At 39.8% G+C, this 71,424-nt stretch overlaps 5 protein-coding genes across 5 annotated transcripts in view; 3 read left to right on the forward strand and 2 right to left on the reverse strand.

The window, feature by feature from the left end:
• Positions 1–17,464: 17,464 nt before the first annotated feature.
• Positions 17,465–24,828, reverse strand: LOC148906505 (small ribosomal subunit protein uS9m-like). The gene is made up of 16 exons (XM_089037414.1): positions 24,688–24,828; positions 24,500–24,577; positions 23,694–23,769; positions 22,343–22,446; positions 21,911–21,973; positions 21,705–21,735; positions 21,220–21,299; positions 20,895–20,995; positions 20,681–20,777; positions 20,054–20,179; positions 19,756–19,786; positions 19,570–19,675; positions 18,980–19,065; positions 18,254–18,334; positions 17,861–17,939; positions 17,465–17,626 (listed from the first exon to the last, which is right to left on the reverse strand). The coding sequence occupies exons 1-16, from the start codon at positions 24,826–24,828 to the stop codon at positions 17,614–17,616; spliced, it is 1,293 nt and encodes a 430-aa protein (XP_088893540.1). The 3' UTR covers positions 17,465–17,613.
• A 1,353-nt stretch (positions 24,829–26,181) lies between these two features.
• On the reverse strand, positions 26,182–27,066 carry LOC148906506 (coiled-coil domain-containing protein 28A-like). The gene has a single exon (XM_089037837.1). The coding sequence runs from the start codon at positions 26,987–26,989 to the stop codon at positions 26,531–26,533; it is 459 nt and encodes a 152-aa protein (XP_088893963.1). The 5' UTR covers positions 26,990–27,066; the 3' UTR covers positions 26,182–26,530.
• A 608-nt stretch (positions 27,067–27,674) lies between these two features.
• LOC116301712 (protein DOP1A) lies at positions 27,675–56,066 on the forward strand. The gene is made up of 23 exons (XM_089037836.1): positions 27,675–28,058; positions 35,297–35,649; positions 38,449–38,635; positions 39,064–39,927; positions 39,997–40,226; positions 40,401–41,254; positions 42,225–42,463; positions 42,950–43,102; positions 43,438–43,553; positions 44,061–44,111; positions 44,875–45,038; positions 45,608–45,760; positions 46,227–46,568; positions 46,975–47,135; positions 47,736–48,406; positions 49,426–49,855; positions 50,107–50,304; positions 50,760–51,065; positions 51,238–51,593; positions 52,151–52,421; positions 53,250–53,378; positions 54,101–54,471; positions 54,736–56,066. The coding sequence occupies exons 1-23, from the start codon at positions 27,921–27,923 to the stop codon at positions 55,055–55,057; spliced, it is 7,059 nt and encodes a 2,352-aa protein (XP_088893962.1). The 5' UTR covers positions 27,675–27,920; the 3' UTR covers positions 55,058–56,066.
• Positions 30,470–33,754, forward strand: LOC148906507 (uncharacterized). The gene has a single exon (XM_089037332.1). It carries the CDS (start codon positions 30,948–30,950, stop codon positions 33,177–33,179), a length of 2,232 nt encoding a protein of 743 aa, XP_088893458.1. The 5' UTR covers positions 30,470–30,947; the 3' UTR covers positions 33,180–33,754.
• Positions 56,067–61,306: 5,240 nt separating the features above from the next.
• LOC116301716 (cytochrome b5 reductase 4) overlaps positions 61,307–71,424 on the forward strand; it is a 13,413-nt gene continuing 3,295 nt past the window's right edge. The window contains exons 1-13 of the mRNA XM_089038428.1: positions 61,307–61,968; positions 62,417–62,517; positions 63,375–63,540; positions 64,715–64,766; positions 65,525–65,582; positions 66,469–66,565; positions 67,269–67,298; positions 67,780–67,905; positions 68,326–68,466; positions 68,886–69,035; positions 69,694–69,786; positions 70,799–70,859; positions 71,229–71,318. Coding sequence (XP_088894554.1) covers positions 61,737–61,968; positions 62,417–62,517; positions 63,375–63,540; positions 64,715–64,766; positions 65,525–65,582; positions 66,469–66,565; positions 67,269–67,298; positions 67,780–67,905; positions 68,326–68,466; positions 68,886–69,035; positions 69,694–69,786; positions 70,799–70,859; positions 71,229–71,318 — 1,397 coding nt within the window. The 5' untranslated portion in view covers positions 61,307–61,736. The remainder of the gene's footprint in view (positions 61,969–62,416; positions 62,518–63,374; positions 63,541–64,714; positions 64,767–65,524; positions 65,583–66,468; positions 66,566–67,268; positions 67,299–67,779; positions 67,906–68,325; positions 68,467–68,885; positions 69,036–69,693; positions 69,787–70,798; positions 70,860–71,228; positions 71,319–71,424) is intronic.

Consider the following 71,424-nt stretch of genomic DNA (forward strand, 5'->3'; position numbering starts at 1 on the left):
GTAGGACTTGTGTTCCACGTGTTTCTTTTTTATGGCATCCTTGGGTTTCATTCCCGTAGCTCTGGCCGCCTCGTTATTTAAAGCCGCGACGACCTGGGGGAGCCTCTGAGTCCATTCCCTGTTGCGTTTGGAGGGATCTTCCAGCTCTTTCCAATATTGGTACCCAAAGAGACGCTCGGCCAAGGTCTTATTGAATCTTTCGACGATGCTCTGACCCCTGTGGTACTCTGCTTCGGCTCTCCTAATCTTAGTGCTGTGGTCTCTCAGGGTCTTAGTAACCACGCCCATGAACTCCGTCCCCGCATCCACTTGCAGCAGCTTAGGCCATTTCAAAACGCGCTTATAAATCCTACCTAGGGCTTCTGCGACTTCCCCAGAATCCTTGCTGGTTATGGGTTCGGCGTCCTTATATCTGCTTGCGATATCAACTACGGTCAAAGCGTACCTATAGGTCTTTTTTCTCACCTTATCGTGCGGTAAGAAAAGCAAATCCGCCTGATGAACTTCATTGGGTGCATTTACGGTAAAGCTGGGCCTGGGAATGTACTTAGGCACGGGAAGATAGACCTGCCAGATGGTTTGCTTTTTTAGCCAGTTCTTAGCCGTTTCTTCTGATACCCTGGCCGCGGTCGCGAGTTTCTTGATAGCTGACGCTCCTCTCCAATAGCCCTCAGGCCCATAGTAAATCCTTTTAAGTTTGTCCTCTGTTCGACCCATTATATGAATTCCAAAACAAGATTGATCTTTCGCCCGTTAAAATCCACCGTCTTTCCGTCCACTTTGATGGTGATGTTTATGCTTTCTACCAAATTAGACAAATCATAGCTTAAAGAAATGGGAGTGTATTCTACTGGGTCAAATGGATTACCTTTGGGCAGAAACTTGGACATAAGAGAAGACTTTTCTCCATTGCTGTAACTATGAACCAAGTCGCAATAGACTTCATAAGAGGATGCGACTTTCCATTTCACATCATATGTACTGCCGCTATTTATCGTGGTACTAGTAAGACCCAGGAGTTCTACCAAAGAACTGTCCTTTAGATTGGCACTTCCACTATTTTTCTTGAATGTCATTTCATGGGGTAATCCTGTGGTAAGAGTATATCCATGCTTTGCTAGCTCCTTAGCCAGTGTTATAGGGGTGTAATGGGAATCTGGTATTTTTGGTTTGGTGGAAGTCACGACGACAAAGCCGCCAATCAAATTATACCAAGAATTGTACAAAGAGCAACTAACCAACCGAACCTTATGGGCTTTGATGGGGGGATTCAGATAAGTGGTAAAGTCATTCTTGTCTCTTTCCAAAAAGACGATCATATATTTCAGGAAACACTGTGAAACTTCTAGTGATCTGAGCGCAGCTCAGAGCAGATACGCCAAAGCCACGCCCCCCGCCAGCCCTGCAACTCCTACGAAGACCAACTCATTGTCTTTTTTTTTCTTAGAAGGCTGGTAGTAATTCTTGAACTGAGGCTTTCTTAACCTAAAGTCGGGGTGTGCTTGCGCATAGAGCTTAAAGGCGTAGTCTGTGTTTTCGAAGTTCTTATCCGCCTGCATTTTATCTTGGTAGTTCTTGTCCAACCAATCCCTGTAAGCTTGTCTTTTTTCATTCCAAGCTGCCACGTCTCGCTGATATTTCTCCAGCGCTAAATCATGCCTTTTCCTCTCAGCGGTTAAATCTCCGCTTTTGTCGCCTCTAACTAATCTATCCAAATACTGACCACCATAATTAGCTCCAGTGAATGCTAAAGCTGCGATAACTCCACCTGCGACCACGCTAGCCATTATATATTAGAAAATCACACCGTAGGTAGGTACTTTTCCTTCCGTAGGTAATCCTTTACCATGATAGCCCCGCCTACGGCAGCGGTCATGTTAGCAAAATTAGCGAAGCTCTTGCTTGGGTCTTCAGTAAAGTCTTCTTTGAGCACTTTCTTACCTACCCAACCAATACCCGCAACGATGGAAGTAATGATAGCTGCTTCTTCAACAGTTTTCAATAACGCGGCCGACATTATATTACAAAGCGAGAAGGTTATTACTCCATTACGGGTATTTTGCTTCTAGGCTCCTGCGCCACATGCACGGCCTCCCACTTTACTCCTGGCTTCGTAGCCCGCCATTGTAAGTAGAGGCTGCCTGCTGCTATAGCAACTCCTAACGCGCCGATGACGTACCCAGGATTAATAAAGGATTCCTCTTCTCTTTCCTCCACCTTTTCTTCTTTTTTGGCTTTGTTCTTCCTGTTCATCTCCGCGAGCTTCTTTCCGGCAGCGACTCTGCCTGGAGATTTAGCCTTGGTAATCTTTTGCTCGGGCTGCTCTACCTTCGACTCTGGTTCACTCATTTATATCTAAGGACTTGAAGGACTTGATAAGTAACCTGGGCAAGTACTTGAGAAGGACTTGAGAATGACTTAAGTAAGTACTTAAGGACGACTTGACTAAGTACTTGAGGCGACCTGGGTAATTCCTGAGGACGACTTGACTAAGTACTTGAGGCGACTTGATCAGGTACCTCAGCAAGTGCCGCCTGGAAGACCTTTTCGACTTCTCTGTCCTTCTTGAAGTCCTTCCAAGAGGCACCAAAGGTGCCCGCAAGTTCCTTCAAGTCGACATGCTGAGCTACGTGAAGTGCCGCAGAGGCGACTGCCATTAACTTACCGCACTTCAAGGACAGCCACCCACAGGTTATCTTAAGTTCTTGAGCGATGACATAGTCCTCGCTTATGTCCTTCCGCAGTTGCTCCACGTCGTCTATGGGCAGCGCAAGTCCAAGGAGCTTGGTGGCAAGTCGGATAGCGGAGTCTGCTACGGCGTCCGTGGTCTTACTTGCAAGGGCGGCCTCATACATTTTATGGAACTTCTTAACCTCCTCTTCTGACAACTTGTTAACTTGCTCATGGGTAAGTTCCTTGCCTATCATTTCTTTACACTTCCCAGAAGACACGAGGATGTTAAGTTGTTCCTTGAGGTTACTTTCATCTAGCTGTGTGGGGACTTCATCTAAGAGCTGCTCAATCTCCATATATATCTACGCTCGAAGCTCAACATCATACGGAAACCTCAAAGAGAAGATCATCTTGGAATGTTGGTGCGTCTTTAAATGCCGCATGTATTCGTGTAACTATTCCTTGGATATCTCACCGCCGTAGTCGCTTAAGATGGTTTCCAGGTCAGGCTTACTGGGCGTGTAGAAGACGACAAGCGATCCTATGTTTTCCCTGAAGGGCTTAGAGACACTGGTAAGCTGCTGGGAAAGCAACCAAACGCTGATATTGTCATGCCTGCCGCTAAAGGCGAGCTTCACTAATTCGGAAGTGCGTCTTTTTACGTCGTCCCCGCAGGCAATGTCATCCAGTATGAGGAGTGTCTGAGTATTCTTAGGGAATTGTTTATGCCAAAACTTTAGGTGTCCAGATAACTCATTAGGATCTAAGATATCTACGAAGAAGTCGTCATCTTTCACTCCTATGCCTTCCCAGGTGCGGTTATTCACGTATGTGGGGCATAATAGCACGATATAGTCGAAGCGGTATCTAAAGGGTCCTAATAGCTGCTCCACGATGAACTGGGTCTTTCCGCAGCCGGTTGCTCCTACTATCAGAGCGTTACAAGGCATGTGATCTGGGTTCATTTATATCTAATGAACCCCATTTATATATAATGGAGCCCGTGGAAGCAGTCAAAGCAATGGTTAACGTCGTCAAAGAAAAGTCAGACCTGGAGAGGACGGTCGAAATGCAAAGGGAGGAGATAGACCGGCTGAATGAACGCGTAAAGGAGCTATATGAGGAAATGTGCGGTCTAAAGCGCGCAGAACGGTTTGGCGCGCTGATAACTATGGCAGGTTGGGCGAAAGATTCCGTGAAGGACTTTATGAGATATCCTATGTAAATCGTGTAAGTCATTTAAACGATGCCTTAGGATGTTGAGGATGAAGTTGTTATCTTGTTAAGTAGGGTACGAAACTCCTCAAAAAAACCCCGTAGGATGTTAAGGATAAAGTTGTTATCTTGTTAAGTAGGGCTGGAAACTATTCTGAGATGCCCATAGAATGTTAAGGATAAAGTTGTTATCTTGTTAAAGGATGTTAAATGGAGGCTAAGATATAGTTAAGTATATATATGGACTGTTTGATGTGTAAGAGGGTGTTTAGCACCAAGCAAAGACTGCAATACCATGTTCGGCATGGAGTTTGCACAAAGAAGCCAATTAGAAAGGTTTGTAAGGATTGTAATAAGGAATTCAGCACCGTTCAAAAGATGCAGCAACACCAGGAAAGACGCGTCTGTAGAAGCGCCTGTAAGGATTGTAATAAGGAATTCAGCACTCTTCAGGAAATGCAGCAACATCTGAAAAGAGGGGTTTGCTGTAGGACTAGGCAGTGTAGTTTCTGCGATAAGATACTTAGCAGCCGCCAACGTCTTCAGACACATAGAAAGAGGCATGAGGAGACTTATCGATTCCTCTTTAGGACCTACGACATGGAAGGAGTGGATTGTTACCAGTGCGGTGATATTATGAGTCGTTGTGAACATAAAGAGGAATATCTAAGGAATAGGATAGACTACCATAGGAAGATAATTCATATCTTTCCCTCCTTTGAGCGCGCCGAAGGAATCCCGTGGACTAACAGAGAATACTGGAGGCAGCAGTGTGACCGCTGCGGATGTGTCAGAGAAGAGGAACACATCCACAACTGCTTAACAAGATAACAACCTCATCCTTAACATTCTACGAGGGTTTCTGAGATAGTTTCCGACCTTCCTTAACAAGATAACAACCTCATCCTTAACATTCTACGAGGGTTTCTGAGATAGTTTCCGACCTTCCTTAACAAGATAACAACCTCATCCTTAACATTCTACGAGGGTTTCTGAGATAGTTTCCGACCTTCCTTAACAAGATAACAACCTCATCCTTAACATTCTGGGATGGATATATGATAGCCTACGCAGCCGCCTTCTTAGGAGGATTCCTAATCACCCTTTCAATATATGGACTGTATTACGTGCGAACCCCCTGCTGACTGCATCGTTAAAAAAGAGTCGCCGACCCTCATTGTCGACGAACCCTACTTAAACGACGCTTTAAATGCGTCTAACCACATAGAAGCGAAGGAAGGACGCACTTTGCGACGTCAAACGCCCAGCGACCATCCTTCTTCCCATACGACCTCAGATGCGTAAACTCCTGCCCCTCTATCACGTATCGGACGCGATCCGGCGCCCACAGGCTGTACGTAACACCCTCATGCGCCAACAACAACCGTAGCCTGTCAATATCTTCAAAGGCTACATAATTTTTTATTTCATACGTAACGCCCTCCTTTAAGTCTCTCCAGTGTATCTGCCTCACAGCCTCAAACGCCATATATCCTATGGAATATCTTTAAGTGCGTCTTTAAAGTCTCCGAGGTCTTAAAGCGCTTACAGCACCACCTACATGGTAAACGCATTCCTCGTGCATACTCCATGATAGCTCTGCAGATGTCGACGTAGTCGTTACTGATCATTACTTTATAACCATTTCTTTCGTATTTGTGCAACAGGCGACGTTGGTCCTCAGATAATACCCCATTGCCTTTAGGGGTCTTCAGCTCTACGCAGAAACCACGGTATCGCACGTGTGCGTTTAAGATAAGGAGGTCGGGTTGACCGCGTTGGTAGCCCTTCTGCCAGCACTTTATGCGCTTGCCGTCCGAATCCTGCAGTTCGCCTAGACCAGGGGTCACGAGCATTTGGGGGTAGAATCTGCGGATGTAATCGACCACTTTCTTATGCAGGTCAAACTCATTTTCGATCTTAAATACCAACTTGTTTGGACCGTCAAACCGCTTTTCTATTGCATATCGACCGTCCTTACGCAGCGCGGGTAGGACCTCTTCGAATACCCAATCCTGAAATGCTTCTGCCTTTGGCATCTTTGAACTACATATTAACTGATAAAACCCAGGTTCGGATATGAACACGGAATGTGGGTGAATAGTAGAAGGGATGCGATTCGTTACCCTTAACTCACTCAGCCTTTTTTTTATGTTTTTCAGAGACGTGGTCACTAATAGCTTTTTTGGTGTTTTCGTATCCTAACGCAGACGCCACCTCCTTTGCTTTAAAGTAAGGCTTGTCGCCTTGCACTATGCATTGCAGTTTGGTTTCGTTGTTTTGAAATACGCGAAGCATATTATACATAAGGAATATTTTAACTTTTCGTTCACTTTGTTCACGAAACTAGTAGGCGACGCTCTTTAGCTGATTCATTTCTACGCTTAGCTGAGTGTCAGACACCACGAAGATATACGCGTTTATCTTAGTAGTGTCGCTGGCATCTTTGGTGCGTTTGATTTCCAAGGTTATTCCATCCTGCGTATTTACTAAACGTAGGCCCTGCCCATGTAGGTCTTCGTCGTTGGTGGTGCACATGTCAATCCATAACGCGTACTTATCCTTAAAGAACTCCTTTGGGGCAATTTGGTCGCCAAACTTGCGCGCGACTTCCCGGTACATATCCGCGGGCTTTATCCCTTGTGAGTAAACCTTGTTAGGCACTCCGTTAATGCTAACACCTACGTTGGTAATGTTAGGATTAAAGAATGCCTCAGAGTCACGCAATCCTGCTGTGTATGTCTTTGCAAACAGTAACATTAACCCTGTAAGGCTGCGCCTGGGAAGGTTAATGCTTTGGTTAATAACCTCTTCGACGTTGTTCGTAAAGCTGAACGTCTTATACATCACAACGTGGTCGTAAAGAAAAGCCTTGCCGGAGCTGTATTCCATGCCAGCGCTACGAGCCAGCTCTTCACTGTATACCGTTTCGTACTGCAGCTCCAAGTTAGTAACGGTGTATGGGTGGACGGCTGAGGAACTTACGTCTTTTCCCTGCAGGATGTTCGTAGTATCTGCTAGGGTCACTTCGAACTGCAGTTCACTTAGCTGCCTTGGGTAGTATGCACCGTGGTTCGTGATAATTTCAAAATCTAATGGAATAACATATTTAGTACCGTAGGCCGCCTTTATTTCGTCTTCTCCTGATGCGCTAGAGGTTGCGCTTCTTACCTTACGTATGGCTGCGCTTGCTATTCCCTGCTCTATCCTTTGCGCGCGGTCGAAGGCCGTCAACCATAAGTCTTTGTACGTGGTGTACAAATCATACCTGTTTAAGTCCAGCAAGGATTCCCCGGCGAACTTTACGCGTATTTTGGAAACAAGGTTCCTGCCTGCATTATTAACGACATAACGCGTGTCTGCGGTACTTGGTTGTATTGCTAGGTCGAACCTTAACGCCAAGGTGCCAGGAACCAATACTAGGTTATCCGTTAGACGGGGCACGCCTACGTACAGCGTCTCTCCTGGCTTTGCGCTGCTGGGGGTAAAGGTGACCCGGTGAAAGGTTCGTTCTGCCTTTAGTCCGCCAACCTGCTTAGGTAATACGTTGGGGTTTAACTTTGAGCTTATCATATATAATGGAAGTAGAAGGAACGGATTTCGATCCCCTTACCGAAGAAGGTCAAGTCGATATTAACGACGAAGAATACGAAACCCTGCTTCCTGATGACAATGTAGACCCCCGAGGCCTTTTTGATAAATTGCTGAGCAAGTATGGCGTCAGGGCCCGCGATGCTATGCGTTCCTTAAGAGATAAATTTAGGTCTAAGAACCCCCACACGCCCATTCCAGAATACTTACAAATGGAATCCCTTGGCGTGCGGTCGGACTTAATAGCGGACCTCATCAAGGACCTAAGAGAGCGATACCCAAGCCTAAACCTGGCTCCTTTGGACTTCCAAATAGGAGACAAAGGGCAGGTTCAAGTTAGAGAATCGGGTAGGGAAAAATGGCACAACCTGTATCAAAGGAAGAATTCCCACCTGCTTAACAACCAGCTTCCAAAAGGAGTCACAAATGCGCTGGGAACGCCCAACTTGACGATGCTAAGCACTTTGACTCAAAAGGAAACAGAAGTTGCTCAAAGGGCCTTTATTAGAGGTGTTTCGAAGCCTGGCTACAAAGATGCCCTCAGATCCGCAATCAGACTGCAAGAGGAGTGCCAGGAAAAACTTAACCAATTAGAGGTCGTCGAAGAGGAAAAAAGCAAACAACTTGAAGAACTTCCCTCAAATAGCGATGCGACCGGAGGCTTAATGAGTTACTTGCGGAGAATAAGTGCTGAAAAGGAAGCACTTAAGAAGGAAATACATGAAAATAACATAACCATCGATGACCTTACACACCAACTCGACGAAGCAACCAAGGAAGGGGGTAATATCGATAGTCACTTCAAAGCCGTCCAGGAGGAAAACCAAGCATTGCAGGGGCGTATAGAAGAATTGGAAGACGAATTCATGAAACAAGGCAGGCTAACTACTGAAAGTCATGTCGCCGAAATTACAGACTTTAGAGCTAGGCTTTCTAAGCTGTTGAAAGAAAAAAGCACCGCAAGAAATCAGCTAAGGGCTGCTTTGAATGAATCGGCGGGAAAAGACGCAGAACTACAGCGCTTAGGAAAAGAATTGATGGAGTCTGTTGACAGAGAAAGGCAAGTAATGGCGGACAAGGCAGTGGCGGAGGAACGAATACGACAACTTCAACAGGCCGTCGAAGACTTGGAGGGGCAAATAGAGCGGCAGCAGGAAATAAGTAACGACCAAACCCGTCCCGAAGAAGAAAGGGAAGCAGCCCAAAGGGAATTAGAGGCTCTTCAGGAAAGACTGGTGGAATTGCGTACGCAAAGAGAAGGCTTGGAAAGGGAGTTGGGGCTTACCACCAGGGAAAAGGTAAAAAGAGCCCTTTTGAAGTATGGCGTGCCGCTGGCATTTGCGGTCGCTATTTCAAGCGTAGTAGGAGTTATCTTGTCCGCGCTTAAGGCTACAGGCGCGGGCGTAAAGAAATTAGGCAATGGGCTGACGGACTTGGGAAAAAAGATGGCAGCCGGTCTTCCTGGGCTGCTTGGTAGCGTTCTTAGCCTGGCACTTAGGGCCGGCGGTGAACTGTTGAAGTTCGTGGGGAATAACATTTGGATATTAGTCGTAGCTATTGGGGTGGTCCTCCTGAAGAAGATGAAGGCTTAATCTTATCCTTGTGTATTACTGGTGGCTTATCGTCGTCGGGCGCCCGGGGCGTTCTCGACTGGGGATAAGTAAAGATAGTATTCGCGCCGCCTTGATAATTTGGTATCAGGGGTAGGGCAGTCATAGTAGAAATGGGTTTATGGCACCAAGCAGCATCAGCGGAAGCAGCGCCTTGACCATTTATTCGAAAGTAGGCAACGTCGTTGGGAAGAACCTGAAGCTTCGCATATTGACAATTGGCTATCATGTGAAAAGTTGTTGACGTTATGTCCTCTGTGCTTCGCGGTGGGGGCTCCGACGAAAAATGGGTCGGGTTCCTATTATTATCTTTTTTTCTGTAAGGCAGTAATGAATAGTCATTCTCATCGACAATCCTAAACCCAGCATTGCACGAATACCCCGTGTTAATGGTAATAGTACACACGATTAATCCCAAGCCCCCAACCTTCACCCACAGCCCGGTGTCATACCAATGCTGTTCTAAGTATTCCTTCTCCTCCAGGTAATGAAGGAACCAATCTTCCTTCGCGTGTGGGTTCATATATTTAAAGGCTAAGCACCGTAAAAGTGCTGATGGTTGCGTGATTATAAATAGTATCCCTTTGATTTTCTATGCTATTTACCGTAACCTTTCCCGTATCGTCTACTCTTATCTGCAGCTTTACCTTCCCATGGCAATCGGCGACCATGTGGAAAGTCCAAACGGAAAGATTCTCGGCGCTGGTTGTGGTGGGCTCTACGGAGAAATGCGTAGGCTCCCTGTTGTTTGTCTTATTTCTCATAGGCTGCAGTACGCCATTCTCATCCAGGAACCTAAAGCCGACGTTGGCATGGCTGCTCGTGCCAATGCAAATACTACAAAGGATTAACTTCTTTCCTGAGTAGTTCAAATTCACGGACATGCCCGTGACATCAACCCAAGATGCCTGGTCGTATTTTTTCTCGCCTGTGTAAGTCGTATAGACACAATCTACTCCAGCTACGTAGGGGTTGTTCATCGCCATATATAATAACTCAGACCAACGCCTGCAACTGCTACGCCGGCCTTTAGTAAGTCATGGTCATATTCCTCAGGTATCGTAGGCAGGGCCTTCTCTTGGGGCTTCTTCTTTGGTTCGGGTCTTTCTGCGTGTGATTTCTTTGGCTTCTCTACGAAGTGAGGAATGCCCTTGGTAGTATCAGAGTTCACGTCATTCGCCCCAAACTTCATGTCTTTGGTTGCTCGCTGCAGCTTGTTGTTGTAACCCACAACGGAATTGGTGTTAATAACCAAGTTACTTGGCATTAACCAACAACCAGGACTCAAGGCATAATCTAGCCGCACTTTAGATTGCTGCACCGCAAGTTGATATCTCTGCACCGACTTGGATATGTCATTTTTCTATTATTGCGGACTCAAACAGGGTTAGGAATTCCTGTTGCGTTTCCCGCGAAGCACCTTGGGATCCAACAATGGGGCTGCGGGTATTTACCTGCGCTCCCAGGGTGCAGTAGACGAATGCTTCAATGCTGCGGTTGATCCTGGCTAGGTTTCTTAGGCCTTTTCCTTTTAATAATACGAATGGATCCCAAGGACTGGGGTAAATTGTCTCAATCCTATCGATCAGCGTAACGTCATTCTTGCGACCACCCAAGTCGTAAAACTTTAGGACCCCGGGGTATTTTTGATGATACATGTCTGCCGGACGCACACCGTCAACATGCCAAGCATAGATAATACCCAAGCCATGCGTGGCACCCTCCCGATAACGAAAGTCTCTTTGCTGCGGCTTAAACTCATTCATTAGCCTTTCTAGGGCAGCGGAATCGTAGTGGTTATTCATTCTATTGAATGGCTTTTCCCCCGGCAGGGGCACTCTCAGCTCCTTCAATATGCGCCGCATAGTAAAGGCAACGTGGAACCTTAGAAAGGCAATGTTGAACATATCCGCGGCAACCCCGCAGCCCTTTGTAGCCGCCCAGACGGCAAAGTTTAACTGCTGCGGCCAGTACTTAAAGTTAGGCCCCTTTAACCATTCGTGGGCTTCTTTTCCTGAAGTGTGCTTAAGCTTAAAATCCTTAAAGATATCCCTTATTACTACGTCAAAGGTTTGCTTACCCACTGGAATCTTTAAATGCGTTACTATTTTATCAAAGTTGTTTATACCACCTTCAGCATCGTAAAATGGGTAATCCTGGTTGGTTATTAATAGATTCTTTGGAAAATTAGGTAGCCTTTCTTTATGCACGGGTTTTGGTGGCTTGGCGGTCGCCTTTGGCTCCAAGTCCGCATTACTGTACATTCTTTCGCCGTTGAAGTAAATCCCATCAGGTCTACGCTCAAACTTACTAGGGTCTGCATGCGGAAACATCTTCCTAAATGCTCTCCAATTCCAGTAATCTCGATTATCGTGATGTGGCTGCTCCTCAATATCATTCCCAAAAGCGTCGTACATACTATATATAATGGATGTTATACCATCAGCACCTCAGTTATACCCAGATGTTCCTAATTATCACACTACCACTAAGGATACAGGTCCTAATGAGATGAACGCCGAAAACTTCCGCTTAAATAAAGCAAATTTAATCCTGGCTTACTTGGAGGGGCAAACAAAACACTATGAGGAGGTTAGGAAAAAGTATGCTAGAGCCCGAAGCATGCTGCATAAAATAGCGATAACTTCCGGGTCTCTGTCCGTGGCACTAACAGGTACCGGCGTTGCTACTTCCCTAACTGGACCCGGGCTGGTAGTTGGCGTTCCTTTAGCCAGCGTTGGAGCCGTCTGCGGCATCGTTTCCGCCGTTACAACAGGCATTATGAAACAATTGTCCGGTAAGATATCCAAGCACGACACTCATATAGCCCTAGCAAAAGCAAAGGCTAACACCATCGCCGATTTGGTGTCTCAGGCTCTGCGGGACCGTAAAATCAACGACGTGGAGTTCTCTTTGATCCTCGCGGAGGAAAAGAAATACGGGGAGTTAAAGTCTGGTAATAAAAAAACCATCGTGAAAGATCTTTCCGAGGAATCTCGCAAAAAAATCTACCAAGAAGCGAAAGAAGAGCTTCAAAGAAAGCTTGCTCAGTAAACATCTGCTTTGAAAAAAGCGTGACAGGATTTCGTTTACATATCGAACGACAGTCTGAAAATTACGCGTAATACACGGCATGACCTTATTACGCGTAATACACGGCATGACCTTATTACGCGTAATATTTATGCTAATTTCTCATCTTATGGCATAAGATTCACTATCTTCTTGGAATCCATCCCAAGAGGGGGTGGTTGGGGTCGATTTCGTGAAATATTTCGTAAATTACGTCAGGGTAATAAGGAATATCCTTATCCAGCCGACAAAACATCCACTCGGCTTTTGTCATATCAGAAACCTCGGGAATAGGGTCGCCGGTAATTTCAGACAAAAGATAGGGAATAGCTTTGTAATATTTCCCTAGTTTTAATTTTTTCAATGTCTTCCGTAGACTTTGAGGGGTTGGCTCTTCTAAGTGGTTTATGATTTTCTTCTTTACTTCGTTGTCTAAATATACCGGCCGAAGACCTTGGATATGACTCATCCAGTCCCTAAAGTATTTTATTCTCTTATAAGGTGTTTTCGTACGACCTCCATTGGCGTAATACTGCTCTCTGGTAGCATTTGGTACGGCATTACGAATATTCTTACCACACTCGTAACACTGTGCTGACGTGTCGTCTTCTATTTGCATTTTTTTACCACAACACCAGAAACCCTTGGGCTTGGGTATGTTAACTTTGGATCTTAGGCAAATTATACAGAAGTCATTGGTGAACTTTTTACATTCATGCATCGTATATCCAACAAATATCTTAACCTCCGTTTGCGATATCTTTGATTCCCAACACAGCAGCAGTAAGGGACTTGTCGCGCGGGTATTTCCCGTGCCGGACCGTTCCTCAAAACGCCTGTTAATCCCGTGAATCTTCGACATCCACCGCGAGTCCCCCTTACTGCTGCTGCGCTCTATAAATTGGATTGGTAAGCAAAAGACTTGTCCAAACCTGCCTAACAATACTCTCCCCGTCATTTTATGGTAATAAGTAATAAAGATAATGAAATCCACCGCATATGATACACGTAATGCGTGACGTATTAGAACATAATTAAATCCACCGCAAATATACTCAAATCCATCCCAAAATTAGGAAATCCGGCCCGTGCCATCCCTACCCTACTACTTATGATTACTAATAAGACTGTTTCGCTTTAGCCAAATATCAATACGATAAGGTCTTGATTAACGTTCTCTTCGGCTATATTAACGTCTTCCGAGCAAGAATATATTTCCGTATCGTCAGCATGCTGCATTACATAATTGTTTTTACAGGCGTCGGAAATCTAATTACTTTGTATATATGAAATAGAGTCGGACCAAGGACCGACCCCTGAAGGCCATGGGTGATCTTCATCTGTTGAGAACATTTCTGGCCAACATTGGGTTACACATGCTTTTAATTTGGCGGGAAGACATCACGCAGTTATTTCATTTTATCTAGCAACGTGATTGTACTAAATGGAAATCTAAAAATCAGTGGCTGGAAAACGATGAAGAGATAACGCTGACATTATTATATCCTATATCTTACACCCTTAGCCTTATCCTAGATTAAAATTATGGACAATGCTTGAAGTTTTATTTTAAAATGTTGAAAAAAGTTCTATATAGACTCGCCGTTCTTGAAGTTTAAAATACTCGTATCTTCATTTAGTCTGTCCGTATTTTCATACTAGTTCATAATTTCAGTACTAATTTAAAAGCGCTTAAATAAATGGTTCATACGAAATAGGGACGCCAAACTAGAAACAAAGTCAATAAAGCTCGCTAAAAGCCATCTTTAGGATAAGAAAAGTGCTCTTATAGAATAGAGCTACTGGCATTGTCACCGATAGATCAACATCTCAAGTCAACTTTACAGATTAGGAAACTAAAATTCTATGACATTGAATGTAATGAATGAATTATGTCAAGCTTATATAAATATTACATCAAATATTCTCGTTTTTTGATAAATGTGTGATATAAATTATAAATCAGGCATTGGACTGTAAATGGAGTATATGTAGAACGACAGGACTATTGTTTTTGCAGTTGGAGTCGTGGGTTGAACTAACACTACACCTTCGGAAATCTTCGAATTTTTTTTCCTATTTTTGCTAATAGTTCATAAGGAACTTTTGTATGATTTTTTTTCCGCTTAAAGAACTAGAATTAAAGTTCAGAACTATTCTAAAAAGTTGAGAACAGCAAAAATATTAAAGGTGAATATATCGTACTTTGGAAATACAAAGAGGAATCTCAAACGACAAGAAAAGAAGATGAACAATTCGACTTCATCTGATAACCATAGTTATTTCTACTCTGAAACTGAGGTTAGCAAAGTGCTTAAAATTACAGCTTATTCTGTAATGTTGTTCCTGTCGTTTATTGGGAATTTCGTAATGATTGCCATAATTTACAAGAACGCCAACCATCGAATGCGAACAGCAAGTAATTGTTTCATTCTAAACATGGTGATCTCGAATCTTCTCTTTACTGTATGGAACGTTCCATTTTCGCTCAAAGCACTTGTGAACGACCACGAATGGAAAATTAGTGGAAACTTTGGGTCATTCTTGTGTAAATTTTGCGTTTTTTCCTGGTTCTTCTCAGAGCTTGTTTCAACTGGAAGCTTGTCAGGGATTGCAGTGGACCGCTTTGTTCTCGTTTACTGGCCGACCAAAAACCTTGTTACTAAAAAGATTTCAGCTTTAGCGATAGCTCTAAGTTGGGTTATAGCCACTGCTTTTAGCTCTCCTTTATTTTTATACACGAACGTCTTTCAATACAAGGACAAACTCTATTGTTTCATGAACTTAGGAAGTGAAGGTGTTTTCGAAGCGTTTACTACAGTTATATTTACGCTGTTTATCGCTACTCCTTTATTAACTGTTACTGTGCTTTATTTTGCAATAATTATCAAACTATTAGGTCAAAAACCAGTAGGTGAAAATATAAACAACCAACGCTTGGAAAGAAAGCGAAGAGAAAACTATCGTATTTGTCTTATGCTTTTGACGATAGTTTTTCTCTTCGCACTGTGTGTACTTCCATATTGGACGATTTATCTCTATTGTTTCATAAATCGGCTTGGTAAATCTTCTAGTGTCTGTGATGGGAGATATTTTGAAATTACTTTTTTATTGACGTTTGTAAACGCTGCTGCAAATCCATATATTTATATATTTTGTAGTCAATCTTTTTTTAATGGCGCAAAGAACTTATTTTTTACGGTTCCTATACACCCGGAGTTGACTTCTGTTAGTCATCAAACTCGAAGGACAAATCGCCGTGTGTCTGAAAGAACTGACTTGTAATGTGCTCCAGCTATTGAAATAAAAACTATAACTTAACTCATTCATTATTTACATCATGTTAGATGTTAGTTCCAGAAGGGTTACCGGTATTCCCCGGGTTCTTTGATTTATCTTCCTCCGTAAAAATCAACATGTGAGTTGAGTATTTAACATTTTTGTAATGCTTGTGGAGTGAACTAAGTATGTGGACGAGCGGCGGTACGGTGCGAGAAGTGCAATTTCAAAATATGGGGTTTTTTGAAAAATATTTTTCTTCTTCTTTACTATTTTCTTTCTTTCATTCCTTCCTTCTTTTTTCAATTCCTTTTTCTCTTCTTTTTTCTATCTTCCCCATGTTTTCAAATACTGGTTCTCAAATCAATGGGTGAATTTTCAAGTTTATTTTAGTTTACGCTATTTCTTTTAATACTAAGTTCCCCAATCCATTATTTGCTGATGAACGGTATATTTACACTTCTACGAAAAAAGTTAAAATCCTAAATTATCCTTGGAGGCTAAAACAATATAAACTTATTTGTCGTCTAAAATATTTATAATTTATTTTCAAAAAGCTGTAAATTAAATGCGAGCTCTCAAGATAATTGGAAAATCATCGCTTTTGTTTGTTTAGAGGACGATTTGTTTATTTAGGTTTGATGAGTTCGCCGCTTTTAAGGTAAGACACTGTTTATTGATTTTAAACTTTATTGGATTTGTTTGGCTAAAATTTTAGAGAAGACTAAATAAAAATATACAAATTGACGGCAGGATTGCCTTTAAAAGAAAGTATTTTTCGTAACTATTTGAATTTTCTATACGTAAGAAATATAGGAAGCCATTTCCATGTTACGGCATGTGGTACGTTTCCCTCTCATACGAAAACCATTCTTAAGGGAAGCCATTTCCATGTTACGGCATGTCGTACCGGGTACGTGCTGTAAGTCAGTACGTGGTACGTTTCCCTCTCATATGAAAACCATTTTTGTGGGAAGCCATGTCCATGTTACTCTACCGTGTACTTGCTGAAAATCCGCAGCATGTTATGTTTCCAATTCATACGATATATAATACGTCTTTCGACTTTGAGATTGATGGGAATTAATAAAACTCACTTTAATTTACTTTTATCTTAATTGACAACGATTATCATCGTTTTAGTGCAAGTTATGATTTGTTGACAAAATTTTCATGTGTTAAGTCGTGTAATAATATTATGTGGCTTTCGTGAATTTATACGATTCAAAATTATAAAAAAGATTATGAATATTATAGTTATTGTACTTAAGAAATGGCGAACTTCAAGAGAGGAAAAGACTCGAAAGAAAGACAACACCTTCACTTGAAGGTAAGCCGTTCAAAAGCTTGTCATATCAATCGCTTAAATGACTCCAGAAAACTCGAAGAAATACTGAGTAAAAAGGGAATGTTTTTCCCTACAAAAATAAAGGAAAAGCTTTGAGAAATAATAGTAAAATAAAAGAAAAAAATTTTTATTAAAATAAAGCGCTTAATTTTCTTCTTTAAAAAAATTTAAGCAATTATTTACTAAAAATATAAAATGGCTCTAATTTTCTTCTCCTTTAATATACTTCAGACTGGACAGTTCATTGTTTGAACAGGCCCCGGAACAACCACTATGCGTAGGTAAATATTTATTTTTATTCTGGATGTGAACTTTAATATACTACAAAGTAATTATATCTGGAGGAAGGATCAAAGATTTACCTTAATACACTCGCCCTTGTAGACAGCTTTAGACAATTTGAAGACCAGAAAACGTAGGGAAAGGTTTTGTTTTTCACTGGTTCTTATGAAGGGCGCTTTTCAATTAGTTAAGAAGAGGAATTGTTCCGTCTTTTCTTATACCAAAAAAATCATTATTTTGTCCCCATAAAAAATCCTCTATGCAAGGGGGGACTTAAAGGGGCCTATAAAGAAGGAATTTTTAATCAGCTGCTTAAGTAATCAGATAATTAAGTTTTTATTTTTATATCCAAAAAAAAAAAAAAAATCGTTAAATCACAACGAAATTCTACCTTTTTTTATCATATTTACAACTTTCTTAGTTTTTGATACCACTGATTAACGTTACAGTAAAACCCTTGGAATAAAAATAAAAAAAAATTAGATGTGAGGTTCTGTCGTTCCTGGTGACTTCTTGACGACATAACCTTGCAAGGATTTTCCTTCATCGTTTGACCCTGATTGGAACAAAAATAATATGAATTAGTTTCTACGCAAAAAACCTCTTTACCTTGGGTTAAATGTTTCCCCATTTCAGACACGTGTCATTCCCTAGAGTATCATTTCACGAATTGCAGCTTTTCCAACTCCACCCTCTAAAAATCGACTTCTCCCCGAATCCCATAACCGTCCTTTAACTAAGTGACCCTGATTTGCAAAATATACATGTAAGTGTTGGTGGTCGTTCTTACCAAGCAAACTTTTTCCTTGCTTTCTTTTGTCCAGGCTTCTTTCGCTCGACGATTCTTGGATCTCTGATGAGTAGTCCAGCTAGAAGAGGCCAGAAATATATATATTATTAAAATTAAAAATAATAATATAGCTTATTGCTGATCTTTAAGAGAGAGTACTGAAAAATGATGAAAGGTGAAAAATTTATTCTTATTTTATTATTGAAAAAATGAGATTTGACAAAATGGGAATGGAAAAGAAAATTGTCAAATTGGGAATGGATAATTGCTTCCTCCAACAAGTAAAAATGAACAGTGCTTAAAACTGAGGCCACTGGGCGACAGATGAAATGCAAGGAGTTTTGAATGTAGATAATTAAAGTATTATGAGGGATGAAAGAAGAGGTATTTTACCATCAAGTAGTGGTTGCTGAAATCCTACAGAGAAGTTTAAGAGAGCGCGACTAATGGCCAATCGAATAGCACCAGCTTGACCTGGAAGAAAATAATTTTAAAATGTGTGTGCGAGAGATATTTAATACAAAATGAAAGTTTGCCATTCACCTTTTGCAGGGTATTAAGGAAGATTAAAGAGTTTGTCACGTTCCCAATTTTCGTCCCCAATGCCCTTCAATAGACCTCCTCGGCTCTGGAGCGCTCGAGCGTAATGTTGTCCCACTTCAGACCACGTGTCATTCATTTTAGAATAATATTTTTTGTTTGAGTAGTATCCATATTCATGTGTCTTCTCATGTGCAACCGAGCGCAAACCTTAAACAAAGAAATGATACTCTAGGGAATGACACGTGGTCTGAAATGGGAAAACATTACGTCAGAGCCGAGGAGGTCTATTCGTACTGCACATGTTTAAGAAAATGCTATGACTGCACAGTGAATGGCAATAAGCCTGAAGCGAGATGACGTTTTACCCCCGTCTCTAGACCATAATCCTTTTCACACTGCTTTTGTTCTTTAATTATGACTATTGTTCCTGTATTCTCTAAGGAATCAAAAAGTTTAATGTGAAAGAATTTTAAAAACTATTATGGTATAGAGACGGGGGTAAAACGTCATCTCGCTTCAGACTTATTCTCTGGTACAAAGTGGCTGGTCACTGCTGACGTCATGAGTTTGACTAACCTGCAGGGCCTCCACCAATCACATTGCACTCAGCATCATAATGACCAACACCATCAACCACTTGGAATGGAAACAGAATTTGCTTCCTAGTAAAAAACACAAGCATTTTAGTGCTTTTAAAATAAATAGCACAATTTCATGCAAATTCCATTGTTTTCTATTTCTTGATTAGCACTATTTTGTTCTATTTAGTAATTAATTGTTTGCACTCTACTGAAATGATCACGATAGCACAAGTGCTCTTATATGTAAATTATTGTGAAAAGCTCAGAAATACAGTATGTGTGAAGTAACTCGACTTTAACTCTTATCATGTGAGGTAACTGCCATATGAATGTAGTGTGACCCATGGCTTTCAAAATGTTTCAGTCAGGAGCAGGTGGTCATAAGTCTAAAGTAGCTGACTGTAATCCAGTACGAGGAACAGAAGGTATTTTATCAGAAAGAAAATTAAGCTTGGCCTGGGGTTAACCTTGAAGCAATCCCCAGAGCTCTGACGCCCACTGGCTTTTGTCGCAGCAGGATTCTGGAAGCCCCGTGTCCCCGAATATTTCTCTTGCCTTAACTAAACACTGCAAGTTGTGTCTTACCTATCCTCCAGCCTTCCGAAGTACTGTACCACAGGAATCCCATTAATGGTTACTTCTCCAGAACCTTTTTTGACCCACACTTCTGCGATGGCTCTTTTGCGATGTCCTAAAAAACAGGGAATCAATTCGTTTGAAGAAATTAGTTTGGTTCGATAAAGTAAGCAATGACTATGAATCATTTCTTACCTATTCCATGTGCTCGTCCATCTTCGTCAACCTTAGAAAACATAAGAATAGAATTTACGTTTGTATTAGCCAGGAGTTTTTAAAACCTGGGGCATAGGAAGGTGGCAAGGGGGACAGGGCCTTTTTAAGGATTTTTTTCTGGTTTGGCATCTCTGGGGCTCAAACAAAATGGCAGATTTTTGAATTTGGGCTCCCCTCTTTGGAAAATCCTGGCTATGCTCCTGAAAATAATACCAAAAATACTGGTCTGTATTATCACAGTGCTGTTTTGAAATCATAGACATCTTGTCGATCTTACCTGTAGAGAAATTTGCTTCATGCCAGGCGTGAATACTGGGAAGATATACTTTTTGATGAAATCATAGACAAGATATGCATTGGGTTGTGAGGCTAGCTTCTTCAAACGGTACAGAACAACTTCATACTATTATAAAGAAAGGTAAAAGGAAAAAAAAATCAATTTGGATCGATTGATGACACAAAAAATGAGTGGCCCTTAAGCAGACCTCAGGGGTACTCCTTAAAAATATTTTTGCAGGTAGCTTCTTCATACGGTAAAAAACAACTTTAAAGAAGAAAAACAATCAACTTGGATTGGCATTACAAAAAAATAATTGGTCCATAGGTAAACCCTGGGGTACTCCTTAAAGTTTATATTGTGGTTATATACAGTAGCTTCTTGTTGTGGATTAAATATGCTGAAATGCATTGTCCTAAGGTGAATCCTTGTGGCACTCCAAGTACATTTCTAAATTAGATGTAGAATTTAATTTGCATGGTCCCAAGGTGAATCCTTGTGGCACTCCAAGTACATTTCTAAATTAGATGTAGAACTTATTTTTCATAGTCCCAGGGTGAATCCTTGTGGCACTCCAAGTACATTTCTAAATGGGATGTAGAACTTATTTTTTGTTGTAATTTTTACCTCTCTTTCATCTAGCGTTTCCTCAAGCATATTTTCTAGCTCAATCTTTTTTATCCATCTCATTGGTCTTTCGTTTTGTGTTTCTTCTTTCTCTTCACTTCAAAATCAGATAAAGGAATGCAAAAAATATTAAATGATTAAAACATTTCTATAGGTTTGAATGTAAGAAGATAGTGCTAATAATAGGACAAAACTTTCTGAACATTAAACTTACACATCTTCACTTCGATTGGCAGCTTCGTTTTCTCTGTCACTCAAGGTGTTCTTGACTTCAAGTCTGGCATTCTCAAGCTTTTCAAACTGCTTATAGATATCCTTATAAAAGAAAGTCTTGATTTAGAAAACACCCAAAACTTGAGTTACTATTATGAATATTTGTGCTATTTTATTTTTAATTTAATACAATAACTAATAATAATAATGGTGATGATGATGATAATATAACACTTTATTTACTGAGGATGTAACTGCTCAGCTTTTTTAAAACCTGGTCCTCCTAATGAATAATATAATAATTTCTAATACTACAATTGTCTTACATATATTAAGTCGTGGTAGCCTATTCTTCCAGTATAGAATGCTGCTGATGAGGGACGACCAGTTGCATCAAACAACTGACCTGAAATTATAAATTAATAATGAATGGATAAATGGAAAGATGGATGTGCAAATTGATTTATAGATGCTACAGATCTCACTACCACACCTTAAGTAATCTACTTACATGCCTACTTTTGTTACATGTATTACAGTGAATACCTTACTGGCAATGTGCTAGATCCAAGACAGTGACAAAAGTAGGCGTGTCAGTAGACGAATTAGGGTGTGGTAGCTAGACAAATTTTTGGCGTGCTGACACAGTTCGGTGAGATGCGTAGTAAAATGGGTGGATGGGTGGGTGACTAGATAGATGGCCAGACAAACGAACGAACAAACAGACAAACGGACGGACAGACGGATGGACGGACAGACAAACGGACGGACGGATGGATGGATGGACAGACAAATGGATGACTTGACTTACCCCTTGACTTTTTGAATAACTCTGAAGGATGCTGAAAATTAAAAATAAATAAATAAAACTCAGGGTATCAGAATTTTTTCATCAACTGAAAAACCTGTCATAAATTTTCCACAAAGAAAAGAAAAGTAACTCAGTTCTGCTAGAAAATAATAAAAGCGAAGGGCAGAAGAAGGACAATGTTAGAAAGTCTACCAGACAATACTCACCATAAGCATTGGTCTTGCATCTTTGGCATAAAGACTGGACGGCATCAAGTAATCAATTGCTGCCTATGAATGAAACAGTAAGAGGATAGCATATAATGGTCAGCTTATCTGAGACAAAAATGTTAGCCAATCAAATTCAAGAAAATTTTCAAAACTGAGGTGTCACTTTCTTTCTTAAACTTAAAGATATCCAGGCCACGAAATAAAAATCAAAAAACGTCGCTAATAAGTGCTTGATAACAGTGACTCAATACACTGTATAATGATAATGGGCATGTTTTTATTTTTCAGTGGTCAATTTTTCCAGGCTTCATGACAGCTCAGTTTTGCAGTGACATCATTTCTATATCACTATTTCAGATCATCTGGAGTAAGATTGTGGTTTAAACACACTTTTAAATTTTTTTATTATTTATTATTTTGGCATGATACCTGGACGTCTTTGTCTGTAAAGTTTTCTACATTTTCACCCATTATGGCAGCGAGCCATCTACGGCATCTATCATATCTCTTTATCTGTTCTTGCATAAAGGGATCTGGAAGAATTTTTCAAAACTCTAGTAAGATTTGGAATATTAGGCCCTTTCGGCGTTAGCATAATGTTTTCCCATTTCATGCCATGTGTCATTCTATTGATTATCATTTCTTTGTATGACTTCAATATAAATCTGTTATCATTAATTTTCAACTTTAAATTCATATGTGTTGTATCCATATTCATGTTTCTTCTCAACGGTTAAAAAAAGAAATGATAGTCTATGTAATGACACATGGTCTATAATGGGAGAATAAAGGTGCTGACACACGGTGCAACATTGCAAGCAACAAAAATTGAATCGGGGTGACACACATTGCAACAAAATCATGCAACATCGCTTGTGTCAGCCTGCTATGTTAAGATATTTGATCAGCAGTTATAAATTTGGTGCAAGCTGATTGGCTGTAAATTTCAAAATATTGCAGGTAATGTTGCGGCCATGTTCACATGATGAAATTTGTTGCACGCAATGTTGCAAGAGTAGAGCGCGATTCAACTTCATGTTTGTTGCATGCAACATTGCGTGCAACAAGTTTGGGGTAGACACACGATGCAACAGTCCGGCTGCATGCAATGTTGCATGCAATGTTGCACTGTGCGTCAGCACATTATGACATCCAAGCTAAAGAAAGGGCCTTCCAATTGATTCATGTATGGCCAATAAATTAGATTATTCAAGAAAGCCTTCTCATATAATACAGAATCGTCAGTTGAAATTGAATTGTCTAGTGCTAAAATTTTGTCTTAAAGTCACAGTCACATGAGAGTGATTTTCATTTGCCCGTAACACAAATTCCATTGTTTTCTGTTGTTTTATGTTGACTGTCAGTCAATAAAATACAGTAATACAATTGCTTCACAGGCAGAATATAAATCACACTAGCTGCTTGTAATTATATACTCAAGCTTCTGTAAATTTCAAGGTTCATATTAGTTTGGCCTGCCTTTGAGGTACAGTATTGATGAACAAACTTTGTCCTCGGCTAAACAAATCATTCACACTTGGCTTTGGCAATTTGGTTGCCTCTGTCAGATCTTAAGAATCAAAGATGTTTTTTCCTTTAGTGTGACCCACCCTCATTCATTGTATCTCAACAAAAAATATCAAAGGCCACAACAAACTTTTATGGTAAGAAAATTTGTTTAATGCCATTGTTTTTGAGATACACTGAAACATATTACTCAATTTAAAAGAAAGATAAAAAGAGGGCGAGGAATCTCAGAGCCGATGGTTCACAGCCTCACCATCATCGTCTTCATTCTCGGTTATGGACACTCCTCCACCTGTTGATGACACCCTGCTTCCTGGGTTTTCTACTACCTATATATATCAAAACTTGTTAGACAGACAGACAGAAAGAAAGAAAGACAGACACAGATTTTATTTAGAGTATTGCACTGTTTGGTCAGTGGTGGATCCAGGATTTTTCAAAGGGGGGTTCCATTTCTTAAACCGTGTATAATTCTCTTTTGTTTAGTCAATGTTTGACAAAAAAATTGGCTCTAATCACCTAATTTACTATCTAGTAACGGAACTTAAAGGTAAATTAAACATTATAACAGCAAATATCTATCATTTCGTGTTCAACATTATCTTTGTGGATACTTTTAAGCAAAATTTATGTAAGACATATTTCTATTACCTAAAAGATCAAACCTTCAAGGGGGGTTCCGTGGACCCCTTTGACCCCCCCTGGATCCACCACTGTTGGTACATAAACTTTGTTCCAAATAAATATGAATGTATATAAATGCCTAAATAAGTATGCGTTATACGTCAACCCTCAAACCCCCCTCCCCTCCCCCCACTCTCTCTCTCTCCCTCTCCCCATCTTCATCATATAAGTGTAGACTTGCTTGTTGCATGGTTCTCTCCAGTGTTTTTCGGTTTTTCGCCCGGTTCTCTAGTTTTCCTCCCTCCACAACGATCACCTTCTAAATGTATTCGCTGGTTTGTTAACCACTGGCTATTTAACCGTATAATATACTACCCTAGTAAAGTAAAATGGACTACAGTATTCGTTATATAAATATTTTCATGTTTATCTTACCGTATTGCTAGGGATTGCCGATATAATACTCGTGGTACTAAACTTTACAGAGTTTATTCTCATGGCTGCAAAAGAAGCCTGCGAAATAAGAGTAAATTATAATGAAAAAAAACCTGAACTGGCTGGAGTCTGCCATCTTGAAAACACGTGCAACACAAATGTTCTCCAAATTTCATTTCACTACTCACAAAATCACTAGTAGTTACAGCACTTAAGGGTTTTGCCAATGTATTTTTGCCTAATAATAACGTTCTTGTGCTGGTAATGGTTCTTGATCTCGCTATACGTGAGCATAATGACAAACTGTATCTTGCTCTGGACGCCGCCATTTTGAATTGGTGAGCACAGGAACCCCGGCGAACCCCGGCGTCGTATTCGTGTCAACCACAGGGATCCCGTTAGATCAGAACCTGACTAACATCAGCCCAAAGGATGTTTCAGGGTTCGATCTGTGTTAGCCGTTCCTTGACTAAGATCAGAAGAGAGGTTGTTTAGGGTTCAATCTGTGAGTTAGCCATGCCCTGACTTAGATCAGCCCAATTGTTTCAGGGTTCGATCTGTGATGTAGCCATGCCCTGACTTTGATCAGCCCAGAGGTTGTTTCAGGGTTCTATCTGTGAGTTAGCCATGTCCTGACTTAGATCAGCCCAGAGGTTGTTTCAGGGTTCTATCTGTGAGTTAGCCATGTCCTGACTTAGATCAGCCCAGAGGTTGTTTTAGGGTGTGATATACAACTGAGTAATATAGCTGCTTGTCAATCAAAAATCTTCTGCATTTTCAGCTTCAAAATTTATGATATCATATATACTGTACACCAAGTATTTTATTTTATATTCATTCAAAAACATAATAATTTGAATGATATGTATAATTCATTCCGTGAATAATTATGTCATAATTCAAAAGCTGATATTTGTACCATTATATACAATGGTTCATAAGTAGGTCCATCACCAGGACTTTGGAAAAAGGGACAATGTTTAAAAGGAGAGAGAGATGGATAAAACAAGGGGTTTGTTTGCACCTTCAAACCGTGCCTGATGATGAGCCTGCTGAATGAGTACCTTTAACTATAATAATCTAGGAATAATCTAGCTGGTTTGCTGTTTGATCTATAATAACATTAAACTTGTCATAACATGTGCAATCATGTATCGTTTAGCATCCCTTTTAAAAGCACAATGATAAGCCTTCCTCCCCCCACCCTCCCCACCCCCAACCATGCCATCAAGATCCTGAACTGATAAAGTCAGTCAGTGTCATAAAGTCCAGAATTTAAATATTACCAATTCAATCACTTACAGTACAACTACACCCAGGGGGGGTACTCCGCCAGAATTTGGGTAGGGGTGTTCCGCTGGGATCCTTAAAGGGATACCCTGTTTATGAAAAAAAACCTCAAATTTGTGGACCCTGTTTATGATAAAAGATATAATTAATTGCACTGAGTTCTTGTTTCAATTATCATGTCATCTCGCATATAATTTTTTACGACCGTAACAACCAGTTTCGGTCAATATGAAAGTAGAAACCCTGAATATGACAGGAAACTCGGGAAGAACTTGAAACTTGCATACCCTGTTTATGATGAGAAGCTCGAAAAACCATACCCTGTTCACAGCGGATCATCCCTGCATAGTCCATATATGGCAGTATCCCCCCCCCCCCCCCCCCCCCGGGACTACATCAACCAAAGCCACCCAAACAAATTTCAAATCGAATTCCCAACTCACATTTTAACGCTGCATAAAAGATGAATTAGTGAATTCTGGGTTTTAAACTGTTTCTTGTTCAGTTCTGATCACACACGCACATGTATAAAGTAAAATATATGACTCTAAAGAGGAAAATGTGAAAATTTGTATAGATTCTATTGTTTAAATACCCAATCGTGGTTGGCTAATTTGTAAGAAAAATTGTCTGGGTGGCGTCAAAGCTTGGTTGGTTATGTCGCACAGTAATATAAGGCTCCATAATAAAACCATATCAGTGCTTCACAATTCACTTTTCGACCTAAACTGGCTAATCAAGTCAAGCTTTATCGAAGTTTAAGTCACCAGCTTGTGCAGAATAATTAAACATCGAGTCTCCTTTATGCAAGCTTTGTATCGTAGAGCTCAAATTCTCTAAATTCTTCATCAATCTTTCCAGATTTCTATCACATTTGGTTTCATCTTCTTCATCATTCTCCATCTCGGTACTATCCATCTGAAAATGCATCTGAGCCGCTCTCTCTTGTAAATCCCTAACTTTATCCATCTTATCGATGGTAAAATCTGATCCAAACGCATGAAGCTTCCCGTTATGGAAGTCGTCCATTAAACCAAGCAATTCTCTCTCCATTATTTTGACGTCTGTTCTGTCAGTAAGGAAAGAATGTTCTTGTATTGGGCTGTTTTGATGGCTGTGATAACCTTTCTCGTGAGTCCTAGCGGATCTTGTTTTCATCCTACTGGATCCCTTAACCTTAGACGGTCCTGATTCAGCCATAATTTCTCGATGTTTACCTGAAATTCCACAGTATTTTAACTCTTATTTGACCAGAGTTTGAATCCTTTATAAGTTTCAATGAGAAGAAATTTCAATGTATATTAATGTCCGAGGGGGCCTGGGACGTGAGCAGCAGTTCTTTAAAATATAAATCATGTAAAGTTAATATATTAAGTTTAATATAAAGTTCTCTTTAATCTTTAAATGACAATTTACATACCAAAAATATTCCGTAAAAAATATCGTGAATATGCCCTTAAATACAGAATTTATTAAAAATTACATGTTATGGGTTTCCTGTATACATATGGCCACCAAGAGGGGGCCTAAGGCGAGTAAAATATTTTTTAAAGAAACATATATTTTTTGAGTTCGATTTTAATCTTAAACTTTCTGGAATCTATTAATAACAAAATAAATAAACAAAAATTTATCGCACAAAAAAATATCGTAAAATATTTGCAGAAATAAAATATATTTTGAAGTTATTGTGTGTTGGGTTTCCTGTGTTAAAGCTCGATGCCTGGTTACTCATTCGTACGAAGAAAACCAAACATTCGAAAATGGGAGATGATTTTTCTCCTGAATTTATCTACGATTCTTTAAAGGATATGTTTGAAAATTAATTATATATTGACTATATTGCATCTGGACTTCTGTGTTGTGGAAGAAGAACAAAATCAAAAGTAATTTACGTTTGGAAAATTGCATGAATATTTATATCAAATGAGATGGATGAATGAATTTAGCTCCTAATTCTGAAAACGAAAGAGCCTAAAAGTTATTTATTTTCATGCTGACTACCTCCTGTTGAACTACGAAGAATATGAAGGAATATAGGGCTGCAAACGATTGGTATTTCAACGCGTTTTGCAGCGTTTTTTGTCCATAATTTGACTACGTTGTGCATCGATCCACTCTCAGCTCAGACATGAATATTGACGAAGTGGAACTCCTTTCTGACTCCAAATATCGACAATTTATAAACGCTGTGGATAAAGCATTGAAGAATTTTGAGTATTCCAGTGAGTGGGCTGACCTGATATCTTCACTTGGCAAACTTAACAAGGTAAGACGTGTTTGTGTTTATAAACATCTGTCATTTAAATTTATACGCACAGCTTTAATGCGTCTTTGTTATGAGAAATTATTCGCTCCTGTATTGATATTGAATACTGGAAGCACTTAGAAGAAATAGCCATTTAATTATTATAGCCGTTAATCTATAACAATTCGATATTTAATTCATCTTTTGAATATTGGCTAATAGACTTTGTTTGACGCGAGGCAATTTCGTTTTGTATTGCATAATTTCATGTTTTATAGAGTTATTGTTATTATTGTTATTATTTTGTGGTAAAACTTATCTGAGAAAGTGTATTATAATCAAAACTGAGGCCATGTTTGGATAACATGGGTGGCATACGCTGCTAACCCATCGTCTTTCACCACTGTGCTTCCAAAGGTTTGGGTCACTGTTTTGAGCAAGCCCTGCAGATGACCATGTGTGAATTGAGTTTCTTTGAACTCTGTTTTCCTATGCCACGAGGGTTTTCTCCTGGTTCTCTGGTTTTCTCCCTCCATAAAATCCACATGGGAGTTGTAACTGTTCTGTGGGTAGAATATCAAATGTAGTGGTAGTGTGTGTTAGTAATAACGTTTCCCTAATTAGTGCAAAAGTGCTAGATTTTTTTGAGAAAATATGCTGAGGTCTTGATAATTTACAATCTCATGTGAAAACTGAATTTAATAATTCAGAAAAACCTGCTGATAGTACATGTTTACATTTGTCATGTTAAACTCACAGGCTATCAGTGATTGGCTGAATGTTCTCATGATTATAAATACTTATAACTTACTTACTAACGGCCAACTGGTTAGCTCAGTTAGTAAGAATGTCGGTCTGTTGTGCGGGAGGTCGTGGTTCAAGCCTTGGCTGGACCAACACTCAGGGTCCTAAAATAACTGAGGAGAAGAGGAGAATTACATCTGCAAATGGTTAGACCTTCAAGTCTTCTCGGACAAGGACTTAAAACCGTAGGCCCTGTCTCCCAACCCTTCCTAACCTACAGTAAATGGAACCTGTTGAATTATTCATGTAGGAGTAGCGGATTGTCTCCCGGTTCAACAGCCTATCCCAATTTGGAGGCATAATACTTATCTACTAACAATTCACAATCATGATTGTAAGCTGCCTGTAAAGTCCTCCACTGGTTATAAATGTAAAAGCGCATTGAGATATTTGAAATGCGCTATAGAAGAACCCCACTATATATTATATGCTCTCAGCCAATCAGAGATGAGATTTTGAGTAATTTACTGTAGTGTGGTAGTGGGTGATTTCACGTTGCGGACATTACGTTCAGAGACAAAAAAACTGATTTTAAAGCTCTATAAAAAACATCCCGAGTATTGTAAATCAACTAAAGTTGTCTTTTCTCATAATTCATATATAGTTAAATAAATATCATTAAAAAAATTTCCAATTTCTCAATAACTAGTATTGATATTTTTCATTTTAAAGATGTTGCGGACATTACATTGGATATCAACCACACATTTGAGTCACTAAATGTATCTTCAATTTGTTGTGATTTGGAAACATTGTTTAGGGGATAACTGTTATTTTTAAATTAAGTAAAGATCAAATTTTAATTTCCCACAAAAAAATTTAAAAATCGCCCTGTCCTACTTGATTTTATAAGCAAAAGTTTGTGTTGCGGACATTACATAGGTAGCGTTGCGGACATTACATTTTTGGAACTTGTATTAAATCTATTGATATCTTTGCTGTTTATTGTCAGTTTTAGCTATTTTTTACCTAAAAATGATCATATTGCATATATTTCAAATAAAAGTCATTTCTAAAGATCACAAGTTTGTAATACAAAAAATCCTCCATTTTACATTATAAGTACTAATGCATGATATCCTACTGTATGTGCATGCCTTATAAACTGCTTATATATCACAGTTTCTATTATTTTTGCCATTGTCAGCAGCTTTCCAAATGAGAGCATGCTCAGTGATGACCCAGAGCATGCTCAGCATAGAAATACTGCTGAACAGGATTAATTCCAATCTTTTGGCTCTGTAATAAGCTTAGTAAACATGACATTTTTAGAGTGATTATTTCATAACAGAGATGCCCAAATCAAATACTGATAGGTCAAGGATTTTTCGAAGTAAGTTGAAACAAGACAAAGAAAAATATGATGTATACAAATGCAATGACAAGGAAAGGAAAAGACTTGCAAGAAAGAAACCAAAGTCTGAAACTCCTGAGGAAATTGAAAAGAAAAAGAAGGCAAACAGAGACCGTGTTAGGAAATTTCGTTTATTGCAAAAGGCTAAAAAGTCAAATGGCGCTTCTGGTTCTGGCAAAGATATCCCAGACCACACTGGGGCGTATAGCACTCCTCAAGCCTTGGGTAAAGCAGTTGGGAAAGTCAAGCCTTATCTGCCAAAGAGCCCAAGGAAGAGGAAAGCTGTAATTGTGAAGCTTGCCTCAGCTGCTGGAATACAACCCAAGAAAAGCAAGACCTCTGGCAACAAGAGCATCTCTGCAGAAACTGCTGCAAAAGTGAAAGAATTTTACCTACTTGACTCGGTGTCAAGGCAGTCTCCTGGAAGGAAAGATGTCATTGTGTGCCGTAACAAGGAGGGAGGAAAGGAATATCTCCAGAAACGTCATCTTCTTTACTCTCTGAAAGAAGCTCATGCTCTTTTTTTAAAGGAAAACCCATCTATCAAGATTGGATTGACCAAATTTAGTTTATTGAGACCAACAAATGTGCTTCTGTCATCAGACTTGCCAAGAAATGTGTGCCTTTGCAAGTACCACGAGAACATTAAACTCCTTTGTGATTGTTTGTCTAAAGAAATAACAGGGTTCCCTTGCTATTCTGGTGATTTTGTAAACAACTTTGTCTGCATTGATTCTGATTCAGAAGAATGCATGCTGAGAAAATGTGCCTGCTGTCCATCTTGGCTAGAAGAGCTTGAATATGAGGATTCAGCTGTCACATGGTATGAGTGGGAGCAAGTGAGTGTACAGGTGCCAGGAAAAATCAAGAATAAATCTAAGATTATCAAAAAAATGCAGAAACTTTGCAAGGAAGGCACAGTTAAGGAAGCATTGTCATCCTTGGAGGAGAAGGTCCCATATTTCCTTGAGCACGTCTTTTTGAAAAGAAAGCAATCAAAGTATTTTGAGGATAAACTTACAAGTATTGATACTGATGAAGCTGTGGTGCAGATAGATTTTGCAGAAAACTACACTTGTAAATATCAGGATGAAATTCAGTCAGCTCACTGGAGCCAGAATCAGGTGACCCTGTTCACAATAGCTATGTGGACAAAACAAGAGGGTGACAGAAAATGTGAATCACGTGTTATCATTTCAGATGAGTTGAAGCACGATAAGAAGGCTGTGGCTGTCTTTTTGTGGGAAGTGATCTCAGGGTTAAAAGTGAGGCATCCTGGAGTCAACAAGGTTTACATTTTTTCTGATGGGCCAAGCTCTCAATTTAAGAACAGATTTATGGCCAACTTTTTACACAAATTAGAAGAATTAGTTCATATCCAGTGGAATTACTTTGCCACCTCACATGGGAAGGGTGCTGTGGATGGCATTGGTGGAACAGTAAAGCGTCTTGTATGGAATGCAGTGATGTCTGAAAATTCCAACATTGTGTACAATGCACAGTCATTCTTCCAAGTGGCCAGCAGCCTTACCATGAATGTAGAGGTTACTTTTATCCCAGAGAAAGAAATTAATGAGAAGATGGCTTCATTAGGTCTGAATAAACGTTTCTCTGAAGCACCCTCAGTTCCTGGTATCTCTCGTTTTCACTGTATCGAGCCTGATGGGGAGGGTTTCCTTACCTGTCGCCTTTATACTACCCAGACAGCCACACAAAGCCTAGCGTTTGATGTTTATCCATATCTTGAAAGTGATTTTGATGATGATTCTGATGATGAAGATGAAGCAGAAGATTTAGATGACAGTTTCGATGTTGAATCTGATCAAGATTCTAACTTAGGCCACTCAGAGGAAAGGGACAGTGATGATGTTGAGTTTGTTAAAGAGTCCCTAAAGTCTTCAGATGGAAATTCATCTGATGACACATGTCATCAGTGCACAGTTGAGATGGGTTTACCAGACAATCTTAGGTCTGTCTTCAGCCAATCAACACCATATAACCCTCCCCAGTATATATTAAATGAAGTTGAGGCTGTCCTGAAAGGCTTGATTGATTTCAATGGGAGTCAACTGATTGCGCCTTCTGATTTGGAAAGCTTAGTCTATACTGTTTCTAAGTCTGCCACAGATGTTACATCCACAGACAAATGGCTAACCAATTTCATAATTGATGAATATATGAAGCTTATTCAAATTGCAAGCAAAGAAAATGGAATAGACATTATAACAGTTTCTTGGGAAAGTTTTGAAGCAAGAAATGCCAATGAAATCTCAGAGCTACTCCAAAAAAGTCACAGCTCCCCCCTGTCCTCAGATATGATTATAGTCCCATGCAACGGGAGGTCCTCTCAGCACTGGACTCTTCTTGTAGCACAACCAAAGGAAAATATTGTCTTGGTTTTAGACAGTAAGCCTGGGGATTTTGTTAAGCCTCCAACACAGAAGGCCATAGGTAAAATGGCATCTGTCCTTAAAGGGCTGGACACCAATGTTGACCTGAGTAAGTGGCATTTTTTCTGCAATGGCAAAGATGAAATCCCACAGCAGGGTAAAGGAAATGACTATGACTGTGGTGTATATCTCTGTATTTATGCCAGATGTCTTGCTTTACCAACTCAAATAGTAGATGAGCAGGCATTAATCCTTTTTAGACAATGCATGCTATGGGAACTTCACCGAGGAGAGTTACTTAAAATCCCCCTTCCATTAATAGAGACGGAGAAGTACTATGCTGTACATTACAAGTTTCGTTACAATAACAAAAGGTACTACATTGGGAGAGTACTTAGCTTCAAAGGGGAAATGGTGAAGATGAAGTACTTGTATAGAACTGGGGCCAACAGATTTGACTGGCCAGCAAGAGATGATGTTGAGGAAGTTCACATCTCAAGCATTTTCTTTGGACCTATCAGATTGGAGAATGCAGGTCCCTTTACTATCCCTATGCTGGTTGACATTGAAAAGGTTTTCTCCTCAACCAAATAATATAACAGTGAAATGAGAGGAACAAAGCTTAACTGTAAAGAGTGTTAAATAGCAGTTTTCATACCCTCTTGAACATTTAGAACATACATGTGAATATTTGGGCAGTATTTGATTTAGGTTTTGGACCCTTTTGCAGGGTTTGGAAAAATGTAATGTCCGCAACGTAATGTCCGCAACGATCTTTGAAGTAGCATTGCGGGGAGAGAAAACAAGATACATAAAAAATGTTTCCAGATATATATTGCTCTTATCAATCTAAAAGAGCATTTGTAATATTTATTTTCTTGAAGCACAGGTTTGGTCACTATGGGAATGTAAAAGGTCAAACGTTGCGGACATTACGTAATGTCCGCAACGAGTTTTTAATTAGTTCTTACTAAGAAGAGATTGATTTGTTTTGAAATATTTTTTATGATTCTTAAAGAGCATCATCAGGGGCATATTTTAAAGCATTTTGAGCATACTTATACTTAAAGTGCATGTTTTAGTTAAAGTTGAAAGTTATAGTTATTGTTTGAAACATTTTATGCTAAAAATGGCGAAGATGTCAGTCACCCACATGCAGTGGGTGTGGTCGAAACCAATAAAAATTTTATATTTTCTTGAAGCCTGATTTTTTAGCTTTTAGATAACATAGGTTTTGTAGGGTTAAACTTGATTTAAAAAACCCATCAATTTTAATGTCTCATGTGAAATCGCCCTAGTCGTATATGTTGGATGTACGGAATGATGTTTGTATTTTCAAGAGAATAGCATAAATTGTCTAAAATGGGAAATCAGTTTGATTAGTAATATTATTTTTGATCAAACATATTGCTTTCTTGTTTAGTCAGATAGCATATTATTTCCAAAAGTTTTGCTTCAATCTTCGTAAGAATCAAAACTCAGTTTTTATTTTGAGAAACAAATTCAAATCCAATTTAAATTTTGGCTTCATGAAATGGTTGCCATAACGACTAGATATTCTTGGAAGAATTACCATACCAAATTTAACAGTGAAAGGATATATTGTTATATTTAAAAAACTGTCAAAATAATCAATAATTAGTAGGTTGATAAAGGGAGTTATTGTACAAGTAAAAATTCAGAAAGCAAAATAGTGAATATATTTTAAAGATACACCTATTTTGAAAAATCTTGCTGGTCAGACATCTGAAATCTGAAATCTGAGACCAAGTAACGCACCTTAAATTGTATCATATTCGCATACAGGCCTGCCGCTAGGGGGGTTCGATGGTTCCAACAAACCCCCCATCCATCTTTTTAGGAGTAGGAAATAATGTTTAGCGCTATTTTAGTTTTTCAAGTAATGGCATATTAAACTAAGATTGGTAGAAAAACAAACCTCCCCTTTCAATGTCCCAGTGATGGGCCTGGTATAAATGCTGTAAGTTTCCTTTTAGATTGGAATATTAAATAAGGCTTGTCCTTTGAGTAAGAAATGTGATTTTTTCCAATTTTAGCCAGAAAACATAAAGGCACAGAAATTATTTTATCTCATATCGCCCAATTCAGATCTATAAATAAATAACTTTATTTGAGTGTCGATGTATTTAGTTTATGCAACTAATTGGGGGCATTTAAATGAAACTGAAACGAAGAAATAATCAAAGAAACATAAAGTGTGTTAAGAATCCCAACTGGCAAGGAGGCAAACCAGTTGACTATTTACAAGCATGGTCGAGAAACTGAATTTGAACTAATCAGAAACCAGGATAAATACAGTCTCAGCTAGTGGCCACAGCAGGACTCAAACTCAGCACCACTAGATTGTGAGACCAACGCTATGACCACTCGACCATGCTGCCTCCTTAAACCCACATGTTTTTGGAACAGTTGTACAGTATTCTTTAAAGATGCATGGCACAATACTGACAATAGTGAAAAGCTAATTAGAATCATTGTTGAAAAATTAGGATTGATTGATTAGAATGTCAAATTATTTACAGTGCAAGTTGGGGGTCGGGGGAGCTTGGAAATCCTCTCCCTTCTCCCCAAAACCAGAAGGCCCTTTCATAGGCTACAATATCACTATTTCACTGATGTTTGTCTGTTTGTCCATCTATTGATTGATCCATTCATTACAACAAGTTTATTTTATTCTCATTTTATTATAGGTACTACAGTCACATCCAAAATTCAAAGTAGTCCCACGAAAAATCCTCATCTCCAAGCGACTATCACAATGCACCCACCCCGCCCTCCCTAACGGCGTTCACCTCAAGGCACTGGAAACCTACGAACTTATCTTTAGACGGCTGGGCAAACGAGGACTTGCTCAGGACTTGCTGTTGTACAGCTCAGGGCTGTTTCCATTGCTCGGAAATGCCGCAATGTCTGTGAAGCCAGTGTTGATGGGAATTTATGAGGAGTTTTTCGTGTCGCTTGGGAAGGCGTTGATACCATGTTTACCTGGATTTTTACTGGGCTTGTTACCTGGTATTGAAGAAGGCTCTGAATACACAAATAGGTATTTGAAAGTGATTTTTCGTTATGTTTGATAGTTTTTGCAACAATTTATACTGTGGGCACACATTACAGTAACTGGGACCTCTTGAATAAAACTGACCAATCAGATAACGGTAAATAGACAGAAATTGAACTGATAACAGCGTTAGCCAATCAGATTATCACGTTCTTGTGCTCTCATAATATTGATGCACTATCTGATTGGCTGGTTAAAAAATATTGAACTAAATGTCGCAATATGATTGGTTAATAATACTAGTTTATCAAAGTGTTCCTGGTTGGAGTATCCGCACGGTAAGCAAGCAACCAACTTCTTTATTTTCCAACCTCTTGATTTAGTGACCAGTTGTCAAAGTCCCAAAGATGGTCTTTGTCCTAATTCATACCTCTATTAAGTGACCAACCTCTATTTAGAGACCAGTTGTCAAAGTCCCAAAGAGGGTTTTTGCACTAATTTATACCTCTATTAAGCGACCAACCTCTATTTAGAGACCAGTTGTCAAAGTCCCAAAGATGGTCTTTGTCCTAATTCATACCTCTATTAAGCGACCAACCTCTATTTAGTGACCAGTTGTCAAAGTCCCAAAGAGGGTTTTTGCACTAATTCATACCTCTATTAAGCGACCAACCTCTATTTAGTGACCAGTTGTCAAAGTCCCAAAGAGGGTTTTTGCACTACTCGTTACCTGCATTAAGCGACCTACCTCTGTTTAGCGGCCAGTTGTCAAAGTCCCAAAGAGGGTTTTTGCACTAATTTATACCTCTATTAAGCGACCAACCTCTATTTAGTGACCAGTTGTCAAAGTCCCAAAGAGGGTTTTTGCACTAATTTATACCTCTATTAAGCGACCAACCTCTATTTAGAGACCAGTTGTCAAAGCCCCAAAGATGGTCTTTGTCCTAATTCATACCTCTATTAAGCGACCAACCTCTATTTAGTGACCAGTTGTCAAAGTCCCAAAGAGGGTTTTTGCACTAATTCATACCTCTATTAAGCGACCAACCTCTATTTAGTGACCAGTTGTCAAAGTCCCAAAGAGGGTTTTTGCACTACTCGTTACCTGCATTAAGCGACCTACCTCTGTTTAGCGGCCAGTTGTCAAAGTCCCAAAGAGGGTTTTTGCACTAATTTATACCTCTATTAAGCGACCAACCTCTATTTAGTGACCAGTTGTCAAAGTCCCAAAGAGGGTTTTTGCACTAATTTATACCTCTATTAAGCGACCAACCTCTATTTAGAGACCAGTTGTCAAAGTCCCAAAGAGGGTTTTTGCACTAATTTATACCTCTATTAAGTGACCAACCTCTATTTAGTGACCAGTTGTCAAAGTCCCAAAGAGGGTTTTTGCACTAATTTATACCTCTATTAAGCGATCAACCTCTATTTAGTGACCAGTTGTCAAAGTCCCAAAGAGGGTTTTTGCACTAATTTATACCTCTATTAAGTGACCAACCTCTATTTAGTGACCAGTTGTCAAAGTCCCAAAGAGGGTTTTTGCACTAATTTATACCTCTATTAAGCGATCAACCTCTATTTAGAGACCAGTTGTCAAAGTCCCAAAGAGGGTTTTTGCACTAATTTATACCTCTATTAAGTGACCAACCTCTATTTAGTGACCAGTTGTCAAAGTCCCAAAGAGGGTTTTTGCACTAATTTATACCTCTATTAAGCGATCAACCTCTATTTAGTGACCAGTTGTCAAAGTCCCAAAGAGGGTTTTTGCACTAATTTATACCTCTATTAAGCGATCAACCTCTATTTAGTGACCAGTTGTCAAAGTCCCAAAGAGGGTTTTTGCACTAATTTATACCTCTATTAAGTGACCAACCTCTATTTAGTGACCAGTTGTCAAAGTCCCAAAGAGGGTTTTTGCACTAATTTATACCTCTATTAAGCGATCAACCTCTATTTAGTGACCAGTTGTCAAAGTCCCAAAGAGGGTTTTTGCACTAATTTATACCTCTATTAAGCGATCAACCTCTATTTAGTGACCAGTTGTCAAAGTCCCAAAGAGGGTTTTTGCACTAATTTATACCTCTATTAAGCGACCAACCTCTATTTAGAGACCAGTTGTCAAAGTCCCAAAGAGGGTTTTTGCACTAATTTATACCTCTATTAAGCGACCAACCTCTATTTAGTGACCAGTTGTCAAAGTCCCAAAGAGGGTTTTTGCACTAATTTATACCTCTATTAAGTGACCAACCTCTATTTAGTGACCAGTTGTCAAAGTCCCAAAGAGGGTTTTTGCACTAATTTATACCTCTATTAAGTGACCAACCTCTATTTAGAGACCAGTTGTCAAAGTCCCAAAGAGGGTTTTTGCACTAATTTATACCTCTATTAAGCGACCAACCTCTATTTAGTGACCAGTTGTCAAAGTCCCAAAGAGGGTTTTTGCACTAATTTATACCTCTATTAAGTGACCAACCTCTATTTAGTGACCAGTTGTCAAAGTCCCAAAGATGGTCTTTGTCCTAATTCATACCTCTATTAAGTGGCCAACTAGTATATTGCAGTAATTTACACCTAATCCAAAAAACGTTGTCATAAGTTGGATCTTTGAATAAACTTTTCTTCTATCGCTTTTCGCCTATCTCCTATTGCCTATTGCCTTTGGCGATAATAACGTTTTGTTAAAATTAGGTTTATACCTCTTTTAAGCGACCAACATCTATTTAATGACCAATATTTTGCAGTTATTTATACCTCTATTTTATGACCAGTTATCAAAGTCCCAAAGGGTTGCCGCTTTATGAAGGTTCAACTGAGCTAGTATCTTAACTCTAATGTTTATTTCAGGACCATATCCATCCTGGAGTCATGCAGTCAGAACACGGACATGCAAACCTTCTATGCAACGCTGTGGTCTTGTATTCTGTCAACTGCGAGTATTCGTCTGTCTGCTGTAACCTTTATAATGTCTCGACTGAACAAAAAGACAGCTGTCAATCATGAGAATATTCTTGGAGATGATATTCCAATGACGGTAGGTTATAAGTGCTTTTCGGCCTCGGGAATCAAGGGTGGTGTAGGAGTAGTGCACTCGCCTCTCACTTCTAGGTATTGCGTTCGATATCTAGAATCGGAATCACTTGTGAGTAGAGTTTGTTAGGATTATACGGGTTCTCTGGTTTTCCTGGCTTAGATTAGCCCAGAGGTTGTTTCAGGGTTCAATCTGTGAGTTAGCCATGCCCTGACTTAGATCAGCCCAGAGGTTGTTTTAGGGTTCAATCTGTGAGTTAGCCATGCCATGACATAGAAGGGTTTAATGATGATGAAAGATGAAATGAATGTTGAATTTTAGATTTCGGCTTCCAAAGGACTCTCGTTATAATTAATCGCGAAGACTCGAGCTTCAATCCCCTCTGCAGCATTCAATATTTTCAAAATATCATTTTCTTTTCTAATTTCCAGGTTCAGTCAATTTGCGTGGCTTTAGCAGATCCCAACGTCTTAGTACAGCGATGTCTTCTCGACTTTGTCTTACTCTTCTTGCCAATGAACAAGGCTACGCGCATCTCACCATCCGAAAAAACAAAACTTGCCGCATCTGGTCTTGGAGTTCTCTTACGCCGAGATATGTCCTTGAATAGGAGACTTTATTCATGGCTTCTAGGCCCTGAAAACGAAGAGACCCCAACAAACGATAGTTTGTCAAGCGTTGAGGAGATTACGGAGAGTTTTAGAGAGACTTATTTTTCGCTTCATTCAAAATCGTCGACGGTCGAGGCCCTTCGGTTGTTGTTCAAGTGTCACTACAGTTCGAACGTCATTGTGAATCCTATAAGTGGTTCTAAAAGGATGCATAAAAACGAAGCACTTTGGCCATTTCGAATTCTTATAAGTCTTCTAGATAGGCCAGAAATTGGGAATACGGTGCTAGAAGAAGTTCTTATCGAAGCGTTCAGGGTTCTGTATTATCGATGTAAAGAAACAACGGATAAATCTGACGAGCTAGAGCGAAGGGACTCGTCTGAAAGTTTCGACCCAGAGGAGGAAAGCGAAGAAGACGCTACAAATAAGTCCAAAATGACTGACGAATTGATTAAGACAGCCAATTTACTTTTTAACGCCTTTGAGCCTTATTTCATGTGGGATTACGTCTGTAAGCTGCTGTCAGCGAGTAAGATGAGCGAAGAACAAACGAAAGAAAAAGAGTTAGAAAAGACAGGAGGGGAAAATGAAAAAGAGACCAAGAAAGAGGAATCCAAGATTCCTTCAACGACGTTTTCAGAAGTTCTTCACTTGACCGACATGTTGCTCGACATTGTGGCATTGGTATGTATTGTATGAACGATGCGAAGCAACAGAAACAAGTGGGAAAACTCGTAGCTTTTTTTTTTACAGGAATCGGATGTCGAGACGCAGACCGAACATTGGCCGAGGTTGCTACGTCACGTTACTAGGGAGATGACGTCACGGTGTCAATCAATGGGCTTGGTCGAGATCCGCGAAGGCATCTGTCTGTGTTCGAAGCTTCTTTCCCGGGTTATGCCTTCTATGAAGCCGGTTGAACGAAGAACCCAGACGTCGATGTCTGTTGCTGGGAGCGTCGCTTCGGACAAAGCCGAAGGGAGGTATGACGGTAACCATGGTAACAACGGTAACCACGGTTACCAAAGCAAGCATAGTAACCATAGCAACCGATATGAGTCTCATCCACCATGCAACACATACAAACAGCTCACATCGTCAAGTGACTCTTCGTCTGTGTCTAAGACTGACGATTCAATATACGATTCAATTTTTAGGGACGAGTCGTTTAGCTCTTCAACCGAAACAGGTAGCTCCCCTACGCGGGAAACTTCCGAAGGACAGCTGGTTCATGTGGCGAGGATCTCCACAGCAGAAGACGGGTGGAGTGTGGTAGACCTTAGGAAACGGTTAGAGACCGGAGCCAGTGGCGCCGGTGATGAGCGGTCCTATGATGAGAGCGAATCAACCGAAACAGATGAAGATGATGAAACCATTGATGTCAAAGATATCTTAAAAGCAGAACAAAAAGCACTGAAGAAAGAAAGGTCGGAAGAAAATAAAAATAATAGCGAAAAAGAAGAGGTTGATAAGGATGATTACGAGGAATGGATGGAATGCCAAGAATCTATTGACGTCACTCAAGATTGCGTGACGAAAGAAGAGCGCGTTATACGAGTGGAAAGCGGTATAAATAAAGGGCCATTCGATGATCAAGCTTCAACACCAGGTTCTCCAAATCGCTCTTTTCAACCTTCGGTCATACAATCTTGCATTGACTATTTTCAGTCCTTCTTCTATGAGTTTGTCAACAACAGAATCATCTTGCCCTCAAAAAATGTGGCAGAATTTCAACGAACGATTTTATCAAATTCAGGATATGTTCTAGATGAGCTTTTGGGCTTAGATAAGTGCTCAGACAATCGGGAATTAGCGACGAAGGAGAAAAAGGAAAGCTCTGACTTGGATAAAGACGAGGAAGAGAAACGATTGAATAAGCGTTTGCCATGGGAGCAGGAGAGTTCTTTGCTGTGTGCAGAAGCGTTTGCAGCAGCCTGTAGATTGTTGGTGGAGTTGTCGTGTTTTCCTGTGTATTGTACTAATGATTTGGTGGCAGAGGACCAAGCTGATGGTGAGCGGTGTTTGTGTAAAACGTTTTTTAGAAAACACTATAAATGCTGTACAAAGAAATGTGTAGTTGAGTGGCAAGTCTTGCCACACGACTATACATTTCGTTGTAAATTATACCGCTTTCAAAACAATTTTACTCCCAAAATATTAGACATATTACTCTCAAATTTTCAGTAGTTACGAACTAAGACATTCTCTTTCGATTTCTGGAGTCGGTTTGGTTGTAGCTTGAAATTTTTGTTATGCTAATGAGGAAAAAAACGTAAATAACGATCGGTCTATTGGGGAAGGATTGGGTCCAAGGGTTCTATGAATGTGAGCGCCACTTGTTTACCCTCACACCCAGCCACTTAACCATCCAACCATCCATTAACTCATTCCCTTGCCCACTTACTCTACTCATCTCCCAATCCACCCAACTACCAACGCACTTACCCACCCAACCATCAATGCACCCAACCATTCGGTCACACACTTATCCATGCACCCACCCAACCAATCATCCAGCCATTCCCTTGCCAACTACCAACTTACTTACAAAACCAACCAATCATTTACTCACCAATTTATCCATGTCCATTCCCTGAAATTAATTTATTCATACATTCACTCACCTAAGTCTGTCTGCGCGTTGGAGCCTTATTGTAGTTAATAGAGAGTTTTAGATTTACGTTCACGGCAAACGTGAAACGTCAGTTGGCCAGTAAAAAATTCTTTTAAATTACTGAAAAAGAATCGCAAAAAAGTCCAAGTAGTAGAAAAACAAAAGAGTATTTGCGCTTGGTGAGAAGGTTTGTAAAAGGTAAAGTAAAATACACGAAAACTATGAAAACGTGGTTACGTTTGCCGTTTGCGGGGAGAAAAAAAGGTAAATCTAAATCTAACTCTCTAATCTCTTTATTTCAACGTTTTGTTCGTTCCAGCTTCATGGAATTCTAACCAATTTTTTTCCTCCAATTTTGAAACGTTAGGCAAAACTGACTCCCAATTACCAGAATGGCTCCAAGCTCTCATCGTGTGCTGTTTTAGAGTCAGTGATTTTGATATCCAGAGCTCAGCCGTGGGTACCTTGTTAGATCTACTGAACTTAACAATGTCAGTCAGTCCTATATCTGGAGAAGAGAGACCTAAGACGACGGTTGTAGTTGTGGTCATACCTATGATATCGCATGTGAACCTGAACAGTATAGAAAAGTCTTGTGTTTATAATGTAAGTAATATGAACATTATGATGGTGATTGTGCTATACTCTTGTCTCTTCTCCTCGACCCTATTTCCTTTCCTTACCCCTTCTTTCCCTCTTCTGTGCTGTGCTGTGCCGTGCTGTGCCGTGCTGTGCCGTGCCGTGCTGTGCCGTGCCGTGCTGTGCTGTGATCTGCTGTGCTGTGATCTGCTGTGCTGTGATCTGCTGTGCTGTGCTGTGATCTGCTATCCTGTGCTGTGTTCTGCTGTCCTGTGCTGTGCTGTGCTGTGCTGTGCTGTGCTGTGCTGTGCTGTGCTGTGATCTTCTATGCTGTGTTGTGATCTTCTATGCTGTACTTTGATCCACTGTGATGTGCTGTGCTGTGAGCTGCTATACTGTGCTGTGATCCACTGTGATGTGCTGTGCTGTGCTGTCCTCTTATCTCCTTTCCTTTTTTCTCCTCTGCTCTGCTCTTCACTCCTCTCTTCTGATTTTCATTCTTTTATCCCATAGGTTATTGCGGAGAGTTTGTGGAGCAGATTGAAGCAGAACTCGTCACGCTATCATCAACGTATCGTCGAACTGTTCCTCCAGCTTCACAGTTTAACACCGCGACCATCTCTGTGTGAGAATGTCATTACTAACTCACTGATTGACCGCGTACAGGTAACCATAATACTCATAAAGAAATAGAAAACGCCCTTGCGGGCTGTGTGCATTTATAAAGCATGCAATACAGGGATGGAAGACGCTATTCAACCGGTACTTCATACCGTTTGATTGGAACATGTTTCGAGAGATTTTACTCTCACCGTCAGCAATACTGATTGCCAGCACTGATGTATGTAATCGTGTCTTGACAAATAAGTATAACAAAAAGCCTTCCTTTCGTCGTCCCCCTCCCTCCCCCTGCCCCCCACCCCCACCTCCGAAAACACGGCTCTTTTCTCAGGCCGAGGTAAAAAAAGTTTGAAGCTCTGTATTGAACGATTTGTGTATAGGAAAGCCGTTTAGATGGCCACTGGAAGTTTGCAGTATTCTGGCACGCAGCCCGAAATGTAGTTATCCAAGACTCTGGCCGAACGTCGAGGCTTGGCGATGTTCGACCTTTAGACAGGTAAGAACAAACGCAGCGTGTTGATTTAGATCGTGCGGTCATTCAAGGTTCCCCCTCAGACAATAGCGAGCCAATCACCGTTGCAGCAGTTTTGCCAGTGGAATAGCCCACTTCCGAGATATCCTTCGCTTGTCATGCACAAAGGTTTCAGTATGAGGCTACGTGCTAAATTAAATTTATTCTTACCGCCTGTCACGAATGACTAAGCATTTAGCACGTAGCCTCATACTGAAACCTTTGTGCGTGACAAGCGAAGCATATCTCGGAAGTGGGCTATTAAGATATTGTCCACGTGTATCAGATCACGTGTTATTCCCTAGAGTATAATATCTTTGTTTAATGGTTGTGCATGAGAAGACACGTGAATATGGACACAACTTAAACAGAAAATCTTATTCTCGAGAGAATGACATGTGGTCTGAAATGGGACAATATTACTCCCATGTCATTTAATGGAAATGTAAATCTAGACGATTTATTTACCTTTTTTGTTAAACATTTTCACAGAGCCTTGTTTATAATGTTGGACAGCCTCGAAAGTGATGATCCTGAGATAAGGTATGTCTTCGTCAATAAAGCCTTCATCGATAAACCCATTCAGCTTAGTCATAATATTATATAAAATTGGTCTCCAATTCACCGATTTCCCCATAGATTGTACGTGGTGTACTTGCTGTTATGGTCACCCAAAAATTTGGACACTGTCGTTGAATTGTCGTACAAATGTACAGTTTTGTCATTAGAATTCGTTTGGTTGACAGCACGTGGTTATCAGTGTTTCACCACCATTTGGAGCAGATATAAATGAGATTTAAAGACTCTCATTAATCAACGGATTCACCTCTTCACCTAGGGCGTAATGTTTACCCTTTTCAGAACATGTGTCATTCCCTAGAGCATCATTACTTTGTTTAATGGTTATGTATGAAAAGACGCATGAATATGGATAAAACTCGAACAAAGAGTCTTATTATCAAAAGAATGACACGTGGTCTGAAATAGTCAAACATAACGCAAAAGGTAAAGTGGTATATAGACCTCGGCTCGGGCGTAATTTTGTCCTATTTCAGACCACGTGTCATTCCCTAGAGTATCCTTCCTTTGTTTAACGGTTGCGCTCGGTTGCGCATGAGAAGACACATGAATATGGATACAACTCAAACAAAGGATCTTCAATTCTCAAGAGAATGACACGTAGTCTGAAATGGGACAACATTACACCCAAGCCGAGGAGGTCAATTGAAACTTCCCAACAGTTTTGATACCCCAAAAATGACTCGCAGAGCAGAACTAGGTTTAAAGGGTTATTATCTTTTTCTAGGGTTCTTACCAAGCAGTGGCTCGCGCATGCGCTCCAGCATGGTGATCTTGGCCGCCTTGTCGATCCTCTATTGGTCTTACTCCTTCATCCAGCAACAACTCGCTTATCAATACACCACGCGTTAGACTTAAGGAGAAAAGCTAAAAATAAGGACATGATGAAAGGTAAGTTACAGTGGGTCCTTAACCTTGAGGCCCGTTCGCACTTTCCGCTTTGGGTAGCATGTTGGTTCTGTAATTTTCCTTCCTGATTGATACCCAATAAAAGTTGTAAAATACGTCCTCGTCCTCGTCCTTGTTTTCATTGCCCTCGTTTTTATTTACCTTGTCCTTGTTTTCCACGTCCTCTTCCTCGTCCTCTTGCTCTTGCTCTTGCTCTTGCTCTTGCTCTTGCTCTTGCTCTTGCTCTTGCTCTTCCTCTTGCTCTTGCTCTTGCTCTTGCTCTTGCTCTTGCTCTTGCTCGTGCTCTTGCTCTTGCTCTTGCTCTTGCTCTTGCTCTTGCTCTTGCTCTTGCTCTTGCTCTTCCTCTTCCTCTTGCTCTTGCTCTTGCTCTTGCTCTTGCTCTTGCTCTTGCTCTTGCTCTTGCTCTTGCTCTTGCTCTTGCTCTTGCTCTTGCTCTTGCTCTTCCTCTTGCTCTTCCTCTTCCTCCCTCTTCCTCTTCCTTGTCCTTTGTCCTTGTTTTCCTTGTCCTCGTCCTCATCCTCGTCCTATCTCGTTTATCTTGTTCTTTACAGACGATTCGTTAAGAAAATTTGAAGTCGACAGGAGCTACTCCCCAATAGATGACTCTCGAAGCCTGGGTATTAGTGGGAGTGAGATTGAACGAACATCAGATAGTGAGAACGAGGAGGAAGAGATCAGAAGCAACAGGAAACGATCAGTCTTGAGTAAGTGAGAAAATATTTTTTTTTCAAATACACAAAATACCACTGTGTTCCTTGATTACGGAGTCATTCCCTCATTTCCAATTGCCCTATTTCACTAGGACGCCACTGCTTGTTTATGTGGGGGATAGAATCGCCAAATCCAATAGAAAATTCAACAAAATTTGCTCCTAGCGAAACAGTTTAATCTAAAATGGCCTGGTTTTCAGATAATATGTGTTAATATGTACTAAAAAATATTCTGAGCGTTTGCTGGCTATTCTACTTCTCTTCGTGGATTGATTGATTTGACCCCCTCCAACGACCATGATCCTTTGCGTTTAAACAATAGATTGTTTTGATGTGACGTCATTAAGAAATAGGTCAATTTCGGAAAAGTTTTACGATGGAAAAATAAAACTTAAAAGTCCTTTATTTGCCCTTCAACATGGCGGCCATCACGTGACACAATTTTTTTTTTACTTTGAAGGAAAAGGATCCAAAGGACCCTCTAGGCAAAACAGCGAAAAGAATACTCGTCACAAGCTGCAATCAAGTCAGGTCAAGCCCATGATCCATCCACTAGATCAACACAAACTGCTGTACAGATTGATCTATGACAGCAGGCTCACGCTTTACGCGTTTAATACGTTGTTGTCCATAATACGGAGCGCTCCGCATCAGTTTGTTTGTGCTGCAGCATCTTGTAGTGTCAGTGCTTCTAATACCCCGCATCAGGATAAGATTAAAGAGTTACTGGCGAGACATCGGAGGTCGTTGCTAGGGAAAGGGTTTTATGGACCGTTGTATGATACACCTGTATCGTCTACTGGTGAGTATTGAGGTAGTATACGTACATTACATCTCGTCTCATCTAATTCCATCAATCATTCCATTTCATCCCAACCCATCCCATTTCATCCCATCCAACCTCATTCCATTCCACCCCATCCTATTCCATCCCATCCCATCCCATCTCATCCCATGCCATACATCCGTCCGTTGTCCATCCATCCATCCATCCCTCCCTCCATCCCTCCCTCCCTCCCTCCCTCCATCTCTTTCATTTGTTCATTCATTCAGTATTTCTTTCTTCTTTTACTATGTATTTTTCATCTTTCACTGCTTTATTCCTTTTTTTTATACATCCATTCGCCTTTTGAATTCTTTAGAATTGTTATCATATCTACCTGCTCATTTCTTCATAATCCTATTCTCCACTGTTTTATTTGTCCCAGGAAAGCAACAAGCTTCACGTCTGTTTGCTGGAACACTCTACCTCAGACCAAACACCAGCAAATACCTGGAAATCCTCATCTCAGTCGCGCTTTACTTCATTCGAAGTGAATATCCTGCGACCCTTAAACTGGATGATGTAGACGTCGATGGTAATACCCAGGTACAGAAAGAGCTTTTATTATTCAAACAATAGACCCATTTACCTTGGGCCTAATGTTTTCCCATTTCGGACCATGTGTCATTAGTATAATAATACTCTAGGGAACGACATCTGGTCTGTAATGGGAAAACATTACGCCAAAAACAAAAGGGGCCAAAATCCCCTAGAGTATCATTTCTTTGTTTAATGGTTGCTCATAACAGCACCCATGCCATTGGGTTTTCCGGCAATCTCGTATCCAGAGCCTCCGTTTCTTCTAACCTGCGGCGAAAAGCGAGGGCTCTGGCACTGCTCTGGCATAATCCATTTTTGGCCGTGCGCAGTTTTTAATGTTGACTTTGTCAACTATAAGGGCCAGGATGAACCGTTGATGGATCATTCTGTTAAACTCAGTTTTGGACTGCGTCAGTCTCTTCCCTTGGTCAATATTTGTAGTCTCAATATGAGTTATTGTACCTGATATTATGAGATAGGAGTTTATCCGGTCAGGTTTGACGGAGGGCGAAAAGCCAGAGAACCCGGATATAAATCCTTGAATCAAGAGAGAGACCAAAGAAACTGTTGGGATTAAAGCGAATGTATCATTTGTACTGATTTCAGGTTCAGATGACGAGCGCAGATGTATTGACATCAATCATATGGCAACTAGTTGAAGTGGTTCGCGAAAATGCACTCGGAATGGGTGCTTTCATCAACGACCTCTTCACCCGCTGCAAAGTCCAAAAGGCTCTTCTTCATTGTCTTCTATCTACTCTCTACGAACGAACCGGGCTAAGGACGCCATCCGTCCGTGCGAACAGCGAGGGGTTACCGTCACGTATTTCTAAGCAAGCCAAGCAGTGCCAGTTACGAGCTTTCCAAGTGAAGCTTCTTCATCTTTTGCAAGCGATATTTGTATTAGAAGACAATATTGATTGTTCCGATACTGGAGTAGTTGACTTATTACAGGCTGGTTTGAGTCCTCAGTCCCCGTCTAAGACAGAGAACGAGCCACTACTACAAGGTGCAGTATTTCGTTACATCCCAGGCAAAAGTCTTGCATTTCAGAACATGCTCTTGACCGCTGTCTTGCACGGTCTTCAAAACGATGATTATGATTTACATCACGAGTGGCTTCGGTTTGTTATCGCGTGTTTACCGCATATGAGGAACGCTCTTGGGTCGTGGGTCGTGGTCGTTGTGGAACAGGTTGGACGAATGTTGCAGAAGCAGACTAATCTTTACGTCCCTTTGAACGTGAACAAGACGGATGATACTTTATCAAATGACAAGTAAGTCAGTTTAGAGGCACGCCATATATCCATGAAACAAAACCAAGGACGTATCGTCTAATTGCAGCTATTTTGCTGCTATTTGATAAAAAAATAATAGATACATTACTAGTGCAGGAATTTGGAACAAAAGCAAATACCTTTACGAGTCTTTGTTTGATTTATGCCTGAGTGAATTCCTAGTGTATTTTACACCTAAATAGTTGATAACTAAAGTATTTAAGTGATACATGGCTAATAGTTGTTTCACGGTATATGGCGTGCACTCTTATTTGTGCACGACAAAAGCGGATCCTGAGGTATTGAGGAGTTAAATAGTCAGCTATAGGTCAGGTAGTGTGATAATGAAGGTCTTTAAGATATTAGTTATCAAATGTAAGGGAAAGTATAGATTATAGGACAAAAACTAGACAAAAATAAGGGAATTAAAACACAAATTAAAGCACAGAAAATAGAATTAAAAGCTTACTGTTCAGCATGGCTATCACATCTCATTGAAGAGTATAGGGTTAATGGATTCCAAAAAGTTATGATAACCTTTGTCTCTATGGCCCCGTCCTCACGTGTCCGGACATTTTTGTATCCGTATCCGGAAATTTTCGAAAACGGTCTCTAGAGTGGAAATTTTCGAATACGTTCCGAATACGGATACGTGTGGACGGTCGTATCCGCAAATTTTCGAGTACGCTGACGTAAACACGATTTTGCGCATGCTCAATAACAAAAACTATCCGTCAAAGGGACTAGGCACTAGCGTGCATCAGGGCGGATCATGAAATTTCCGGATACGTGTGGACAGCGAAAACGATTCGAAAACGATTCGAATACGCTGCGTGTGGACGCGAACATTTTCGTATCCGCAAAAACAAATTTGCGGATACAAAAATTTCCGGATACGTGTGGAAGGGGCCTATGAGTCGTACCATAAACACCCCATCTTGGGGGGTCTTGGTCCATGGACTATAAAAAGTTACAAAGAAAGCAAAGGTATAGAAGACCCAAACTGCTTTATTTTTCAGATCTTCTGAAGCTTCTCTCCCACCAGACTACGTTCTTTCCCTGCTCGAACATCTTAGTACCATCTGCCACTTCTGTTTGGTCGACACCATGCCAACATCACCAGGTCTCTCCCTGAAACCGCGCACCGCACCTTTTCCCGCCACTACGGGCTCAAACGTTACATCCGAAGCCAGCCATTCATCGAACAGTGGTCAGATCTTTGCGAATCTTCTTCACGCATTCTCGGCTCAGTCCTCGACGGTTAATCAGGTACCAAATACCGAGGGTCCAAAACCGTATCTCGAGGCACGTGAAGGACTGTTGAGTATCCTTCCCTCGGTATTAACAGCTTTGGTATCTGTATGGAGTACTTGGGATTCCGAGGCTCACGATTCCACCAATCAGCGACTACCAACTGAGTCATACTTATATCTGATTGGTTCGCCAAAGGTTTGTATTTCGACGCCAGAATTTTACAGAGCGGCTTTTGCGCATACTCCTCTATCTCAGCTGCATACCGCTGGTTTTAATGAACGCATGTCGGAATGCAGCTCAATTTCGAGGGCAAAACAATAGGTTTTCAATTCTCATGAGATTGAAATTCTTTTGTTTTGTCCTCCAAATTGAGCTTCTTTGACGTCACATACAAGGGGTCTATTTCAACATGGCCTGTTGTTAACACTAAAATTGTTATTCTTTAGTCTGTTCGTCTACAAGTCCTACAGCTTCTCACCCCCATCGCTATGAATCATACCATCATATTCCTGGCTTCTCTGGCTGATGTTTGGCATCAACGAGGCAAGCGCAGCCGACAGTCGTCCAGTAAACCGGTTGGACCGGTTGTGACACGTGCCACAGAGGAGCAGGTCGCTATCGTGGATATCGTCTACGCGCTGAAGGTAAGAAAAACCAACCCTGTCCAGTCATGGAGCGTGTGTTTATATTGACTGTGCCGTCTGTCCGTCCGTCCGTCCGCCCCTCCCTCCCTCTTACCATCCCTCCATCCATCCCTCCATCCATCTATCCATTCATCCATCGATCCGTCCATCCATCCATCCATCCATCCATCTATCCATCCATCCATCCATCCATCCCTCCATCCATCTATCCATTCATCCATCGATCCGTCCATCCATCCATCCATCCCTCCATCCATCCATCCATCCCTCCCTCCCTCCATCCATCCCTCCCTCCATCCCTCCCTCCATCCATCCCTCCCTCCATCCATCCCTCCCTCTCTCCAACCATCCATTCATCCATCCGTCCGTCCGTCCGTCCGTCCGTCCGTCCGTCCGTCCATCCATCCTTAGTGAAAGTTGAGTTTGGTTAGTGATGACTTTATTATGTCTCGTAGGCCTTGTCATTTGATAACACCATAGAAACAGTTAAACAAATCGTCCGCCAAGTCGTAACCAGTAAAGACAAGAGCACAGCAACCCAAAGCGGACTTGAGGTGCACATTCTTCAGTTCTTCTACCACTACATGCAAAAATCATCCCACAACCAGCTCGTCAATGCACGACCTGCTTTGATTTCGTTGATGAAGGAAGGTTTACAACTTAATCAGCCTCAGGCTTTGTTTCTTTTGTTGGTCATACTCCAGTCTTATGTACAGCGGTTATCGCTACAGGAAGACAAGAAGGCGAAGAAAGAGTTACAAGTAAGTAAGGAGAGTGTAGAATAAAGCCTTAAACAGTATTTAAAAAAAGAGCACACGCGTTTTGGCGCGAAAATTCCCGCCAAATACTCAGGTAGCCCAATGAAATAAGAAAAATCCTCAGTATCACAGGAATGTCAAGAGAGTGAAATATTATCATTATTATTATCATTAGGACATTACCCAGCGTTTAATCGAAGCATGTAACACTGTGGCCGGCTCGTCTCTTGAGAACGCGGCATGGTTCCGACGAAACGTCGCTGTCATTCCACAAATCGATACCACATCGGAACCAGTCGACCAATTCACCGAATCCGAAGTATCCGATTCTGAGCCCGCATTGGAGCCGTTGCCCTTATCCAGCAGTCTGAGTAGTACAAGCAGTCATTATAGTACACAGGCTCTTACCGTGATGTCTGAGGTCTTGGCTCCGTTACTTGATATGGTGTTTGGTAGTGAGGAAAAAGATCGCGTGACAAGTCTTTTGACGACTGTTATGTATAATGTCACGCCATACCTCAAACACCACAGGTACAAATGTTCATACACAGTATGTTATTACTTACCTAGTATTAAGTAGCAGTGTCGCGCAAGCACTGGCAGATCACTATACACTGCGTTATGTAATATATACAATATGAGCGGGAGATCTGTATGAGGATTGAAAAACAGCGAGCAGCAAGCGAGCTGTTTTAAACCTCATACAGATCTCACGCGAATATTATTCTTGATTTGCAATCAATCCCAAGAGAGCACAATAACAAAAGCGATGTCCGCCATGTTGAATATATAACAAAAGAATTCATTGAAAAATCTTTTGTCAAATTCTTCCAACATGGCGGCTATGACGTCTCTTGCAAACGAAGAATATATTACTTTAAAAATGTCTAGATTAATGCTTCTTTTTTAGATTAAAAATTTTAACATTAAATGTAATTTGGCCGAGATATTTCAAGGTCAACCTTATGCAAATCAGGACGAATTCTGTACCAGATGAAAAAAATTACAGAGGGGAGGGAGAGAAAAAAAAGATGGTTAAGCTAAAAAAAAAATAATAATTTTCTCATGGAGTTTTTTTTTCTTCTCAGTCCATCGAATGTTCCAAATTTCCGTGCCTGCTGTGCAGTGGTGGCATCTCTCAGCGGTTACCAGTACATGCGCCGCGCATGGAAAAAGGACGTCATGGAGCAAGTCATGGACCCGATTTTCTTCCAGATGGATATCTCGTGCATCGGAAGTTGGCGAACGATTATCGACAACTTGATGACGCAAGACACTACGTCATTCAAGGATCTGATGGCTCGTGTAGCTGGGTTTAGTCAGAGCGCGTCTATTAATATCTTCGCCAACAGAGAACAGGTTTGTATACAGGTTTTGCACCATCACGTGCCGGCGCCCATAATACAGCTTGGGCTGCCTGTGGTTAGATGACAGAACAATGAAATCCCTTTGCTTTCGGGAATAGGCCCTTTGCGGTTAACGGTCACGAGTCTGTACTGGAGAGCAAAATTTTTTTAAAATTTTAATTGGCAAATCTTTTTAGCTACTTGTAATGAACTGAATGAAACGATGTGTAACCAGTGTGTCACGAAATGCAGTTTTATTACGATCTCTCGAAACAGGTTGTAGAAAGTTTCCTTGCTCACCAGTATATTTCACCCATGGGAATCAAGATGTTCATTCATTTGCTCTCAGTGAATTAATCAGCACGTGATTACTGAGCTGCAAAGGGCCTTTCTCATGTAAAATATTGTATTGTTTCTGCCATCTAACATGGCTGCCGTCACGTGATGGTGCAAAGCCTTTATTACTTGGTTATTTTCTGTGAAAAGTTCTATGAAAATTGGGGACGATCAATTTATTGTTTTCAGTTAAATATGGCTTATTTTTGACAGCTTTACGTTCGCGCTTTTTTCCCTTAAGGAAGGTGAACTTCCACACATTCTAAAGGCTAAACAAAAATGGTGATATCCATTTGTTTTGATTTGCTTATTTTACTTCTAGTATGTTGTACTTTCATCCTGCAAAATCTTTAAAAATCTGACTATAAGGTCTTTTGCCCATGAACGTTTGTCATAGTCAAGGTATTGTCCATTTTAACGCAAGATTACTCTGACATTCAAGGCCATCAAAATAGAGTCTTGATTCTTATTTTGCTCATATATTTTCTAACTTGGATTCTTTTAGGAAATGGAACAACGAGCTCACCTTCTGAAGAAATTAGCCTTCGTAATTTTTTGTTCTGAGGTCGACCAATATCAGAACTCCCTGCCTGAAATACAGGAACGGCTTGCAGAATGTCTGAGACTACCTCTGGTAAATAATTGAATGAAGTTAAGGAGAAAAATTTGATGTGTATTGATAGCCAGCTATTTCTGTGCGTTTGCCTTCCGCTGGCTGGCAATAGCGCAGGCTCGAGCCAGCTGATATGAAAGAGTGACTCAAAAATGACGTCACTGCAAATGACTGAGGTGTCATAAAACCTGCGAAAGTTGGTCAACGAGAATATATAGCTCATAAATCATTGTGTCATTGTTATCAAGCGCGTATTAGCAGCGTTACTTTCTTTCATTTTGGTGAGTGACAACTCAGTTTTGCAAATTTTCGCGACTGTGATTGGCTAACATTTTTCTCCAATCAGCTGGCTGGGAACGAAAATGGGGTACGACCTTCTTTTATTCACCATGCCTTATGACCAAGATAATTATTTTACCCAAGCTAGACCAGAATGCACCTTGTTTGACTTTAACTGAGATAGCAATGCATTGTGGTCTAGCTTGGGTACAAGCACGATTTCTTTTGTTCATCGTGCTATATATAGTGCTGTTTGTACCCAAGCTAGACCAGAATGCACCTTGTTTGACTTTGACTGAGATAGCAGTGCATTGTGGTCTAGCTTGGGTACAAACACGTTTTTTTTTGTTCATCGTGCTATATATGGTGATGATTGTACCCAAGCTAGACCAGAATGCACTTTCAACGCAGCGGTGTTGTACGAATTCGAAAATGGTCTATTCATGTTTGATTTTTGGCCCTAGGCCCCAGTCCTTCACGAACAAGTCTTCCTAGCCATCAGAGTACTTCTTCTGCGCATGTCACCACAACATCTGACGTCACTCTGGCCAGTCATAATCTCAGAATTAGTCCATGTGCTACTTCAACTCGAGAGTGACCTATCCTCTGACGACAAGCCCCATAACCAACGACTGCTGATTTCAGAGGCACTCTTAGGAGCTAATGGCTATGTGAATTGCAGCCAAGAAAAATGGCTTAACCTTTACTTAGCTGCTTGTAAACTGCTTGATCTGACGCTGTCGTTACCGAGCGAGAAGCTGCCACAGTTTCAGATGTACAGGTGGGCGTTTGAAGGCGGGGAGTCGAACTACAGCGCTGCTATGGTAACCAGAAGGTAAGAACAACTTCCTAGTATTTTGTAAAGTGTCTCAATAGGTGCAAATGGCATACGAAATGATTTGAAATACGTTTTGTTGCAGCCTTTGGGCAATTATTCTATAAATTCCGAATTGTAATCAACAAAATTGAGCAACTTAATTGGGACTCTACAGAGTACAATTTGGGATTTAATTGTACTCCTCTTGTCCAATCAGAATTGAGTAATTTTGTTGAGTGCATATTATATTTATTTCTAATTTAAATCGTTTTTTTCCCCCAGCAATAAAAGCAGCGAGAATAAAACCGAGAGAATAACACTATTCAAGCCCCACATCTCACGAATCTGGAAGCTCTTGAAAAAGCGATACAGACGTCCTGAAGATATCTCAGAACCCCCTCGAGTACCAGGACGACCTTTGCTCACGATGTACCAGATAAAATCGTTGGACCAGCTTCTACCGTTTCTGAAATGTCTGTCGAAACCCAAGCCCTCTGATAGGCTTGATTTTGAAGATTCCAAGTCCAAAAAAGGATCGCAAGGGGTTGGTCTATTTGAGCGTATAGTAGAGAGAGATTTCCTGGAATCGCTTATTGCGGACTAATATAATGATGGGGAATTATAACTATTATGATAATTCCTTATAATTGATAATTATTTATTCATTGATAATTATTAGTAATTAACGATGATAATCAATTATTATCAATACTTGTTAATAATTATTAATGATAATAGTACATATCAAACAATCAGTGTCGTTTTCGCGGGCTTCCTGTGGTAAACAGCCTATCAAACAACGGTCACCCTGTGTCTCTTCTCCAGTCTTTTCTTGGACAAAAGAAAAATGGCCGACGTAGAAATGTGTTTTCACTCGAATTTCTGTAAGTTTGGATACAATTTACCACGAAAAAATTGTCTTTTTGCGATACAAACATACCTCAAACTCCAAAAATATTTTAAGTTGTTTCCATATATGAACATAGAAAATGGTTGAGCCGAAACGACACCCGTTTTATAGAGCAATTTCTTGATATGACTGAGGTAAATATCGCTATAATCACTGAGCCTGAGGTGAATAAGTTTTAGTATAATTTTAGACTTGAATATCAGGGTGAAGTCGAAATTCATATAAAAAAGCGTTTTAGTATTACTTCCGATCTGGAAAACTTTGGTAAACTGGAAAACTTTTTTCTCAGCCAATCACAGCTCGAGAAACTCTATATTCAAGTCTAAAGTTATACTGATAATTAACGATAATAATTATGAATTATCATTACTTATTGATAATAATAATAATTATTATTATTAGGAATTATAATTATGAATTTGTAGGAATAATGTTATACTTTATAGATCGAAAATTTGGTAAATAATTTTTCAATTTAAACGGAATCTGAAGATTATTCTATTAGACATTTAGGGATTCCTATTTCATCAAAACAATATGTCGTTTAACAATTGAAAGAAAAGAAAGCAAGAATAAAGTTAGGAAACTGGTCATCGATGAAACTTTGACTCAAAAATGTCCTTAGAAAATTCTCGTGAGGGACTTTGTAAAAAAGCGAAACGACTTCAAGTCGACTAGTAGAAATAAAGATGTTAAAATTGTATCACGATAGTAAACACGAGTTGCTGCATTTTAGACAGGTTGCTGCAAATAAGAAACGAGTTGCTACAAATAAGAAACGATTTGCTGCATGTTAGACGAGTTGCTGCATGTTAGACGAGATGCTGCATGTTAGACGAGTTGCTGCATGTTAGACGAGTTGCTGCATGTTAAACGAAATGCTGCATGTTAGACGAGTTGCTGCATGTTAGACGAGTTGCTGCATGTTAGACGAGTTGCTGCATGTTAGACAAGTTGCTGCATGTTAAACGAGTTACTGCATGTTAGACAAGTTGCTACAAATAAGAAACGATTTGCTGCATGTTAGACGAGTTGCTGCATGTTAGACGAGTTGCTGCATGTTAGACGAGTTGCTGCATGTTAGACGAGTTGCTGCATGTTAGACGAGTTGCTGCATGTTAAACGAGTTGCTGCATGTTAGACGAGTTGCTGCATGTTACACGAGTTGCTTCATGTTAGACGAGTTGCTGCATGTTAGACGAGTTGCTGTATGTTAAACGAGTTGCTGCATGTTAAACGAAATGCTGCATGTTAGACGAGTTGCTGCATGTTAGACGAGTTGCTGCATGTTAGACGAGTTGCTGCATGTTAGACAAGTTGCTGCATGTTAAACGAGTTACTGCATGTTAGACAAGTTGCTACAAATAAGAAACGATTTGCTGCATGTTAGACGAGTTGCTGCATGTTAGACGAGTTGCTGCACGTTAGACGAGTTGCTGCATGTTAGACGAGTTGCTGCATGTTAGACGAGTTGCTGCATGTTAAACGAGTTGCTGCATGTTAGACGAGTTGCTGCATGTTAGACGAGTTGCTGCATGTTAGACGAGTTGCTGCATGTTAGACGAGTTGCTGCATGTTAAACGAGTTGCTGCATGTTAGACGAGTTGCTGCATGTTAGACGAGTTGCTGCATGTTAAACGAGTTGCTGCATGTTAGACGAGTTGCTGCATGTTAGACGAGTTGCTGCATGTTAGACGAGTTGCTGCATGTTAGACGAGTTGCTGCATGTTAGACGAGTTGCTGCATGTTAAACGAGTTGCTGCATGTTAGACGAGTTGCTGCATGTTAGACGAGTTGCTGCATGTTAGACGAGTTGCTGCATGTTAGACGAGTTGCTGCATGTTAAACGAGTTGCTGCATGTTAGACGAGTTGCTGCATGTTAGACGAGTTGCTGCATGTTAAACGAGTTGCTGCATGTTAGACGAGTTGCTGCATGTTAGACGAGTTGCTGCATGTTAGACGAGTTGCTGCATGTTAGACGAGTTGCTGCATGTTAGACGAGTTGCTGCATGTTAAACGAGTTGCTGCATGTTAGACGAGTTGCTGCATGTTAGACGAGTTGCTCCATGTTAGACGAGGTGCTGCAAATAAGAAACGAGTTGCTGCATGTTAAACGACTTTGTTTGTGGTACTTAGGAGAATTCCTCCTGATTACAGACTGCAGGGATACGGATTAAATGCCCGGAAAATATTTTTAGTTTCTATATATTACCGCGCCCTTTTTCTCGAAGAGGCATAATATATTAGTCAAGATAGCTCTGAACAGAAACGAGGACGGGGGAGAATTAGGTACTTATTTGTGCGCGGGGACTTATTCTATTTTTAGTGTATTCCATCTGAAACAATATACTAACTACATGTAGAGAGTTAATTGCTGTATGTTTACTTTTTCAAATTAACGAGACCCACAATGCCCTTTGGTCTTGGAATGCAATATTCAGTATGCAGTATTCAGTATTCAACCTTTTTTTGAAATAGCTGTATCTATAGAGAGAAAATACTAAGATTCCAAACCAAGTGGAGTGAAGCAACATTGCACACAACAGGACTGTTGCAGCAACATTGCATGCAACAAATCTGAAGTTGAATCGAGCTCTACTCTTGCAACATTGCGCGCAACAAATTTCATCGTTTGAACGGGGCTGCAATATTGCGTGCAACATCTTGAAAATTCGAACCAATCAGCTTTCAAAACATTTATAACCGCTGACCAAATTTCATTCGTAGCGCTCTGACACAAGCAATGTTGCGTGATTTTGTTGCAATGTGTCATTCCGGTTCAAATTTGATGGGTGCAATGCTGCACCGTGTGTCCACACCTTAAGAGCTTTTGTCAGTAAATTGTTTCCAGGAGGTATTTGAAATCAGGAAAATGCACTCAATTTCTCCAATAGAGATTGCTGGCTTTTACTGCTAGATATTGCCAAATCGAGGATAAATGAAAAAAAGAAAATCTTATCTGGATACGATGATGGGGTTCGAACCTGTGATCACCGACAGAAATTTAAGGGAAAAAAATCGATTCTACTTTGCCATACCCCCGAGACATCCGCAGAGCTGAGGCGGCGTATGGACTTCGGACCTGACGGCGATTAAATCCTTCTGCCCTTGGGTGTACGAATTACGCAAGAAAATGTTCTAGCCGAAGCATCAGGGGAGAGACCAGCCGGCCCCCAGACCATATCGGCTAATCCCTTGCATCTCTGCCACGCACGGAATCGGTGGAAAATATAATGTTAAAAAGTCTAGTCTATCTGGTGCATTGTTTTCACGGCTATTGTTATGCTGATTCACCTGGAACCGTGGTGCAGTGGAAAAAACTTGCGGTTCAATCAGACACTGAGTCAAGTCCGGTTGAGCGAAGTTATTACCAGGATGGGTGACCTGAAACTTATGTCTCTGACTTTTTTTGCAAGTTTTTTTTTATTATAACTTTTTATATAACAATCGATTAGAATTCGTTTTAGTTGAAAAAATCGTTGAAAATTAAAAAATACCAGGCATTTAATTCGTGCCCAGCGCGCTCGTTTCTTTTGTGGAGCAACTCCTTTCTCTTTTGTAGCAACTCGTCTAAAATGAAGCAACTCGTTTCTTATTTGTAGCAACTCGTCTAAAATGAAGCAACTCGTTTCTTATTTGTAGCAACTCGTCTAAAATGAAGCAACTCGTTTCTTATTTGCAGCAACTTAATTCAGTAACTCAAGTCTAAAATGCAGCAACTCGTCTAATATGCAGGAACTCGGTTTTTTTTCGTACAAACTCGTCTAACTTGCTCAGTGCATGTCCCTTATGGCCAACTGTACGATACCAAGTCTCTCCGACATAAAATGCTCAAAACTGCCTTAAACCTTAAAAGGATCAGTATAAATAGTGCTATAGATTCATTTATAACGTTTTTAAGTAGTGAACTGACTAGCATTTCTACCAAGGTTTTGTTAGTGCCGAAAGGGAAGAATGTCATTTATTTTTTTCCGGTCCGGTATCCAAAAAAATGTGCGTTCTGATTGGCTGTTTGAACGAGAGGTATTTTGTCAGTATCTGCCCGCGCACGCGGTCCGGTATCCTTTGCCGCTAAACAACAAAACAAAACGATTACAAAAACAAGTAAAAAAAATACGGGAAAAATAAATAAGTTATTTACCGTCCTATAGTCGGTCTGGATAGGGAAAAACTGTGCCCTCGGTCTTGAAAACGGACCTCGGGCGTATATTCAAGACCTCGGGCACAGTTTTTCCCTATCCAGACCTCCTGGTCGGTAAATAACATATACATGGTGCATTCCTATAAATACTAAATGTATTTGATCAACGTGTTTTTGCAAAACCGTTAGAAACTTATAACGGGGACTGTCTTTAATATAGTGATCTTTAATAGAGTTTTGGTAATGTTTGACGTAATAGGTCGCGATTTATTGTAAAGAAATTTTTCAAGAAAAAAGTTGAATATTCATGAGATTATACAAAAGAAATGTATAACTAGTATGGCGTTTACACACTCAGCCCCCGTAAGTTTCTGCTTTTATACATGCAGTATTACACGACCAAACGAAAAGGATGTAGATTTAATATTGCGTGCAAAAACTTGAAGGTACAAAACTACTACAGTGCAATATGTATTGTAGATTAAGAGACTATCATAACCTATGCGTTCTCTGTATGGAATTCTAAATAATACAAAGTATACATTTTCTCAAGGTAAACAGAAAATAAATAACTTCAGAAGTTTAGATTTGTAAGTGTTTTTGTTTGCTTGTATTTATATTTATTTAATGTTTGTTTTTGTTATTATTGATATACTGAATTATTTAGTTATATACAGTTATATTATTTTTTGATTTTTTTCTTTTGAATTAGAGCTGAAATATGAAAAAATGGTATAAAATTCGTTATAAAAAAAAACTTATGAATGTCGCGTTCTGATTGGTTTGGAGCGCGTGCTTTATGAGAGCACATTGCACGCGCGCAATAACGGTTATTGTAATTCATATTTTGTAAAAGGAATAAAAAACTTGCTTGCTGTACTGTGTGCAGTTATGAAGCACTTGGGGATTGGCAGAACACTCGAGAAGTGTCCAGAAGGACTCCGCTACGCGTCGTGCTTCTCCAAACACTTCTCTCGTGTTCTGCCAACCCCCGCGTGCTCTATGACTGAACACAGCACGCACGCGCGTTTTCTATTTCTTCAATATACACGTACACGAGTTGGGTGATGAGAATATGAGAGGAAAGCAATGGAATGGAAAGGAGAAATAAAAGGAAAGGAAAGGAGAAAAGAGGAAATTAATTCGAACGACAAAACGAATGAAAACAAAACGGAAAGGAAGAGAAAAAACAAGAAGTAAAGAATGAAGTGGGAAAAGAATAGCAAAAGAATTTTAAAAATTTAATTTTTTTTTTAAGTAAAGAAAAATTATATTTTTTGAGTAACTTTTTGTGGAAGTCAGTCCAAGTGTTTCAATGACCTCGTCGTTGTAGAAATGCGTTGCATCTTGGGGCTGTTTGAGGTAACGCTTCATAAGTCGCTCGTGAGTTTTGTGCTTCAAGAAGCGACGTAGATTTGAAAATTATACGATAATTAAGGCTTCCTATTACTTTTATTTTATCTTTCACTACTCAGCAAGCGTCCCCTAAAACTGCGCCATGTTGCAGTGCTTTTGTGCAGCGGCACGTCAGTAGAAAGTGCTTTCATTGACGTTCACGAGCTACAAAGCACCGGTGTCTACTTATATACCGCTAAAATCCCGGAACTAAATAGGACAAATTATAACTTTTTTTAAAGGTGTTAAGAATCACAGAGCGGATGTTTTAGAAATAGTGTCCGTCAATTATTACTGTAAGTAATTATCACTTATTCCCAAAATAAATTTATATTTGCATATAAATTCTCGTTTCTAAGGACTTCAAATAGCAACAGTGAGTCCGCATAGTGATCAATATAAGGTCGGCCCTTATAGAAGGTCAACGAGGAACGGCATATCTTCTCGGCAAAAAAAAAATAGAAGTCTTTAAGATAAGACAGTTAAACTAGGAAATAAGGATATGTTTTACTAGAAGTGTTGGCGTTTCGGAGTCAAAAGAAGTTCAAAGCTACGCCGGAGATTGGGAGATTAAACTTGCAAGTTTATAACGAGACTTCTCAGGATGCGATTTCTAATTAAAATAGGCCTTGGATATCCTGCCGATATAAAGCTGACCTGATATTGGAAATTCAAGACCTAAAAGTCGCTCTAAAAGTCCTGGATTCAATTATATGTTGAAATTTCAACGTGTTTTTTGAGATAAAGGAAGCAATCTGGGTTGTGGAAGTACTAAAGAGTCCGCTGAATCAGCGGTTGTTCCAACTCCAGCTGTCGGGAAGGAAGGAACTTCAACCATGGAGGCTCCGAAAATCAGTTTTCCTGCCGTAAATTCGCCTCAGAGAGCGACTTCCAGCGGCTCAATTCGAGCTAAAGTAGCTCTTAAACCAGGACGGAGTCTTATGGATTGGATTCGGTTGGGAAATAGCGGGAAAGATTTGACTGGAGTTGGTGGAAAACATCGAGCTGTGAGCTTCGAAGAGCTCGCCAAGCACAACAAGGATGATGATTGTTGGATCGCTATTCGAGGTGATTTTTATTTTATTTATCACTGTTATCAAAGCTTTCATATAACTAAGGCGTCCCAGTAATGATTAAGAAAATAATGTCTTCAATAGCGATCAATGTGTTTTCCTTATATACGAACTTATTTATCAAGCGACGAAAGGTCTTCAATATTCATTTCAATATTGAAATGGCTTTCAGAGTGCGTATGTTCCATGATAGATTTCGTTTAAAAATCCAAAGATTTAATCCATACTTACTGAATATTCATAGAAAAAGTCATTTTGCCATTAAAAACATAGTTATTTAAATGTATCATAAGGTACTGTATATTAAAGCCTTCAAACTTAAAATTTTGAGTATCGGAATTTATTTAGGCGAGGTAGTGGAGGTGGGTTTGGGGCGAAATTAAGGCCCTAAAGGGTTTTTTGAGTTAAAAACTTAGCTTTGTTTTTTTTATTCTTTTTTCTAGGAAGAGTATATAATATCACTCCATATCTTGAGTATCACCCCGGTGGTATACCAGAAATAATGAAAGGCGCTGGAATAGATGGTACATCTTTGTTTGATGAGGTATGAACTGTTTTTCTATTCCCATTTCTCTTCTATTTTAGTTTCACATGCATTGTCATTGATATCATTAACATATATGGTCTTCGATATATTGCGAACTCAGACATTTCTTCAACTTGTGAAATTTTTTTTTTTTTACTGCTGCCAGTCAAAAACATAGAAGATACTGACTGATTATTTTTGATTGACGGCAGCGAAAAACCAAATTTCAGGGTGCAGCTTGTAACTGCCAAGTTTGCAAAATATCGAAAATTGCAGTAACTCCTAAATAATGCATTTTCTGACAAAAAATATAATGACAACAATATATCCCAATGTATTTTCACAATATTTTAATATGTCCATGCCAGGACTAAATTGCGCTGCTGGTGTTTAATTTATCCGTTTCCACAACATTGATCAGCACATACACGCACATAATGCATTATTTGGGACCCCAATTTAGTCCCAAGATCTGGGTGGAAAAATCTTAGTACATCTGAGATGAACTAAATAAATAAATAGGTAAATAAACAAATAAATAAATAAATAAATGTGATTTAACAGTGGTATTTCTACAGAGTAGCTATTCATCCACACTGTAATTCTAATGGGAATTTAGGAGTTGATTTTTGCGGAGGGAGGAAAGCCAGGGAACCCGGAAAACCCTCGAAGCACAGGAGGGAACCGACAAACAACTCTACTCACATACAACACCGGGCTCAGCAGGACTTGAACTCGGGTCGCATTGGTGAGAGGCGAGCGCTCTCACCACTACGCCACCCGTGCTTCCCTACTATTTATCTTGTAAATCTTCATCTGCCCTTGGAATCCTTTAAAAATGCATAAATGCGTCATTCTACTTTTTGTTGCTGCAGGTCCATAAGTGGGTCAATGCAGAGTCCATGTTAGAGAAATGTTTCGTAGGACCTTTAGAAATGTCAAAAACAATGGGCCCCCCGAGGCAAGGATCTAATAGATCACTAAACAAGTCGACAGGATCACTCAAGTCTGCCAATTCACTGTCAGTTGCTGATACTACAGGTATATGTTGTACATATGCATGCTTGATTAGTTTCTAGTGCTATTTACTGCTATAGGACCTAGTTTTTATTTTGAAGTAAAAGGGTCACCATTAATATATAGAGGGGTGATCACTGGTCCAGGATGGTGGAACCGAGCCAAGTCTCTATTATGAGTCTTCTCTGTTGAAGTTGTTAGGCCTTCTAAACAGTTTTAGGATTCCTTGATAAGTCAGAATGACGTGGGAAAACATTGCGTAGTTCCAAAAATTATCCATACCCCCCTCATGGAGGAATTTTTTTAAGACACCCCTACCCCCCGGAAATTCCAATTTTCTTCCATACAAACTAGGTTTTTGTTCGTTCTCTGACCCCCTACTCTTCGGAAATTCCAAATTCCTCTGTGGGGTGGGTATGGATGATTTCTGGAACTACACATTACACAGTCTGAGAAGTGAAGCCAGGGCTTAAAATAACAGCCAGGGCCGGGTTGTTCAAAGCTGGATTAGCGCTAATCCAGGATTAACTCGATAGGTCTTATTAAGAGTTAACCCAGGATTAGCACTAATCGGGCATTGAACAACTGGGTCCTGTCATATATAGATACTGTACACCTATATATTATATTCTTCTGCAGTAATATTTTCAAAACAAAACAATTTTAAACATTAATAGAAGGGATCCTTTATTTATGCTTAACTAATACGATCTTGGCAAAATGATGCATACATACCGGCAAAAGGACCCGGGAGGGGGGGGGGGGGTACTGCTCTAATATTCGCTATACAGGTACGTGCCGCCAAACAGTGATTTTACTCTGGAACAGGGTATATAAAATCGCACTCACTCTGGGACAAGGTATATAAAATCGCCCTTGCTCTGGGACAGGGTATATGAAATCACACTCTCTCCTCTCTGCAACAGGGTATCTATTTTCGCACTACCAGAAAAGGGTATGGTTTTCAGCAATCTTGCTTGGAACAGGGTTTGAATTTGAGTGATTTTACAGTACTCTGGACAACAGGGTCAGGGTTCAGAGGGCTCAGCGGCAAATCCCTACCCTAAACATGCAAGAGTACCCCCCTCCGGGCAAAAGGATTGGATTGGTGCTACTTGTTTTATTAAGTGTTAAAATATAACGTAAATTTATAGTTTCGTACTGAATATTAACATTTTGTCTTCGTTTGAACTAACAGCAACCAGTGGGTTAAATCGACCGCAGCTTTCTCCAGAATCATCATCACCCAGGTTAGTTAATATCACAAATCTTACACCATGTTCTCACTTGACAATACAGCTGGGATGAATCCAGTGATTATAGAGACCTTAGGCATTGGCAAACATTGAGGACGGCAACACCAAAATGATGACATCAGCATTTTTTTTTCAAAACAGGTTTTCATATCCATCGTTCTTGGTATTGTTAGAATGTCAATTAGGGCTTTTCATGCTCCAGAGAGATTGCGTAGAACAAGGTTGACAGCACACACATGAAAAAACAATTTGAAAGCAACCTTTTTTGATAATCATTTTGGCATCACCATATATACTAGTCTTGCCATCCTCAAATTTAAGGTCAAAATTTGAGTTCATGATGATTTACCCCGGGGGGGAGGTACTCTTGCCCGTTTAGGGTATGGATGTGCCCCTGAGTACCCTGAACCCTGACCCCGTTCCAGAGTAAAAATCACTGAATTTCATACCCTGTTCCAGAGCAAGATCGCTGACGAAAACCCTGTTCCAGAGAGGAGAGAGCATGATTTCATATACCCTGTTCCAGAGCAAGCGCAATTTTATATACCCTGTTCCAGAGTGGAATCGCTAAAAAACAAAACCCTGTTTGGCAGAGTGTACCAGTATAGTGAATATAGGGGAGTACACCCCCCCCCCCCCCCCCCCCCCCCCCCCCCCCCCCCCCCCCCCGGGTGATTTACGATATCAAGGTCAAAACAAAGACAAAATACAATTTAAAAAAAGATGTGTTGCATTTTTTCTTTTCTTTTCAGATATGACTGGTATCAAAATGATAAAATAGTTACAATAAGTATTTATACAAAATACCAGGTAAGTTAATTTCAAAGCAAATTGTTCATGAATCTTAGTAAATGTTATCAACAAAGATAGTATTCGTGAGTAATATATGGATGGTATAAATATAGCTATTTAAAAAAAAAGTTGCTGAAGGTTGTTTTTGCATGTTGAATACATGTACCAATTAAGTTCGAAATGCACAATCAGTGAAAGGTTACAGTGATACGGAATTTTAATTAACTTTTTCTGACAGCTTTTCCAGCTTATTTTCTTCTGTGGCAAAATAATATTTAGTATATATATCAAATATATTTCAAGATTCAGGTTTTTTTACCAGGTTTTCAAGTTTTCCTCCGCAAAAATAACTTCTAAATTCAAATTTGAAGGCTCATAATTCAAAAAGATTGGAACCTTCCACTGTGATTGTTTCACATCCGGGGGGGGGGGGGGGGGGGGGTACTCCGCCAGAATTTGGGTAAGGGTGTTCTGCTGGGATTCTGAAAGGGGTACCCTGTTTATGACAAAAAAACCCAAATTTGTAGACCCTGTTCATGACAAAAGATATAATTAATTGCACTGAGTTCCCGTTTCAATTATCATGTCATCTCGTGTATCGTTTTTTTACGACCATTAATAACCAGTTTCAGACAATACGAAAGTAGAAACCCTGAATATGACAGGAAGCTCAGGAAGAACTTGGAACTTGAGTGAAATTGCATACCATGTTTGTGAAAAGAAGCTCGAAGAACCATACCCTGTTCAGCGGATCATCCCCGTATAGTCCATATATGGGAGTACCCCCCCCCCCCCCCGGGTTTCACATTGTGACATGACAACCAGCAGTCAACCAGCACTGTATATTTTCAACAACAATATTGTTAGGGTTTGAGTATTTGATCTGTGCTTTAAATTTTCTTAGGAACTTAGCATAGAAGATGTTATCATGGAACTTAAAGAAGAGAAAAACTTTGATGTAATTTTGATATTAGGAGAAAAAAGTTATGAAGTTCATTTAGGTAAGTAACACTGTAGATAGCAATGCATTCTGGTCTAGCTTGGGTACGAACATGTTTTGTTCATCATTGACTTATAGTTATAATTGTACTCAAGCTAGACCAGAATGCACCTTGTTCGTTTTTTACTGAGATAGCAATGCATCGTGGTCTAGCCTGGGTACAAACATCTTTTGTTTATTATGCCTTGGTTGTACCCAGGCTAGGCCAGAATGCACCTGGTTTGGATTTTGCTGAGATTGCTGTGTATTCTACTAGACCAGAATGCACTTATAGGAGCATTATAGAATGCATTTATAGGAGCATGCATGGCTCAGTTGGTTAGTGCGCGACCTTCAGAGCTTGAGCTCCACGGTTCAATCCTTAGTATCTCCACGTCTGTTTCGACTTCTCTCTAATCTGTGTAGCTTCAGCTTTAAATACTCTTAAAACAGAGCACTGATGGAGAGGGGGTAAAGTGCGCACCGTCGGCTTCCATTGATAGCAGTTGAATTTCAACTGAAGGAACTACCGACGTTAAATATAGGTACTTTACCTTTACCTTTGTTGGCTTTAACTGAGACAGCAAATGCATTGCTGTCAAGCTTGGGTACTAACATCTTCTGTTCTCATTCCTTAAATGGTGTAGTTTACACCCAAGCTAGACCAGAATGCACTTTGTTTTTACCTTTCGATAATGAATTCACAGTACTTTGGTTCTTTTCAGATCTTGAAGATAAAGTTACTGATCAAAAAGGTACCATGATACTGATTGCAATCCAAACAGGGGAGGGGTGGGGTGAATACAGTATGAAAACATGCAAAAAATGAAAGAAAAGAAGAGAAAAGAAAGACTGTGAGAAAGAGAGAATAAATGAGAGTGGATTTTAAATGATAGAAAGAATAAAAGAAAGAGAGAGAGATAATATAAGGTAAAATAGATAAATGAAATTAGTGAACGAATGAAAGTAGCAATCTAGCTAATAAAAGAATGAGAGAGAGAGCTAGAGGAAAAGATAAAAGTAGAATGGAGCAATAAAATTAAAAACAGAAGCAGAAACAGAGAAAGATTGAAAGAGAAGGGGAAAGGTAGAGAGAGAAAAAGAGAGACAAAGAAAGAAAGAATAAATGAATAAAAAGAAGAGAAAAAAAGCATGTAAAAAATTAATAATTTATTGGTACTAGCATTTGTTAAGTAATAATTGCATAATACATTTTATTGCGGGTTTTTCCTCCAGTTCGGGTATCTAGTAGCGTAGGAAAGGTGGATATATTACTTACCAAGGCTACATCAGGAAAAGAATGGAAGACATTAGGAAAAGCACTTGACGGCAACAATTCTCTCAAATCACACAAGAGCAGAGGTACCCCCTTGATTATTTTGGTAATTTTAATGTTAAAGCAATGGTATTTGAAATAAATAAATTACATACACTATATATTGCAACATTGTTTTACAGAGATTTTGACCACCAAGAAATGTATCATAAAGTTTCTAAACACAAACGTGTAAAAAAAGGATGAATTTACGTAACTATAAATATCAGCCAATCAGTTTATGCTTTAGTTCGTATCACACAATCAAATTGTGTGCCATAAGTGTTTTATAATTGTTTATATAACAAACGATACATGGGCACATTGGAGATATGAAATTTATCTTCTTTTGCACTCACTCATGAGATATTGATTTGAACACTCGAAGATCAATTCATTTCAATTATCTGTGTTGTCATTGGTTGATTGAATGATCTTACCACCAAGTTTCGTTTTCAATCTTTTAGACTCCAGGTTTTGGGAGTGTACCTTAGTTTCCATGCAGGAGGTGACGCACAACACAAGGTTATACTGTTGTGAGTTGCCGTCTGGAGTGCAGATGAGAGTACCTATTGGGCACCATGTTCATATCAAGAGAAATATACAAGGTATCGCTAGCAAGTACAATGATTCTTGTACACCTTACTACAACCAATCCACACCTTACCACAAACCCATCCACACTTAACTTACATCCATCCACAGGTAGTACCACAACCCATCTACACCTTGCTACAACCCATCCAAACATTACCAACAACCAATGCACACCTTACCAATAACCAATCCACACCTTACCACAGTGCATTCACACATTAGGCCCACAACCCATCCACATCCCATCCACACCTTACCACATTCTATCCACACCTTACCACAACAAATCCCCTTACCAAAAATATAACTAGATCTTACTTCAACCTCTTCATCCATACCTTACCACAGTTAACCCACACCTTACCAATAAGCATATCTTAGCTAATGCTCTTTAGGAGTTCAACTGATAGTAGTTTTTTTTTAATCATAGGGATGGAGTTAACTAGAAGCTACACAGTAGTCCTACCTTCTCTTAAAGTAGATCCAGAGGAAAGAGAGTTTGCAGGACGAAGATTCTACTTGATGATAAAACACTACCCATCAGGAGCATTAACACCCTCACTGTTACCACTTGTACCAGGTAAAAATGATCAAATGAATGAATGGAAAAATGAAAGAATGAATGGATGAATGAATGAATGAATGTAGGAATGAATGAATGAATGAATGAAAAAATGAAAGAACGAATGTAGGAATGAATGAATGGATGAATGAACGAGTGAATAGATTGATGAATGAACAAGGAATGAATGAATGAAAAAATGGAAGAACGAATGCAGGAATAAATGAATAAATGAAAAATTGGAAGAATGAATGTAAGGATGAATGAATGAATGAATGAATGAACAAGTGAATAGATTGATGAATGGACAAGAAATGAATGAATAAAAAAATGAAAGAATGAATGTAGGGATGAATGAATGAATGAATGAAAAAATGAAAGAACAAATGCAGGAATGAATGAATGAATGAAAATGAATTTAATGAAAAAATGAAAGAACGTATGTAGGAATGTATGAATGAATAATGAACAAGTGAATGTATTAATAAATGAACAAGGAATGAATGAAGGATTAAACGAATGATTGAATGAATGGATGAGCAAGTTAATGAAAATGAGTAAATGAATGAATATGCAAATGAATAAACAAATGAGTAAATCAAATGAATGAAACGAAGTAGACTCAAATTGAGTATCCAATAAAAATAAATGCTTAATGCATTCCTATTTTTTTAAGGTGATGAAATTATTATAAGTGATTACAGTGGAAACTTCAAGGATTCTCGCTTATCATTAGCTAAGGAAGTTTGTTTGCTGGCAGCAGGCACAGGTATTAATGATTACACAGAAACATTACATACAGTTGAATGTTGACTTGCGGATGCTCTCTTAAGCGGACAGCTCTAATTATGAACAGCTTTCCAAAACCCCATTTTTCCTCCCATACAAACACTGTATTCACACTTTACCTTTAGCAGACTTTCTCATAAGCAGACACGGACACCGTAGAGCGAATTGACTGTTTCTATTGTTTTCAAGCTCCCTTAAGTGGACACTGTTTCAAATATTCTAATAATCGGACTCGAAATAGAAAACAACTGTCCTCATTTTTAAAGCTATTTGTTCTTATAACATATAAACGGACTCGAAATAGAAACATTGGCTACTTCTTGAATTGCTATAATTAATCTTTAGAAGTGCTTACGTAAACGGAAAATGACACTATTTAGCATTATTTGTCCATTAAAAAACCCCTTTCTATTAGACAGACATCTCTACGTACAGACACTTTTTCAGTTTCCCAAGGTTGTCCGCTTTTATGGAACTCTGATTTGTATTGCTGGGGGGTTTGACTTCTCTCTGTTCTGTGTAGCTTTTGTTTTAGATACTTCAGTGTAATAAAGAGCAAGTACTCTGATAATCTGAGGGGGTAAAGGATGCACCTTTGAGCGCTTTATATAATTATGAGCCTCTGGCTTGGGATAATTGGGCAACAACCCCCGCATTCTCAAAGTCAAATAAATTATCTTCTTTACTTTTGCTAACAATGATTTTTTTGATGAGATGTATCACTCGTCTGGTAGAAAGTACAGTGTAGTTAAAATAACTAGATATTAATCTAATCGTCTGCATGGGCCCGGTCGTAGGAAGCCTGGATAGCGCTATCCCACAGATAAATCTTATCCAGTGGATAAATTTATTGGATAACAGCATTGACTTATCCACTGGATAAGGATTTACCTGCTGGATAGCGCTATCCAGGCTTCGTACATCTGGGCCCTAGTGATACTGATTTATAACTCACTGTTAATTTTTATTCCTTTTCATTCCTGTTTCTGAAGGTTTCACACCAATGGTCAGGCTTCTCAGAAGACTTCTCATAGATGAGACTAAGACCAAAGTGTAAGTATTGATACAAGTTATTAAATTCATTTATATTCATGAACTAAGCACAACCAAATTATAGAAATCATAAAGCACCTATCAATGTTAAGTCCGAGGAGATGGAGCACAGAGCAAGGGGTGGGGATTAGATGTTTTTGCCAAAAAAAAAATTCAAAACCCACTCCCCTCGGACAACAGATGCAGGCTTCAATTTGAGTCAAAATTTCCCTCTTTAGGGCAACTTTATATCTTGGCAACTATTTTCATATTTTAACATCAAACAATATTATGCTGTGAAATAAAGGCAAGCGGCTATACAATATGTAAAATATGACTTAGATTAATTTAAATGCTTAATATGCTCATGTTGTTATTTCTAATTCACAGGAATGTCAAGCTTCTGTTTGCAAATCATGAAGAAAAAGATATTCTGTGGAGACGTCAGCTGGATGAGCTAGCTGAGATGTCCAGCCAAAAGTAAGCTTACATAACATATAATTATCTGACTTAAAATAACGGAAGGTCATTAGACAATGTTTGGCCAGAATTAGAACTTGTCTGGTCAAATCTTTGCCTTGCTGGT

This window comes from Actinia tenebrosa, unplaced genomic scaffold (assembly GCF_029948245.1).
Source record: "Actinia tenebrosa isolate PJP-AT-01 unplaced genomic scaffold, QUT_ActTen_1.0 PGA_scaffold5__44_contigs__length_20552954, whole genome shotgun sequence".
Taxonomy (NCBI): Eukaryota; Metazoa; Cnidaria; class Anthozoa; order Actiniaria; family Actiniidae; genus Actinia; species Actinia tenebrosa.

Coding starts and splice junctions, on each gene's coding strand:
- LOC148906505 (XM_089037414.1), bottom strand. CDS start 24,828: ATGGCGGCGTCCAGAGCAAGATACAGTTTGTCATTATGCTCACGTATA. Junction 20,996..21,219: donor GCTACCACGACTTAATATAT/GTAAGACAATTG, acceptor TTCTTTTATAAG/GATATCTATAAGCAGTTTGA. Junction 20,180..20,680: donor AAACGCTAGATGAAAGAGAG/GTAAAAATTACA, acceptor TCTTTATAATAG/TATGAAGTTGTTCTGTACCG.
- LOC148906506 (XM_089037837.1), bottom strand. CDS start 26,989: ATGGCTGAATCAGGACCGTCTAAGGTTAAGGGATCCAGTAGGATGAAA.
- LOC116301712 (XM_089037836.1), top strand. CDS start 27,921: ATGAATATTGACGAAGTGGAACTCCTTTCTGACTCCAAATATCGACAA. Junction 38,636..39,063: donor GAGATGATATTCCAATGACG/GTAGGTTATAAG, acceptor TCTAATTTCCAG/GTTCAGTCAATTTGCGTGGC. Junction 48,407..49,425: donor GATACTTTATCAAATGACAA/GTAAGTCAGTTT, acceptor TTTATTTTTCAG/ATCTTCTGAAGCTTCTCTCC.
- LOC148906507 (XM_089037332.1), top strand. CDS start 30,948: ATGCTGAGAAAATGTGCCTGCTGTCCATCTTGGCTAGAAGAGCTTGAA.